Source organism: Amblyomma americanum, chromosome 3 (genome assembly GCF_052857255.1).
Source record: "Amblyomma americanum isolate KBUSLIRL-KWMA chromosome 3, ASM5285725v1, whole genome shotgun sequence".
NCBI lineage: Eukaryota > Metazoa > Arthropoda > Arachnida > Ixodida > Ixodidae > Amblyomma > Amblyomma americanum.
Window position 1 is genome coordinate 202,500,754 of NC_135499.1, and position 71,941 is coordinate 202,572,694.

Here is a 71,941-nt window from a genome sequence, read left to right on the forward strand (position 1 = left end):
AGACAGAGACACAGTCGCACAATAACCCCCTTTAGCACCCATAATAACTGTTTTAAGTATTCTTTCTTTCCCCGAACAGTAACTGAATGGAATCTACTAACCAATGATCAAATTTCAAAATCATCACTATCGGCATTTATTTCAGGTATTGTTTAGAAATGTGTTGTCTTTAACTGTTTATACGCTCCATGGATCTAATTTGTATTATATGCTTTGTCTGTGTTATTGTTTTCATTATGTATTTATTGTATCCCACCCTGCTAAAATCCCCAGAGGGGATTGCAGTATTGATAAATAAATAAAAAATAAATAATAAATAAACTGAGCAAGTTCCGCTCGGCCAGCTGTAGCTACCGCGTCACTCCAGGTTTAACCAGAGCTATACCACCGCCAATTTTTTTTTTCTGCTCCTGACATCGCGCACCCCGAAGCTGGGCTCGCGTACAACATTATAAATGAGAATTAAGTCGTCTTCACGTTGTGTTCGCGAAGCCTGGTACTCTGCATGGCGGCATTAGGCAAAGGAAGAGAATAGTTTATGGTGGATAAAGTTACGGGTGCGTATAGGGCGGGTCCCACGTGGCCCATCTACAGGGGTTAGCAATGTTTGCTACCTGTCCGAGCAGTACGACTTTTAAGGCATGTTCTGTGTATAATGTACTGGATGTAGGGGAGCGGTCCCATCTGAGCCATCCATTCGACTTTTTTGGCCGAAAAATGAGGTTCGGCATAGTTTTCCTGTATAAAAGTTCTCATTTGCGGAGGGGAGGCAGGGGGAAGGCAGGGGGGGACCGCCTTCCCTGCCCCCATAAAACCGCTCCCGGTACTAAGTGGAAATTCTAAATTTTCATGCGCTTGCCATCGAACGCGGTAAAGAAGCCGCATGAGTTTAATTTGCACTATAATTTTGTACTAAATTTGATGTTTATTTCTTACAGAATATAGAAATCTGTGTTATAATTCTCAGAACGGCTTCTTGCTTTGTGCAGCTTGTTACATAAAACGTGAAACAAAAATTTAAGCTTAACAAGACATGTTTTGGCGTTCAGCGTGGACAGACATCGAGTGTCAGTTGGAACAGTTCAATTAAGGCGATGAAAGTTGAGCATGACACATGAACCGAAAAGACAGTCGTCCACAGTAAACAGCTGCGTGGATAATTCGCTTTAATGATCATTTGGCATAGAAGGTTTTATCTAAAATGTGCAACATTGACTTCCTTTGTGCAACGGAATGTTGTGACGTTCAAGTATGTTGTGTATTCCGCAGCAAAGCTAACACGTAAATGAACAAATAAAAATGTCTCATAGCTCTTGATAACCCTGTACACATAAATGGTTGTCTATCTACAAAGGAAAGAAAGCGACTTAAATTGCTCAAAGAGTAATATTTTTGCTGCGTTCTACATGATATAGTCCTAAACATGGACCGCGACATCAACATCGACCCGTAAGAACGTTCAGTGTAGTTTTATATAATTAAAAGAGCGAAAAATGTTAGTTAATTCTTACTAAAGTTATCACTATGTGGGGCTGGTACATAACATTCTATCGCACATGACAAATTGCTTCCAGGGTTCTGCAGTATTGCTTCTCAGGCGCGAACAACGTTGCATGGTCCTGTTCGCCCTTTGCATACGAAAAAGTACGTGACGCCGCCCATTTAAGTGCAATGAAAGCTGAGCTCCACGTTAAAATGGAGCAGCGCAGGCAACGCAAAAGATGCGATGTGATGTAAAGCGTTGCCCCCATATAAGAGTCCGTCCTATTGTCGATCCTTGATACACTCGTATAAAGCACACCGCACACACATGCTATTCACAACAACGTCACAGTTACCACTGGGGAGGACGGCAAAGGTCACGCACACAGTAACGCTACTATTTAGGTGCGAGATTCACGGTCTGTCCTCAGCTCTTCTTATGCTCTTTGAACCGCAGAGGAACCTGTAGGCAGTTCTACGTCCCTAACGCATGTTGATGGAGCTCAGGTCAACGATGTGTGACGCCTACGACGAAACAGGCGGCTCTGAAGTAAGAGTTCAGAGGGCAGTCGCAGTCTCGCCGTCAGCCGTTGCATTCGCCTTCCTCTTCCTGACGTCGGCTGGCGAGGAAGACTTCGTTCGGGGACGGTCTTCTCTCTTGGAGGACCTGGAACGCCGCGATCTCCGGCTGGCGCGAATGGCCGAGGGCGAGTCGCAGGAGCCGACCTCTCTGCTCATGGCCGACGGACTCCTGTCCTGGTCGTCCGATTCGCTTTTCGTTCCATGCTCTTTGTGCGCATCGCGGCCCGGCGACTGTGCGGTCGTCACCGTGGCGTCTAATTTGGTTGGCTTCTTGGAGGCGTCCTCGACGTTGCGTGTCGGCGAGTGAGCGGCCGGTGTCTTCTGGTAAAGGGGGCGAGGTCCTCCCGCAGGCGCAATGCTCGGATACCCGTTCGAGATTTCGTCTTTAGCCAGAGCCGCCTGCCTATGTCTAGCGTCGACTTGCTGAACGGCCACAGAGTTGACTCCAACCGCGCCGGAGGTGAAGCCGTTGGCGACCGCCTTGCGGGATTCGGCTGCCGCAGTGTGGACACCGTTGATGGCGGGTTTCTCGTCGCCGGTCACGAAGCCGTCGTTGACGTTCCCGTCAACTGTAGCGTCACGGTGCACCTTCTTCGACCTTCCCAGCTCGATCATGTGGTCGAGGTCGTACTCGCTCTGAAATTCGTGAAGGAAGGGAAAGAAACAGCTTATTATGGCGACAGAAAGTGGCTTATGAGAAAACTGATGGGCAGTATAGAATAGACGCACGATTAATACGCCCAAGCCATGCTAAGGATGGCTCATCAGCATCATTAGCCTGACTACGCCCAATCTAGGACAAAGGCCTCACCCATGTCTCTCCAATTAACCCTGTCGTGTGCCAGCTGCGGCCACCGTATCCCCGCAAACTTCTTAATCTATTCCGCCCACCTAACCTTCTGCCGCCCCCTGCTACGCTTGCCCTCGCTTGGAATCAACTCCGTCACCCTTATGAACCAGCGGTTATCCTGCCTTCGCATTACATGCCCTGCCCAAGCCCATTTCTTGGTCTTGATTTTGATTAGGATGTCATTAACCCGCGTTTGTTCCTTCACATATTTTTAAAGCTCCAGGAGGGAAATGAAAGGGTGGCATTCGTTTCGTTATTTTTATTTTCCCCTTGCGGAGTTAAATTGCCACGATACATTAAAAAAAAATCCTACACCACTCTTGATCTGACCGATCAGGTTGCTTCAGATATGAAGATCGTTCGGTGTAGACGCCAAAGTTTGTCTAGACCCGTTCGATTCCATCTTTCTTCGTATATAAAATTACGTGCCATAAAGTGTACACACAGTGGTGTCTCGTTCGGGAAATTTTCCCTTTTTCAGGAGAATTTCAGCGGTAAAATGCGGCGAAAAAATTTATGGAGTTTCAGAGAATTTTAAAAACCGAAATTGTCTCACTTTTTACAGATAGACGGATTATTCCAGCTGCTGCAGGGAAAAAAGGGCCGAAATAGGAAATTCGGGATCTGACTGAGGGAATTTTTGGTTAGCTTCGTTGCTTCTTTGCCACCTTAGCTTCCTAAATTTTGCCGCGTTCATAGTAGATTTTTGGTTGTTATTCAGCGCCCTGTTTGGTGTCTCCTCTTCTTGCCTCCCCTGTCAGTTCTTGTGTCCAGGGACCCCGGAACAGGGGGGAGGGGGTCAAGTGGGGCGGCCGCACCCCCCCCCCCCCCAAAAAAAAAATTTTTCCAGAGAGGGCACGTTTTGGACATTGAAAAATAAAAAATAACAATATTAAAATTCGTTATGTAAATGAGCATTAAATAATTAAATAACAAAATAAACTCGTAGTCTTCCCCCCCCCCCCCACACACACACACTAAAAAAAAGTTCCGGGGTCCCTGCTTGTGTCCCCTGAAATATTCGTCCTGGTCTGGAACAGGACGAATTTTTCTCTAACTTCGAAGTTTCTGAGAAAGCTGTGTAGCTTTCCTTTGTAACCGTTCGGCTGCGCTTGGGTGAATGCCAATGATTAATTACTCCCTTATTACAAATCTACTCCACCTTGGGGGATTCCTCTAAACATTTGACCAATTGGACGTATAGTGAACGGCAAGCAAAGCGAATTGCGAGTCCCCATATATTCTCAACTCACCTGTTTCTTCACCATAAACTTGTGGCGCAGCGAGGAGGGCAGCAGCACTCTACACAGGAAGTTGTAGATGGGATGGATCGCCCGCGGGTTCACATCGGATGGCTTCCTACATCCTGCAATTTGCAAGTGCAATCTGCAATGATTTTTCCGCCGGGTACAGATGCACAAATCTAAGGCCATCGGGAGTAGTTGAGCCTGGCGCTCCACTTACCCATTCTACCACTATATTCCAATTTAATGAGCGCTGTCATGCGTGCGAAAGCACTGTCTGCGTACGCCGCGACATCAGGGCAGACTCTTGGACATTCCGAGAGACCGAAAATTAATAATCTTCGCTCCGGGTTTAAGTGGGTTGGTTGAGGCGCGCTGTGAAGGTTAACTGCTATTAGTTAGAACAAGACATGAGGGGACGTTATCGGTCGTGTGCCGAAATAAATGGCCGTCGTCTGAGCTAGGAGATTTTTCATGTCCCAGTTATAATAATAATAATAATTGTTTTTTTGGGGGAAAGGAAATGGCGCAGTATCTGTCTCATATATCGTTGGACACCTGAACCGCGCCGTAAGGAAAGGGTAAAGGAGGGAGTGAAAGAAGAAAGGAAGAGAGAGATGCCGTAGTGGAGGGCTCCGGAATAATTTCGTACATAAAAGTTTCGGTACATGCCAAGGATCTACAACGAATGAGAAAAGTATGCAGCAGGGTTAGAAGTCGGGACCTTTTGCTCTCGGGCATGCGCGCGCATCTTTGAAATTAAACCAAACAATTGCTTTTACACGATACGATTCAGCATACGGGTAGCGTTCTTGTCGCGGGCTGTTGTCATATCGAGTCGTGTTTTGTACGCACTGCAGAGTCCCGACTTGATGTTCGCGGCCGCCGGTAGTGTTAGTAGCTGAATTTGTTCTGCACTGTACTACTATATGCTCGCCGCATTATGGTTTTTTCCACTGTCATGGTGTCAACAAGCGAAACGTTGAAAGAACGCCCGGGGTCTATATATATATATATATATATATATATATATATATATATATATATATATATATATATATATATATATATATATATATATATATATATATATATTGTAGGGGTGTGTTTATTCGGTGAACCCAGATGATTCCAGCCGCTCAGGGGAGACTCGCAGCGAAGCGTCAGGCGTGGCGAAAGAGCAAGGCAGCGAACAACTTCTTCGTCCTTGAGAGCGGCAGCACGCGACGCATGTCAGTGGTTATATCGATGAAGATTACCACACTACAGTTTCCCCCCCGGGCAGAGAAGGAGCCATCCTGGCGACTCATGGTGCCGAAAGGACAGACGGATCGTAGTAGGGCTTGATTCGGTCCACATGAACTATTTCGCGTCCACGGCGACGCAAGTCCGCAGATGGCGTAACGGGCTCAACTACGTAGTTCACAGGAGATGTTTTTTGAAGCACTCGGTATGGACCGTGATACCGAGCAAGAAGCTTCTTTGACAGGCCGGCGGTTGTGGCAGGAACCCAGAGCCACACCAGGGAGTTGGGCGCATATGAAGGCGCCTCACCAGTGTCACGATGGTGTTTTTGTTGCCATTGATTTTCCTTTGTGAGCGAACGAGCGAGCTGACGGCATTCTTCTGCATACTGGGCGGCGTCCGAGAGTGGCGTCGATTCAGAAACATCAGGGCGGTAGGGAAAAAGCGCGTCCATTGTGCAGGTTGGCTCGCGCCCGTAAAGAAGAAAAAAAGGAGAGAATCCAGTGGTGGTCTGTATCGCAGGAGTAGTTCCATAGTTCAGGTCGAGAAGGTGGAAGGCGTTGGCGGCAAAGGCGTGCGACATGGCCCGGCAGCCCGCAAGAGTAGCAGATTGGTCGGTTGTCCGCGGTACGCCAAGGGTTCGTAGGGCGTTGGCGTACCCTTGGAATAGGGACATGGAATGCAGACCCAGGCAAAGGCGAAGGAAGGTTGGAAGGAGCGGCCTGGTAGGAAAGAGATGCTGATGGCATGAGCGGCCTGGCCGCAACTTGGGCGTAAGTCAGTGGTGCCGTTACTTGCGCTGGCACGGGGCTGGGCGGCAGCACAGGGCTGGGCGGGAGCATGGAGCTGGGAGGAAGAACGTCAGCGATGTGATCTTGAACGGCACGCCGTATGGTAGGGGCCAAAGACGGAGCCATGTCAGGAACAAGGCGGCCACTATCCTGTAACTGAGGGACCAGCGATAGCTGGCGGGCGACCTCTTCTCGAACGAAGGCTTTGATTTGCTGAAGTAAAGGGCTGTCCTCTGATGGGGTAGAACCGCCCAGCGCAAGTGTAGAGATGGCGTCGTCTCTAACACCGGACCGCCGGGTAGAAGCGCGCTTCTTACGAAGCACGTCGTAGCTCTGGCAAAGCTTGATCACGTCACTCACCGTGGCAGGATTTTTTACCCAGAGCATTTGGCACGCGTCGTCAGAGATGCCTTTCATGATGTTCTCGATCTTATCCGCTTCAGTCATTAGCGGATCGACACGCTTGCATAGGTCCACGATGTCCTCTATATAACTAGTGAACGACTCATCGACTTGCTGAGTGCGCTCACGCAAGCGTTGTTCTGCCCGGAGCTTGCGAACTGCAGGGCGGCCGAACACTTCTGCAAAATTCTTTTTAAATGCAGACCAAGATGGCAGGTCTGCCTCATGGTTGCGAAACCAGAGGTTCGCCACGTCAGTCAGATAAAAGATTACATTGCTTAGCTTGATAGCGTCGTCCCATCTGTTGTAGCTACTGACGCGCTCATATGCCGCCAACCAATCGTCGACGTCCTGGTCGGCTGTGCCACTGAAGAAGCACGGATCACGCTGCCGTAGAGCTCCAGAACACAGCACGGTGGTTGGGAGGGGCGACGATGTCGTGGCAGTGTCATCCGGCATGCTGGAAGCAGAGGGTAACGTGCGGCTTCTTAGTTCCAGGGTGGACGGGAACGTACCCAGCAGCACCTGCACCAATTGTAGGGGTGTGTTTATTCGGTGAACCCAGATGATTCCAGCCGCTCAGGGGAGACTCGCAGCGAAGCGTCAGGCGTGGCGAAAGAGCAAGGCAGCGAACAACTTCTTCGTCCTTGAGAGCGGCAGCACGCGACGCATGTCAGTGGTTATATCGATGAAGATTACCACACTACAATATATATATATATAGTCACTCCTAGGTCGGTGTTCTTTGACAGAAGTAAATGAGAACGGAAGCATCTAAAACTTGCGCGTCCTTTTTATTGTTGTTGTCGTGCTTACCTGTCAACAAGCTCACGATTAGTCCAATGACGACGACTAAGACGCATCCGATCATGCTGTACCAGACGTAAGATATCTGGTAGACGAAGAGAATGTCTTTGCTGAAAAAAAAAGGACAAAAAGAGTTATTGGAAGCTGGAAAGGTTTTCCTTTCCCCCCCGCTGTTGGCAGAATATCGAAAGGTAATTGCCTGTTTTATAACTGTCAGTAATTTTTCTCCTCCGGTGTGATTTTAATTTAAGTAGTAAAACGGAAAAATTCTACATTCAGAACACAGCCTGCGATGTCTCCTCTCCCACAAGTACAATTCTTCTCGACATATAGAAGTGCGGTGCAACTATTATTGTCGCTTCTAGGCTGCCGGGAGAGGGGAAGTTCAAACACTATTTCTTTATTTATTTCCAGGAAGGATTTATCACATAGATGAATGAGGTGGTCATACACCACAAAAAATGCTTAAAGGCAAGTCAATCCGCTTGAAGCACAACGCAAGTATGTCAGTGGTCAGAGATTAGAACTGCGAGTGTGCTGCCCTTGCTTATCTTTCTCACAATGAAAGTACCAGGAGAGATAGCGTCTTCTTCGCAGCTAACGGCCCTGCTATGTACTCAGGAGTTGCACTTATACTGGTGAATCAAGTCTTGATCAACTCACGCAGTCCTAGCACAGTCATGCTTGTACCCTTGCTGTAGACTAGTAAAATTTGTTGTGCACTGATAAGTAATCTTTCAAAGGATACAGCTTCTCAGGTTAACGTTGTGTTTTTCAAGTAAGGCGACCACTTTTCACACATTAACAGTCCTTCGAAATTGGCATCTGAACGCAGTTGCACATAGAGTGAGGCAATTCAGCTCACTTGGCTTCAGCGATGTCGACGGGCTTGGGATAAGTGAAGTTGCTCACGTCCTGGCCCGTGGCGTTCAGGTACTCGCTGACGCACCCCAGCACGGAGACTGGGGCCTTGCGCACAGCTGGCTTGTAAGCGAACGCGCCAAACCCGATCCAGAAGCACGCTGCGAGTGAGGTTATAGTTCCGACACCGGCGCCCTGCGTACGAGGGGTGCTGGGGTGAGCGTTGGCTATTTCACTTCGTTAGCGGAGTTAGGGTCACGTGCCCAGAATGGTTGCCTAGAAGTTAAGGGAGGGAAGCAGCCTAGTTCAATATGAGGTATAAAGAGGAGAATAGAGAAATCCGCCTCGTCGCGCCTTCGCGTCCATATTTCATTCTCTCAGTAACTGTGGAGACTTCTATTAATTAACGAGCCTTTCCCATCGTCATATCACAGCTGATTGTGTAGTAAGAGCGTCAGATTTCTTTGCGCCACCTTCTATAACTAGCAGACAAATATGTCCCACATCTGCCACCGTAGTCAGAAGTGGCGAACACTTTCGAGCCCACTTTACGTTCTAGTGTACACTAACGCCCATAAAATTCAACAAGAAGGCGGTCACCGCCATCGCTCAGTTTGCAGAGCGCCTCACGCGCCAGCTCATCCTTTTGGGTCGCTTCCGTCAGATCGTTAAAGTTAGCCTGAACTTTTTCTTGCGTCAGTAGCTGGTTGCTTTCATGTTAATAAATTAATAAATCCTTAATTTCACCTTTTGACCTCGCGTAACAATGAGTCTGACTTTCGTACGAAGTGCTTTGAAAGTGTGGGCTCGAATTCACTGAAATATCTAGCATTTTGAACTTGCGATAATTTCTGGGCATCCTACGTTTGGGCAAAATTAAATGAACGCCCTCGACTCCTGTATCATGTAGAAAGCATTTTCTAATTGTCCCGGAAAGCTCGCTCAGTTCATAGAGAAGCGATGAATTTTCGCACAAACATCTCGCGCAAACATCAACTCCTGAGTCGGAGTGAAATTCTAAAAAAAAAAGCATAAGTTTAACACAGGTTCAACATTCTTGCTTCTGTACGTTGTTGGGTATGGGCACGTGACCAGTAGCTGAACGCGAAGCAGGCATGACTCTTCACTACGTATGTCCATATGCTCAGAATTTAATTTCTGAAGTATCTGAATTTTGGTATCTACGAATTGTTCGAATTTCTTTCTGGGGTTGGACGTGCAGGTTATGCGATGGAGGGCGTTTCTTTACGCGTCTCGCTTCGTCCCAGTTTCAAGCGCGCAGTTTTACTCTTCTGCATATATTCCAAGGTTTCGAGCTCACGAGGACGCTTGCAACTTTTTTCGCTCGTTCATTTCTGCTTGTCGTCTGCGGTTAGGTTTCCCTGCTTTCCCGCAGGTTAGGTATGCTTCTGTTGCAGGGATGTTTCTGCTTCAAAGTCGTCTGGAGAGTCCGAAACCAAAAGGAAGGTAGTGATGCAATCAAGAAAAAACTTAATTGTATTATCTACCTTATTCATGAAAGTCACTTCTGTTAAGATACCTTTCATGCCACTATGTAAACAAGGCTAACGTATACTCACAATGCTGTTCGCGCAGGGGAAGAACATGCCTAGCGTGAAGACACCCAACAGCGGTCCACCGACGATGCCGAAGATGGAAAGTGCAGCCTGAAATGAACAAATCAACGTTCTTAGGCCCGCGCGCTCCCACAGAAATTGTATGACTGGCTTGTGATCTGTTTAGTACTTCCAATATTTTTTCGACAAAGCCTGCTCCTCAGAATTTAACAAAAAGAGTTCACTCATGGAGCACAACTTTGTGGTCTTTCTTAGTATAAAAGTAAGCTCTTTTTCATAACCGCACCATATGAGAGGTAAATAAGAAATAAAGCGGTGTGCTTTTACGTCCAAGAAGGTGCACCTCGGGTTATGAAATGCGCCTTTTGGCTTTGATACCAGCTCTGGATTAACTTCGACGGGCAGCGGTACTTTAGGTTGTGCCGAAGTCTCAATTATTTAATGTTCTTGATGCATGCGATTCCATTTGATTTCAACCTTCATTACGAGGTACCCAACCCATGACCAGCACTAAAATGCTACAGCCGCTTAGGCATGACAGTAGGTGTTAGAAGTCATGCGCTACCTTCTAAAATTTATAACGAAGTGTGAGCATAGCTTACTTGAAGGACGTTCCCCATGCTCTGGGCTCCGTAGACGAGGCCGATGGCGACCACGCCGAAGAGCATGGCTACGCACAAAAAGAAAAGGAAGGAAGGAATGAATAACAGTAGAAGATTGGGTTAAACACGAGGGACCGCATAATGCTTCGCCTTGAGCGGCTGTGCGCACGGTACATGCGAAGCGAGATGCTTGCACTAGCAATGCGTTAAGAGTCGTTGGACACGCACCGATCATCTTTGTGAGATTCGTAGCGTAGCGGTCGGACATGTCCTTTTTGATGTACCTCTTGATGATGTCTTCGAGCGTGACGGCGGCCAGAGAGTTGACGCCAGACGACACCGTACTGTGTCAATTGGAAAAATGAGACAGAATTTCTGACTGCAGTGGCAGACCATAACGCTCACAAAACACGAATATCCGCTGCAGGTAAATGAGAATCACTTATTTTTACGAATAAAGTTACAAAACTTTTGAGAACGTAACTTTCACGCAATGTATCACGTCAAAGTGTAATACATTTAAGAAACTTTTGTCACACTCGTATCAGACGTCTAAAAATAGCTCATTTCTGATGTGTAAGCTGCACAACGACGTTAGTTTTCTTGTACGAAAGGGTGTATTAATAAAACATGTGAGAGAGCGAAGCTGAAAGTGCAGCGACGACACAAATAGCATGAAATGAAGTGGGCTTGACCTTCCAGCATGATTATTTCTAGAAGTAACCAGTAACGATTCCTTCTATTTTATCGGTAGCTGAAACTTAGTAATTTTCAGCTTGCATAAGAATGTCATTTATAGCGACTGTGTCCACTAATTTTTAAAAACAGAAGCCCATAATAGGCGAATTAAAAAGGCGCTGAGTGCACTATGGTGGCCTTGCGGCTTTTTACCGCCCAAAACTTCTGACAGCGGTAACTACATGCATTCCGACGTAACGCCTATAGGACTTCCGCGACGGCCGTGGCGTTATACATTTCCATCATACCGTAACCAGTTCATCAACGCTCGCAAACACCTCGGTTCAAGCCTAGGAGATGAAGCGACCGAAACATCCTGTCTATGAGGGTTTCCCCGAACGCGCCAGAGACTATAATTACCTTACCTCAGGGCGCCGCTGAATATCCCGGACACGAAGAGGCCAGGAACTCCGTGCAAGCTTCCCAGGATGTCCATTACGTAGAGAGGAAGTAGCTGCGACAAAGAGTGACGAATTACACGTAGCTGTTGCATTTAGGCGGAGCCATTTTCTGCTTCTACGAAGGAAAGAAGTGTTGAAAATTGCAAGTTACGGGAAACAAGTTCACGTGAACAGGAACATGCAGGATATTGTACATAAATACTGCAAGGCAGGAAGTAACTATACTCGCGGCGTGCAAAGAGCCAAGCAAGTGCTTCTCGTATCGAGAGGCTGTACAGCGAACTTCAAATTGCTGAGGTCAGTCATCTACCACACGCCAAAGTGACTCTAGGCGGGACAGGTGTATCCTGACGATGTACTAATGTATACTTGGAGACTGAAAGGTAGTAACGAGGAGGAGAGCGCATGCGCTGTTGTACCAACGGGCTGCTGTTACTGCGCAGTATTTCCTCACCAGTCATCATAAATTTGTACCGACTCGCTTGGCTATCAGTGCATCGGCTGAGGAGTTCCATCGCTGCGTGCACACTGTCGTGGAAGCTGTACTGGGACAGCGGGTACTATTGCCTGACTATAAATCTTTATTTTTGTCTCTTCATAGTCTATAGACAAAAGTCTACTTAAAGTGTGTAACCATAAATCTATAGATTGTCTATAGACTGTCTATAGAATTCGTATTGCCTCTAGACTGTCCTCTAGGGTTTGTTTATAGAGAGTCTATAGACAATACACTATATAGTCTATAGAGTCCATAGGCTTGACTTGTCTACAAACTTTGTAGACAGAAGTCTATGAACAGTCTATAGACTGTCCACAGAAATATTTGTAAGGGTAAGCAGCCCAGCTTGCACGTTTGCACGGGCACTAACAAGTAACTCGGCATCTTGTCCGCTCACCTGGTCAGGAGCGGTTGCCTTCTTGGTTAGCAGCGGGTCGCAGTCCTGGTACCGTGCGTACATGACAAGTCCGGCCAGAGCGCAGATCAACATAAGAAACGCTAGGCCAGGGAGGTTGATCCAGATGGCACTGCAATGATGATGGGGTCGTTAATGATGGCCTCAAATGTGCACGCTGAGTCTGCTAGACATGTCTCCGGTTTGTATTGAAGAAGAAAATATTTACTAAAGATAAGTGAAACGCGGGGACCTCTTATTCATATAATTTTCAAACTTCAGTAGATGGGAGGATAATTTTTTTTTTTCAATGCTTTTCTGATCATCGACAGAGCCCGATACGCAACTGGCGGAGATAGTGCATTTGCCCTCTATTAATGGTGCATAATTTCTGACTTTTTTAAATGTTTCCCCATCTGAAAACTAACGAAAAGCATTCGCAACATGTGATAAACATGCGCCACATTTCTCGCACTTTTTTATTTTACGTGGGCTAAGTTTTATACTTTCACTTAATAAGTTCATCAATGTTCAAATTTTCTTTTAATACCCGGAAAGACAGAGGCGCCAAGACGGTATCTTCCATAATTTATCAACAGTGACTAGCTGTGTCTAATGATGTTCTTTTTTTGTTATTCGCGCGTGCACAGCGTCATAGCGCGTGCTTGTGCCAATAAGCGTAGGCTTATTCATTTGTTTCATTCTTTAGTTGCTCGTTCAACCATAAGCAAGACAATCATACTCGACCACTCGCCTTCGCGTAAAACTGAAACAACGTAGCGGTCTCATAGTAGTAAAAAAAATACGCAATTTAAAAAACGCACACACGTTACTCGGCATTGACGACAAAGAGAGAGTGTGTGAAACAGACACAGGTTCACGCAAATAAGGACGTTTGTGAGAGCATTGCTGGGACTCACATTCGAGCGCCCTTGATGTTGGAAATCGTGAGGTATCGCTGGACCATCGCTTGGCTCACTGCGTAAATCGACATCCAAGTGAAGAAGCAGCCGATGATGAGACCCCACACAGTGTGCCTTTCGGTCGGGTCGAGATTGAAGCTGGTACAAAAGGGAAGAACACAGAAAACGGTTATTTACTCGAGGGCGCCTTGTGTTGACAAAGTGCTAAGCATTAGCTAGTGTTCATTACTGCCCAGGCCTCTAGTTCCGCAGTTAGCTAATTACTTCAGACACCTAGTCGGCTTCCTCAAGGGTTCAATATATGGTTGAGGGTTTAATAGACGGGGTTCAGTTTCAAGTGCCCCTAACGGAAAAACCTTTGCTCGAGTATTCTTTTCTTATATTGAAATATTTGCGACGTCACTGAAGTTTTTATGAACATGCTTAAAACGTCTATTAGCTGACCTTGTTACAGTTCTGTCCAGTATTTTAACTCAATAACTGATTCCGTACGTCCTTGCGCTTTGAAGTTTATCACACTCATGCAAGGTTTCGCACAAAACAAGCTTTATGGCAGGAACCGTACAGATTCAAACACTCCTTTCATGTGACGACGCGGATGTCTCAAGCAACGTCAGAAGACGAAGTAAGTCAAGAAACCCTGACGAGAACTGAATGAAACTAGAAGTGGGCTCAGCTGTATAAGACTAGGGTTCGACTCGATTTAGTCCTCCAAGGGGATCTGTGGAGTCGCCTTGCTAGAGAGGCTCGCATTTTTTGCTCTTTAATCGGAGTTCTCAGTGATTCATATCCAGGAGAAAGTTTAATTAAAGGGACAGTGAGCACGACTTCATCCAGTCGACGTTTTTAGTAAAAATCGATGCTGCGGCTCTTTTGCCTGTGGCGTTGTGTGTTAGGACGAAAAAGGCCGCATTTGTGGCTGAGAAAACTGCATTTGAAGATTTTCCCGCCACTCTATTCAAACTCGTGATGTCAAGACCGGAAGAGTCCCCGTGATCAGCGTACGGGGTGAACGGGGGTGTAGCGTAGCCTCAAAGATGAGCGACATTAACAGGCTCGCCGTCACGCAGTTTTCTTCCGAATATGGCCGGGGGATGGCGACACCCGTATTTCCTTTGTTGGCCAGTTCTTTCGGTGAGAGTAGTCTGGTTAGCCAGTGGTAGTCTATCGACGCAGACCAACTTAAATTTGTCTTCAGTGCGCCTTTAAAGCATACTGGGCTGCACGTCGGCGTCGTCTTACTTGAAGAACTCGACTCTGTCGCCTTCGTAGGCCCTGTTGAAGACCACCTTCATGCCACCGATGTCGTACGCTCCTCGGATGGCGATCATCAGCATGGAGCCGAACATGAGGCATACTTGGAACACGTCCGTCCAGATGACAGCCTTCATTCCGCCCTGGGAACGAAAGTAGTGTATTCCTTTATAAGTGCCGGCCATGTGCCAACTTCTCGCATAATACGATGTCTGAGTGCTCTTTCACCAATAAAAATAGTCCTCTTGTGCTGCGAAAAAAAAAACTAATTTTGAACGCCAAAGTTTCTGCAATATGAGGTCATAAAGATCTCAGTTGTTTCAAGGAAATTAATTAATCGTTTGCCGCGTTGCTGTAATTGTATGCCTGTGTTTGTTTCTATCAAATTAAGCTGCGATGTAGTTTCTGTGAGTATTTTTTTTTATTTTCCAGCCACTGTGTTGTATGACTATGTCGTAACTGTCCCCCCCCCCCCCCCCCCACTTTAATGCCAAACATCGGTGTAGTGGGCGCTGTAGGTAATGTAATAAATTAGTAAATAAATAAAGAATACAGTTTTTTAGTTTCACAGAACACACTATAGACGACAAGTGGAAAAGATGTAGAGATAATTGAAAGAAACATTCCTTATCATCAAGCCCAGGCAGTCGCCAGGTCTCAAGGCATCCTGGTCGACTCCCGACTCCTAGCCTTAGAGGTTAAAAACTCCTCGAGTTTGACTGAAGAAATAAAGCCCTTTCTCTCTCTGCTTCCTAACACGATGTCTTTTCGTGTGATTTTTTATACTTTTCATAACACAATCCAGACTCGGCTTGCGTGATTAATACATTCGCTGAGCGAATTCTTTCTCGCAGAATTACTCCGCTTTACTGCATCCCGCATTCCCTCCCCCCTTCCTTAAAAAAAAAATAACAGTGCGAGCAACGAACCCCTTAACAGCATCAAAACATCACCGAAGGCCTACGGCACAACGCGATGTGTGGGGTTACTGGGGCTGGAAAATCTCGGTCTTAAATTTTAGAACTTTATTATTTTTTTTTACCCACAAGTCGTCTCTGGTTGAGCCGTCGTCAAGAAACGTGTGATAGCTACTACATAGGGTCATAATAAAATTGGCAAGAGCTTAAGTAACATGTACAGTCGTCCACCGACCTGTCTAGAGCGCTCTAACGCCATACTCCGTTGTGCTCCGCAGCACACGAGCAACGTCTAACGAAAACGCCTGGTTTGAGATAGCCCATGTCTGAGGCTCAGACAATTTGCTCAGAGATGTGCTATCTCGAACCAGGCGCCCCGTTAAACGTAACTCGTGCGCTGCAGAGTGCACAGCACAGCACGGTGTTCGAGCGCTCTAGACAGGTCGGTGGACGACTGTACTTCCACAGAAAGTGCAGAAAGGCTAGATGGTCCCCAGTTTACGGAATCAGTGTAGCGCATTTACATGACACGCACGAAAGCGGCATAAATTTTATTTATTTATTTACAGTACAAATAAAGGGCCGAATTACGTAACGCTCTCCATCTGAAGACAGTCTCAAAACTGACTCAAAGCCCCGCTTCCATTGGTTGGCCCTGACTACTGTCAGGGCGTTGTAAGGGCCGGCCAATACGAGTGGGGCTTTGTGACTGCTTTCAGACTGTATCCAGATTGAGAGCGTTAGGTAATTCGACCCTCATCTGAAAGTTAGCGCTTGTGCCGTGTTCTTCCTCCGCTTCTGTGTGTGTCTTGCAAATGCGCTACAATACTTCCTAAAACATATGCTTATACACCATATTCCAGATATTCCGAAAAAAAAACGCCACGTGCCTCTAACTGACTATGACGCAAGCGGCGATGACACTGGCGCATGCTATCCGCGACGGAAATCCAAACGAAATGAGGTAAGGCTTTTGTCAAGTGGTCTGTCAAGGCTCGTGCTGAAACCTTTCATCGCACGCGAATGATTCCAGCAGCAATACTCACGAGGCTCGTGTAGAAAGTGCAGACAATGCCTATGGAAAGCACCGACGTCCATACGCTGATACCCGTCACTGCAAGCGGAAAAGAGACGATTGTCAAGTGAACAAGGTCCAGTTCATGGCCGTAAATAAACGGCTGGTGGGGCGCGACTGAATAAGCGCCACACTCGAACGCTCCGTATGCGGCCTCTGTATCTCTACATCGCACCACTTCGGATGCACCGTCAAGCTCATCTGTCACGATGTTGACCGCGGCTCGCGTGACAGGTATCAATCAGCCGCTCGGAAGCGGACAAGTTGCGAGCGTCGTTAGGAATCCGGTTCTAGATCTTTATCGCCCTGGTTGCAAGGATCGAGGAAGGTCTCGGGTAAACGAGTCCTCAAGGTGAACATATGCATCCCAAATGGCATGTCTGCACAAAGGACAATGGCAACGACAGCGGTATGACAGAGCGGAAAGCTATATACGACCTATGCACGCAACTGATCATGGTCCAGTGCTTTTGCAGCAGTCTTGAAGAGCGTATGTCGATCGCATATGTTATTTTCTTCTTGTAATTGTGCACATCGCAAACTAGAAAGAAGTTTCGTGTGCCAGTATTAACGAGTACTTTAAAACACTTCACACAGAGGAAAAATCAGTCAGCTGAAGCCTTTCTCTGACAGTGTCCATAGGGGCGACTGTTGCTGCTTTTCTATACGACTGCTCATAAACTAGTTCCTGTGATTCTAACGAAACTTACCTTGGGAAAGCGCCAGCGCTGGCGCGTAAAGCACGATGGCCATGTAGATGAGCTGCAGGAAATTAAACATTCTATTAGGCAACATAAATAAAATGGAAACAACTTTTATTTCGTTAGGCGTATACAAAATTACGATAGAGACTGTAGCACGTACTCACCATTTGCATGGAGAACGTTATACACCCCAAGGCTCGAATAACATGGTTGAAGCGCAATTCCAGGTACTGCATTGCGGGAGAAAAAATAAACAAGATATGTAACTCGGTCCATGCAAAAATGACGTAATGCATTGCGGTAGGCGCCGAAAAGCACAAAAACGTTCAGACCCACAAACATTACTGAACTTGGCACAGGATAGCTTAAGATACTATTATGCTTATGCGCTACTAAACTCAACATAGCACAACAAACATTACGTTCTGCCAACTCGGCTATATCTCAGTGTTGCTGAGCATGCTTTGAAGCTATTCGCTAGGTTAAATTGAACGCTAGGCAGAAGAACAAAAGTATTGAGAACAGACAAAACTGCTCGGTTCCTGTTTTGTTGGTACCACGCGTTCGGCCCACTACGGCTTGCGTTCTCGTCCCGAGTACTCGAGCAGATTGATAAAACGTTGAGCCTAGAAAACGTGCACCCCTCCTTCCCCCCCGATGTACTGCTTCATCTTCCCTGGCTGTGGGTTCAAACCTGGTCGCGGCGGTCGAATTTCGATGGAGGCGAAATTCTAGAGGCCCGTGTACTGTGCGATGTCAGTGCATGTTAAAGAACCCCAGGTGGTCGAAATTTCCGGAGCCCTTCACTACGGCGTCCCTCATAGCGTGAGTCGCATTGGGACGATAAACCCCTGTAAACCATTAACCATCATCTTCCCTGGCTGTGACGTAGACGACAGAGAGTATCTGATCATCATGCAAGGAAATGGAGACATGCCCATTAATAGAAACTAGACCATTCATAATTTGCGCATCTCATGATTCTCTCATTGCGCGACAGTATAAAGCAGTAATCAAATGGTTCCCCGGATGACCGAGAACACCAAGGTTGTGCACAGACGATGCCAGTTGAAATAATTGCAGCCAAATTTAGAAGAAATGGATATGTGTGTTTTTTTTTCTAAACCATCTTTACATATTCATTCTCTGCTGAGAACCGCAATTATGCGAGAGAGTACTGATCTGCTTTCGGACGTGAGTGATGTGTTTTTGATTACATACTTTGTTCACACGAACTGCGTTAGTGCGCACTGCGAGACCAACCACGTACATTCTTGACAAGGGCTGATCGTCTGGAAGTCATTCTTTAAATATTTCCTGCCAAGGTTAAGGCCAAGGCAGTTGCATGCAAGAACTAAACCGAAGGAGCTGAACCTAGACCTAGGGGAAAGTTCCTGCAATGCTGACTCGTCTCCGAAATTTCCCAAGTCTATCTGCTGAATAGCGCGTTTGTTGACACTGATACCGGACGGCAGCTTGTTTCCTCTCTGACGTGCCTTTAGAAAGCCGCTAAGAACAGCGATTGTGCCTCAGACTTTGCATGTGGAGCGTGGTGTCGTCATAAACGCGGAGGTAAGGACTGAACGAAAACACTTATGTATTTCGGCAAAGTATGACATCCGCCAAGTTTATCGTATTTATAGAAGGCAACGCGCAAGCCCAAAGCGGACCCGCTTATTCGCGTGCAACGGGTAAAGGCCAAAAGCCCATTTCACCACTGCTGGCAATGTGCGGAGTGGCCCCAGTCGCCTCTTTCCCGTACTCGACCCGACCGAGACCCGACACGCGCGCGAGCGAGCTAGCGAAATTGAAGAAAACAAGAGGCCGGATCTGGCGGCGCAAGGACTTCAGTGCAGGTCTAAGTAGGAGTAAAACCCTTCTAGCCTTCGCTTCTGCTTTGTTAGTCCGCGCGTCTTCGTTGTTGCGTACCACGCGTGTGACCGGTTTTATTTCTCGACGCTACCGCGCACGCCCCTTCCCTGTACGTGTGCATTCAGCGTATACAACCGGTTCAGCGCACGTGCTGCAAACCAGACGACCGTCGGCCAGACGCGGCTCGATTGGCATGCAGCCCGCGAGCTCGGGTCAATTATAATGTTGCGGCTGGCGACCGGCTCGGCTTCGTTGAGAACAGTCTCCCGGTCTCAGATGCCCTCAGCCAGATTTCCTGTTTGAGTGATTTTTTTTTGTCATTGTTACTACATAGAAAGTGGCGGGAAATCGCATAGAGCCAATTACGGCAACTGGCCGCCACCGGCGATAAGGAACGGTGCGTCAGGAAGCTGTGCAGACGACATTGTTGTCCTGGTGATGTCACTTGACCTTTTCTCTAATGGCGGGAAAAGAAAGCGGAAGTGACGTATGGCTTATGGCTCGTCGGTAATGTTCGCGCGTAAGCCATTGGGACCGCGAGACGCAATGAACGAGAAGCGGCAGTTGACATAAGGCGCAATGTTGGGTGATGGATACTGCAACGATTCTCTGCTTGTTAGCGGCCGGTGCGGGAAGGCATTCGGCTCGGGTGCATTAACGGGCGCCTAAAGCGGTTTTATCATGGCTTCTAACCGAGCGATCGTCCTTGACTGCTCCGGCCACCAAGCGCCCATTCACTGTATATAGGCACGTGCGTACCTTGAGCACCTTTTTTCTTTTCCTTGCGTTCTAATGCCTATGCTCTTTACCTGCTCCCACTTGTTTGTCCGCCTTCTTTTTTTCTGGGAATTGGTACCGTCACCCCAGTCGCCCCAGCACCAGAGCGCCGCTTGGGCCAAAGCATCACTGCGTAACAGCTGCATTACGCCAACGAAAGGGATGGCCGAAACAGACCTGGCCAACTTCTGCATGTATAGGAGCTCTAAGTCCTTATAACTTACTTCCTCACTCCTTCCTCGACAGTGTGAAGCAGCACAGTTTTCGGTTCGTCTTATTGCCTCCACCGGAAACCAATCAAATACCATATCATATATATCGGCCTCTCACTAATGGCAGTGCGTGTTGGACCAATAGAAAAGCCAGCTGGGCAAGAAGAGGCTTCTCCATAGGGCAGCCTACTAGGAGGGCATGTCCAGAAGAGTCCAACAACTTCGTATTTACCATCCGAAAGAAACGGAAGGCACATGGCTGGCCGCTTAGATTGTGTAACATAGGCAGATTTCTTTAACTGGACCTGCTAATCTGCCCTCTGCGCTGCCTGTACGCTGCCAAGGAGTTAACCCTGAGCCTGGTATGTTTAAACTCCACAAAGTCCGGATGAAAGACGTTTTGTCACGGGAGCAAGAAACTCCGAGCCGGGCATAGGGCGGCAGCGAATCTCATTGACATTCCTTTGGTTCTATCAGCACGACAGCCTCGAGGAAAAAACCAGCGCCGGTTGCGCACGACTGCTTAATGGCCTATCAATGCGCTCGCTCTCTGGGAAGCGCGCATTTCTGTTGAAAGGGAATTACTGCGTGTGCGGTGCGTTGTCGTTGAAAGGTCGGCGACCCCTCGCTGCTAATAATGGCGCTGAGAAACACAAATGACGCGCAGAAACAAGACGAAGAAGAAGGGATCGTTCAGCTGGAAACAACTAAGAGAAACGACTCTTTTATCGTTGCCAGGGGCTGAAAATGATGACTGGTGATGTATGCGTTGGAAAATATGCATGTGCTGGAGGAAGCTGCGCGTCTTTGTTGTGGACTAGTAGTTTTCTTTTGAATAGGTACAAACGGCAAATGGAAAACCGCATTTGTGCATCACCAAGGAGCGAAACGGTGCGTCTCACGAATGTAGAGAGCTTACTGCTCACTTGGGAATGATCAACGTTGTCGATGGCAGCCACTCCAGGAATCGAACAAATTGCGCCGCTCGTGCATAGTGCTAAAAATTAAACAAGAATTCTGCTCCTAAATGTTCCGTTGCGTGACCTTCACTGTCTCAAGGGAAACTAGCGAAAGTTTTAAATTGTAAATTGTGCGCGTTTTGACTTCCCGAAGCAACACGCGGGCTGTGAGGATCTCCATAGTGGGGGCCTCTGGATTAATTTCGGTCACCTCGGGATCTTTAGCGTGCACTGACAACGTACAGCACACAGGCGTTTTTGCGTTTCGGCTCCATCGAAATGCAATCGCCGAGACCATAATTTGGGTCCGCGACCTTGGAATTAGCAAACAAATGCCGAAACCACCGAAATACCGCGGGAAGTCAAGCGGAAACTAATATGAAACAAAATTTCTGACGCTTCCTTACGTACCGTATAGTAGTCAAAAGCGACCGTGAACTGGCCTTGAAAAGGAAATTTGTAAGAGAGGTGCCACATGCAATGCATTATTTGTAGTCGGCCCTCATAAAAATGGTCTATACAGATTTTATAGACTTTTTAGACTCTATAGCCATTCTTTAGACTTTTCCTTTTCTCTATAGATAGTCTATAAACTTGGTTTATGGTTTATGGGGATTTAACGTCCCAAAGCAACCCAGGCTATGAGGGACGCCGTATAGAGAAGGGCTCCGGAAATTTCGACCACCTGGGGTTCTTTAACGTGCACTGACATCGCACAGCACACGGGTCTCTAGACAGACTACGGACTACAGTCTATAACCGGCTTAATTTCCTTTTGTCTATAGACGCTCTAAAGACTGTCTATAGACTGAGGTCTATAACAGCCTTAATTTTCTATAGACAGAGTAAAGAATATCTATAGCCTAAGTCTATAACAACCATAATTTATTCTCGTTTATAGACTATGTATAGACTAAAGTCTACAAGGGCCTTATAGTCTACAGATAGTCTATATACTAGCTATAGACTATATATAGATAGTCTATAGTCTATAAAGCAGTATATTACAATCCGAATTTCTTTTTATCTGACAATCTATACACTGCATTTCAACTAAGTCCTAACCAATGTCAATTTCTTTTTGCACTGCATGATGAGGGAACTGCATCGAGTGAACGCAAAGATGGCCAGAGCCCTCCACTTTCTTCGCTATTTCAGAAAGAAAAGCATTGTGTGAGGACAATGCAACGCCCTTCTATATATTCTTTTTATAAGCCTTGAAAAGCTCCTTTTCGTTATACCATGACGTATATTGTGAATGCAGTTCAATAATATTTAATACTAACAGGTAAAATGAGGAAAGGCAGCCATTCCTGAGGTAAAAGGGTGCCCGCAAACTGTACGACATCAAACGAACACGCTTTCTCTTAAAGAAATTGTTCGAGGCAATTGTATTCCATCTTTCCAACGTTACTGTCGAACGCGCTTAATTCAGTAACATTTCATCAGCGATTCTACATTTCTCTTTAAAACTTTCTGAAAATAAAGGGGGAAAGACGGGTGCGAGAATTCTTTTGTCTCAAAGAGCATGGTCCTCTGCGCGAGTAAGATCTGCCATTTATACCTTTTCAGTTTGCACTCCCGTGAAAAAGTGCTACGACGCAGCAATCACAAAGCCAGCCAGTATTTTTTCGTTTCTCCCCCATACACCTGCTCCTTCGGAGCCGATGACATGCTGATGTCACCCATAGCAGTTTTCTAAACATGAACAGATAGATGCAAAAAGACGTTATGCCATGCAACTTTTTAATTATTATTCGAAAAGTGTACCACATACTATTTGGCGGGACATGCGGTGTGTATGGACAAAGCTGTAAGGTTTCGGTTTTGTTTTCGCGAAAACATTAAGGTTTTTAAAGCGCGAGTGGCTAATTCAAGCTGATAAACGAATTGCCCTCTCCGGTCTCGTATACCAGATCAAGCTTCACACGGCAAGAGTGCGAGCGGTATAGATACGACCGTGAAATGGGTTTCTGTTTCGCGTTTTACCTATTTTATACCGCGAGAGGGCGGAAAATCATTCGGGCTGCAAACAACTGTGTGCGCGGATGTGTCGGCAGGTGTCGGTGGCGTTGGCGTGTTTTTGAGTGAATAACGTTTTCATCGAAATCCAACTTAATCGTCCACTAGCGGTAAGTCTACAGGATTATTTTTTGTTCATTTGGCCTCCAAAATCACTCTAAGCAGAGCTGTGTGTGCAGAACAGATTATTTGCGCAGCGGAAAACTTCCTTTCCTCGTTTGTAAGCGGCGTTATAAACAGCGGAAGCCATCGGGTTCTCGACTAATGCCGCTTATGTCTGTGCTGCTATGTCTTTCATAAGCCGCGGAAAGGCAGATGGTAAGGCGCTCCTAGCGAGCTGCCTACCGGCTTTTTCGTGTTACAAGGTAGCTGGCTGGCCAGAAATATCGCTTAGTCCGTGAGTGACGCCGTGTGAGCTCGATTTACTTGGCACCTCCGGAAAACGCACACTCATGTTTTGAGGTTTTTAGTCTTTGTGTGATAGCCTGTCCGAAACATGAAGTGCTGTTTATTGAAAGATGTGCATTGCTTGTTACGCGTAGACGCTCGCTCGGTGCGCGTCATGGACAGCGACGTTTTACTAAAGATTTTTTTTAACGCTATAGTCTGGATCACGGGACGTTTGTCATAGTTGTAGGCAAGCCGCGCTAAATGAATGGTTACAGTGCGATTATTGAATGAAAGTCGTTGCCGGCGCGAGTGGCCAGCGTGTGCAAACGCCGCGAACAACCTACGAGCTGCAACCCGTGTCCCCTTTCGTTGCACGCGTATATGGATTCGTCCATGCCTGTTATCCGAGCCGTTGGCCGCCGCCGCTGGCTTGCGGGCACTCCATTTTGAAAGCTGAGTAAGGGTCGCCTCGACAAGAAATAGCTTACATTTCGTTCCGAGAGGCCCGTTCATGAACCCCGCTCATGCGTGCGCATATTTCTTCAATAGCATTTGTGCGAGAGGCAGAGTATGCGTTTCTGATCTCAGACTGCTACTCGGCGCTTATTTGCGCCACAAAGGCAGTTCAGCTTGCGCTATGTTATGGCTGCGCCTGTTGATGAAGACGTTAATTGTTTCATTGAAATAGTTGCTATTTTTAGCGCGTTCGTTGCTTTCGTTGATTTTTCTAGCAGCGTGAGGTTAGGGCACCTGCATGCAAGAACCACCTCTTTACTGCTCTGCTCGGGCTGCACTTGAAGGAAAAACTAAGCGACTTTGAGACGGTATTTCATCGTGGCAGTCATGCGTATGTTGTCTCAAGAGTGCTTCTAAGTTCTTTCTAAGTTGTTTCAAGAGTTCTTTCTAAGAGTGCGCGCTGATGTATACGAGCTCGTATGCTGTTCCGTCTTCGTGCTTCAAGTTATCGACGCAAAACTGTGGTGAACTGGTTCGCGCCTGCCTGGTAGGTTTTGCGTGGCTTGGGCCCGTTTGAGTATCGGCATACGTACCAGGCTTCACGCAGGGTATTTTGAAGAGCGTGTTGAATAGCGAGTATAAGAATAAATGCTGCAATATTCTCCTATTTGGATCCCGGTGCAAGGAGCACTGTATGTGCATAATATGGGGGTGGCATTCTCAACAGCTCGTGGCGAGTCAATGCTGATATGTGGCACAATTCTTCGGTGTCTTCTGTTACAATCAGTGTAAAAGGAATGCTATACAGAGATCAGTATTGGCAGTAGGTATTCAGTGTAGAGGTAGAGTGCTCCAGGGATTATGAGTCTTAGTTACAATGTTTCATGAAAATCCCTTCGAAGGTGGCATGCATATTTACTGAAATGATGAAGCTGGCGCAATGGCTCAGTGGCTGTCGTGTTCATGCACATGGTGACCTGAAAGATGCAGGTTCAACCCCGGCCACGGCGGTCGCATTTTGATCGAGGCGAAATGCTATAGAGGCCTGCGTACTATGCGATGTCAGTGCACGTTAAAAAACCGCAGGTGGTAAAAATTATCCGTAGCCTTTAACTACACCGTCTCTCATAGCCTGTGTCACCATCGGTCTTTGAACCTCATAAAACCGAACCAAAAGATCAAGATTACCTATCTAGATTCGGATAGCCAGGATATGCCTGGTGGTGAGGCCCGTCAAGTGGTGTATCATTCACGGCTTTTTTTCTCACCATCCCCTGTTTGCATGTACAAACTGAAATAAAGATTGATTGATTGATTGATAGATTGATTGATTGATTGTTTGAAGTTATAATGCACGTGTGTACAGATGGAGTGGGATTTTTTTTCAGTTCCCTTTTATTTTTTTCCTTTGCGCTGTACAGGTCAACATGCCCGGATGATTGACAGTAGACAACAGGTCGCAAGAATGCTTCTGAGGAAACTAGATGGACCATTGCTTTCAAAGTTTATTTGTATAATGTGGTGCATTCTTATGGTGCATGTATTGCATATATTCCCAGCCCAGTTTGAAATAAACTAAAATTGTAAGTATATTGATAATCATGTCATTCGTGAAGACGTGTGGTGTCCTTTTTCAACGGTTATAAACTGTCTGTCTCTAGACAGTCTGTAGACAATGGTCAACTGAAGGATTAGTAGACAAAGGTCCATAGACTGTCTATAGACAAAGGCCCGCCGCGGTGACTTAGTGGTTATGGCGCTCGGCTGCTGACCCGAAAGACGCGGGCTCGATCCCGGTCGCGGCGGCTGAATTTCGATGGAGGCGAAATTCTAGAGGCCCATGTGCTGTGCGATGTCAGTGCGCGTTAAAGAACCCCAGGTAGTCGAAATTTCCGGAGCCCTTCACTACGGCGTCTCTCATAGCCTGAGTCGCTTTGGGACGTTAAACCCCCATAAACCAAACCTATCGACAAAGGTCTATAGCTTTGTCAGGCCATATACCTGTGGAATGTCTATAGGCAGTCTATAGACCTACGTCTCCTGGACGAGTACTTTTGTTTAGACAGAAATTTACAGAAAGTGTATGGCCATAAGTCTATAGATCGTCTATAGACTGTCTATAGACCTGTGTCTTAGACCTTCAGTAGACATTTGTCTATAGACAAAAGTCTACTAAAAGTGTGCGGCCATAAACCTAGACTGTCTATAGACTAGTCTATAGGAATTGTCTATAGACTGTCTATAAACTGTCCAAAGAAATTTTTGTAAGAGGGTGACAGCATTAAATGTTAAGCCACTGACTCCCACGGAGATGGTTTCTAGCGCACGAAAGGAACATGGCTGTCCTGCTGCCAGTTATGTTGCTTCGTTTACGAATACAAATGTGCAGCGAAGCCTGCACTTTTTTCATTGATAAATAGCATTTTTGGGAACACAGGGTCATGCTGAATTATTCTATGCGCTACTGCGCATTCGGATAGCGACATTTCAGCAGATAGATTATCGATGCTTTGCATTTTGCAGTGGAATGCATCATGCAGCAAATATAGTTCTAGCTTTGTCGCCATAGTCTGTCTGCTTTTTTTTTCCTTTTCGTCATCTTCTCCGAAGAGTACTAGAAATTATGGCAGCAATTGCCTTATAGTCTGTAGGCTTTCTATAGGCCTCTTATAGAATACTGCCTTCCGATAGATATTTCCATTTGTCTATTCTTAGTGAATAGATTGTCTATAGACACGTCTACTAAAAGTGTGTGGCGATAAATCTACAGATTGTCTCTGTCTATAGGATTTATATTGTCTATAAACTAGTCCGTAGAAGGTCTAAAGACTTTGTTGATGAAAGTCTATGCACGTCATATTGACTCTCTAAAGAAATTTTTGCGAAGGAAGGGTCGTCAGGGGCACAGGCTACTTGCGATGCCTCGATCCTGTTTGCCCTATGCTTGTGTACAACGTCGCATACTTTTTGGCATACAGAGAAGCACAAGCCCCGAGGCGCACCGTGTGAGCGTCGCCCATGGGTAGCAAAAGAAAAGTAACGCTTTCGCAATAGCGCTTATTTCCGGAAATGCCCTCGTGCGTGCGACCGGAAGTGCGTCACTTCATATTCAGTGTGCGTTCGACGGGAACTGGAGGCATGCTGTCGCGAACCCATAGAAGTGGGCCGAACGGAAACGTTCGACGCCGCGTTCTTCAGCACGCGGCGGATCTAGCGAACGGCCTTGTTTCGCAAGTCACCGCTTTGTCTGTTGCGTGCGGAAGCCGCTTTCGCTCATTTTGTGGTTCGCCAGCGTTCACCGCCTTTCGCTTGACAGGTCGTGGACGTCAGCGGCTGCGGCGTGCTGCTGCTGGGCACGAGGCCACGGGTTCGATACTCGGCCTCTGCTTCCGCGTTTCGACGGAGGCTCAAGTATCAAGATCCTCGCGTACTGCAATCTTGGCGTGCGCCAGAGAGTTCCAAAATTACTTCGTGACTTCTGCGGTTGAAATTATGCCGGTGCGCTTCGCTGCAGGGCATTCTCAATATCTATATTTAGCGACGAGACTTCAATACGCATTAATACGGTCATGTAGTTGGTGCATATTCTGGAAAGTTTTGCAGCTGAACACGAGAACGATAGCAAATCAAAGCGTCACAAGCATATCGCCGTGTCCCATATATTTCTATTTCATCCATCGCCGGTGATGCTCCTTGTGTTGACCGAAAATTCCGTCAGCTTGGCCCAAAATATTCCTATTCCTGGCCTTTTTCTCTGCAGCAGTTTGGAAAATCAGTGCAATTTCGAAAAAAAAAAGAAAAACGAAAGAAGTGCTGTTCTTAAAATTTCCTGAAAGCCCATAAAAATTTTAGTTTCCCAAATGTTTGCTTCTAAACTTGTGTGAAAAAGAAAAATCCCCCGAATATAACACCACCGTTCGTCGCATGTTGAACTAATTTTGGGCTCAAATGCGCCGAAAAACATATTGTCATCAAGCACAAGCAATTGGTTATATATAAACAGAGACGGCACCAAGCAGTGACTCGTGCCACCAAGACTGTGCTGTTCCACCACGTCTGTGCTGTGTTACCTGCACCAAGTCTGTTCTGTTACTCGTGCCAGCAAAAGGGGAAACTAAACCCATCGGAAAAGAGCGCATCCTTGCATACTGAAGTTGGCCTCGGCCTGCATGGTGCGAGCGAATTCCACCAGGCCGACGAAAGCAGCGCTGTATACCGCGTCCTCTCGCAGTCATTACGCAAAGGCAGGCACTGCTTAGAACAATGCTCTTTTTCCGTGTTTGCGCATCCGACGCTCGAGAGGCAAGGGGGGAGAGTGGGGCGGAGAAGCACGTTGCACAACGGAGCATCGCACAATAAACCCTTCCCTTGATGCTTGACGCTGTTCGTGCTTGGAGCTCGTTTGCGTTGTACGGGTAAAAAAGATTCGAGAATTCAAAACGGAATTGTGACAGCTCAAGGCAGGCGTTGACGTCATGAGGGAGTTGTTTCGCGGTGAAAGCACGCCTGCAATGTGATGCTCTGGTTGCTAGCTGTTGCCCAGGCACGGTTTCGAAGGGTGAATGTGAAACTCGCCTCTCTTATAGAGTTACAGCTCCTGAAGATGCATTCCTAACGGCTCAAGGAATCTGTCGGTGCGCTTATCTGCATCGCAGAAGTCCTTCGGCATCGGATAGCATGCACGTGATCATATTGTGGAAAGAATCCGCATTCGTGAAGTAGCGTGGGCTACTGCCGCAAAGCAAGCAATGTTGGGCATATATTTCGGAAAAAAAAATGAATCTAACTGTACGGATTGTAAATGAAGTGCAGCTGCTTCTGAGGGGACTTTCATAATCAAAAGGCGATAAGCATTGTATCCTAGAAAAAAAAGAGGTAGGGTGGCACTCACGAATCCTCACGGACGCATAGTTATGTGCATCCAATCGGAGAAAATAGTTACCGTAGACTTCGTAATAAAGCAGCTGAACCGGCTGTGCATGCATTTCACAGGTAAAGGTGGCCATATTCTCTATGTCCACCTATATGTATGGAACGACTTACTACTATGCGATTCGCTGATAAGTATCGTAGCTGATTTTTTGCATGGACAGTTATCAACATATATATATATATATATATATATATATATATATATATATATATATATATATATATATATATATATATATATATATATATATATATATATATATATATAGCAGAAATTTGGGACAGCGCCCTGTCTGTGTCGCTAAGCGTAGCGGCCTATCACGTTCTGCCACTCGGTCATTCTCTTTCTCTCTTACGTCACGGATGACATCAACGCGCTATTTTTAAATGTTCAAAGCCAATGGCTACGTGATGGCAGCCAAGGGAACTAGAAGCGCTTGTCCCTAATTCCTGAGAATGGTGATTGTCAGATGCACACAGTATAGCAAGTGGCATGGAAAGTGCGCTGTCTGCATATGAATGCAGCGTTTATATCGGCATTCTTTCCTCGACGGAACATGAAAGTCCTACACGCTGTGTGCTATATGTTCTGCGTTGAAGCTCGCTATCTCCAAGTCAGCAGTTCTGGCTGGTCTAAGCTGGCAAGGGCGCTGTTGAAGAGACGCGTTACCGAGTTGTCTCACCTCGTAGGCACTTGTGACCTGCAGGCTGTAGAAGACGGGCATGTAGAGGTAGGCCGTGGCGGGGATGACGAGGCAGTAGGAGAAGATGATGAACAGGTACTGCGTGCCGTAGATGTACATCTCGGAGGCCGTGCCCAACAGCGTGATGGCCGACATGAAGCTGGCCAGGATGGACAGCGCCACCGGGAACACGCTCATGCTACGGCCGCCCATGAGGAAGTCGTCGGTGGTGGCGCGCTTGCGGACACCCATCACGGCGTAGTAAATGCCGATGGAGGCGGAGACGCACAGCATGCCTCCGAACACCAGGTAGTCCCATAGCGTGAACCGGCTGACCAGGTGCGAGGGCGCCCCGCCGGACGACATGCTGTGAGAACCCGAGGGAACATTAGGGCACACGGGTACAACAAGCGCCGATGAATACATCTAGAGTGGTGCATCATAATTCATAAACTATGCAGAGTCCAATGCTGGGCAAGAGGCAGTCACGTTTTTCTATGGCTGACGTCATTTTTATAACATCCGGAAGAGTCACGCTCAAAGTTTGATGAAAACGGTGGGGTTATTTCTAATGCGACAGCTGACCATGCATTTCGGTTATGCCTTGTTAATTACACCACACTTAATTCTTGCATTGTATTAGGTTGCAGTTCTAACCGCGGCATTTTTTTTTCTCGGGTGCTGCAAAAAAAAAGCGTCATATCCAGCTACATATAAATATAAATAAATAGGTGTTACTTGATACTCTCCTGGCGGGCTACTGAAGACTGCGACCGTATGATTTCCAAACGCGCAGGAGTACAGTAGAACAGCAAATGGCAAATAGACGTTATTGTTTTCTAAATCCCTGTCCGCTCTCTCTTCTTTTGTCCGTGGTATCTATTAATACTGCTTGCAAAAACACAAGGGAGGGCCTCTGAAGAGTAACGCATTTCCAGAGGAACATTCTCTGCGGAAGCCACGACAAGTAGCTCTTTCCTCTTCATATGCGAAGGTTGTTGCTGTCTCGCAATTATCTTGCCACTGGAGATTGATGTTTGAGGCCAGCGCAATGTGAATGGAGATATGTGCGGTAGTGTGTGACCGCTAAGACAAATTGCAGTAGTGCGCTAACTATAGAGAAAGAACACAGACTGCTCCAGTATAAACAGTGCGTTCCTGTACCACCCACGAGCGTTTCGTCGACGAAGTGCTATCCCGCGCGAGCAGCGCAATAACAACTTGCCTTGACTTGGCTCGTTGCCTACTGTAACTGTTAAACCAAGGCCGACAGTTTTTTTTCCCTTTATCTGCGCCCTCTTGCCGCGTTTACTACGCGCACATGTGCCTATAACGACGACTGAGTTACACGGCCGGATACACGGTGTTACATAAAAGGCATGCAGCCTCTGCTCAAGATGCGTACTCTAGAGGAACGACCCATTACACCAGTCCGCTGTCATAATTTTTTATCGGCAGTCGGGAACGTTCGGCTGAGGAGCATTGCTGGCGAGCCACAGATTCCAGAGATGGCTGCTGTCTACCGTGCTCACGCTGTGGAAGTGTACCACAGCGATATTTAAGCAGCTGGAAGAAAAGGCTATGAGCCAGGGTGGGTGCGCATACTTAATGCGGCGCTCAGTATATTAGCCGCAGCCTCGTATAGCTTGTCTTGATAAGACTGCGCGGCGTTGTGCTAACTGGAGTCAGCGTGAACAAGTCAGCACAATCTCCATCACCGTCCAGATCACGCCCATCGCACCGCTGATGCCGCTACGCTGTTCCGGCAAACTTCGTAATGTCATCTTTCCAGCTCATTTTTAGCCGCCCCAGGTTGCGCTTTCCTTCCCTTCCAATTTGCGTTCGTATAAGCCAACAGCTCTGCGAATGCAGCATTTGACAGGCTGACCTGACTACACATCCGTCCTCCAGAATGCTGAACAGTCTTTGAGAGGCTGAGCGTAGACTATCTGTCAGCTTACATATGCACCTCGCGGTGAACATGCGGTTGCACGATCATAAAAATCAATGGATTGGAGAGGTCTAATCGAGGGAAAGGCTTCCTTTGTTCGACCCTCAAGTCGCTCGTTTCTTTCTCGTACGATGATTTTGCGCAGATTTATGAGCAAGTCTATGTGAGTGTTAACAGCGGCTCTTATCTTAGCTGCTACTATAGTCCGCCTCGATCCCTTGACGCGTGAAATTAAACGTACCTGCGACGCCGTTGGCCACGAACCCGTGTCGGCGCCATGCCCGAGCCCGGGGTCGACGCCGGGCAGCAAAAATGCACCCTTAGCGGGGCGTAGGTACCCGTTTTGTCGATCCGAATTTAAGCGACATCAAACGAGAGGCTTCAACCTAGCACGGGTGGAAGCTCAGCAATTCTTCGACTTCGTCTCAGTGCGTGCAGATAGCGCAACAGCACGTTTCCAAACAGAACGGCGATGATGATAGTTGTCGTCGTGCAGGCGATGATGGAGGTGGTGGTTGCGATTGTGGTGATTGCGCTTCCCCAAATTCATTATTTACGCCTCAGAAATTAAAAATAACTTCTATTCTGTAACAATATTAGATAGCAGGCGCAAACTCGAAGCCTACCCTTTATTTTCCAGCTCTGCATTGGAAGCATTCCGACAATATTTCATGTACGTAATCAACAGGGCATTGCTGTTCGATATCGTTAAATCACCTATGTGCTTTCACTTTCCCAAAGCCATTATGCTTATAACTCGCATTTCATTCATTACATGGACTCACCACGTCGCATGCGAGTCCAGTGTGTGCCTATATTTTTAGATAATACTTTATGCCAGCGGGTCCACTGTCGCAAAAAAAAAAAACTACTGGTGTCATAAGCGAAGATGATCTTTTTTATTTTTGCCAATTCCGACCTCCTCACAAGCAACTGCGTCTGATGTGTTTGAATATTGTTAAGGTTCATGAAGGTTAATGTAGGAATGCATTCGTTGACGTTGTGTCTTAGGATTACTCTTTTCTGAACAAGAACTTCCATTTTACGACAGACAGTCGTTGAGATCGCCGATTATGTCTATGTACGAAAGCTGATTATTTACTACTCCCGCTGATAAACGCCCGGTCTGTCGGAGTGCTGCGCTGTACAATTCAAACCACGCACAGGTACTCCGCGTCACCACAGGAATATGACAAGACCGCAAAACGATGACCCAGTTTTATAAAATACTGCGATATTCTTTCATATAATAAAGACAAAAAAAAGTGGAGCAACAGCTGGCCGTTAGCGCACTCTACAGCCTGCTTCAAGGGGACAGTGCTTCGCTTTCCTCCAGCGGTCACATTTTACTTACTTTTTGTTCTTTCACTGTTTCTCATTACAGGTTTTTGTGAATTGTTATTTATTTTAATTTTATGTTCTGTCATGCCTATAACTTCGGACGGTTTACGTGTTCTGTATATGGGCTATATAACAATTACTAACAACTCCAATACGCAGACACCGACCATATTTTTCATCGCTAATGAGGGAAGGGTGCAAAAGATGGCGCATGCATACGGTGGAACCTTGTTTAGCGTCTGGTAGACTCGCCTGCCCAATGTGAGGTGCATACTCAGATCGTTGACGATAAGCCTACGCTGTTTCACAGTTCCTGGAATTGTCCCCAAAAACCACCTCATCTAGAAACATTACAGACATCATACGAGCAGTGGGAGGCAGCCCTGACCAGCAATGGTCTGGAGGACCAGTGTCGCATCATCAGACTGGTCCAGGCATCCGCCCAAGCCACCGGAGTCCTGAACTGAGGAGTCCGCCTACCTGACTCGTAGAACACTTCAATGAAATAATAAATGTTTTATCTCTCTCTCTCTCAGATCGTTTCTCATTTAACTATAATCTCAACAGCTGGCCTTGAAACACACGGCAGTACGCAAAACGGGAATGGCAGAAGATGAGTGTTTCGAGTACACCTTTCCTCGCATCTTCAACAGATACCTTGATTACAAAGCCGACTGAATCGCTGGCAATGCAAAAAAAAAAGTGGGGAAAAAGATGGAAGCTACAGCGCCTGGCCAACCGCAGCCGAAGGTAAGAAACTTGTATGTAAAGTGCACCATGCTAACCAGTATGAGCTTTCCGCAAAATTTAATAAGGACGTCATTGCAGCTCAAGGCACTTCTTGTACTAGGTCCAACAGCAAAGGCGCTCTAAATGTTCGGCAGGTATAAATTGAGTTGAGGTGTTGAATGCTACAGGTGGGGTTAGCCTTGCTTATTCTGCCGGCAGTTGCTCCACCGTAGCGTCCCTTCTATATTAACAATGTCCTGAAGCCTCTCGCATCTACACCGCTATGCGGACAGTCTCTTATAATAGCACACATTCTCTCCCACAGTCACCATCTATGCACGCAATCAATCCACACAGTCCACATCACAGTGCACTCCAGAAGTCACCATCTATGCACATATTCAGTCACAGTAGAAGATAGGCCATTGTAGCGCCACACTCCATACACACATTCACTCACCGTATAACGTAGTCCACTCCGGAAGACACCATCTACGCACACATTCAATCACAGTAGGCCATAGTCCGTTCCTGCTGTCACCATTTAATAACAAGATCCGTGTTCTGCAGAAATGTTAAAAGAAGGCGTGCAGCCTCCCTTCTGCATGTCTGGTTTCCACTCGGGTAGACAATGTCCTGCACTGTGCTGTGACGGGTTCCTGTCTTCTTGAAGGAAGCGAACATCACATGCCTTTCCGCGTTGTACTCTGGGCAGGTATAAATTCTCCTGGAACTGCATCTACAAGTGAAACACGCTGAGCACACATAGTGTATTTCAGTCTTGGCTTCTCCCCACACTGTCCCCGTCTTCGTCGTGCCCACGTGGCTAACATTGTATCCTACCGACGCCGGTCGCTGGAGCCCAAGGTTGCGACCTCGAAACGAAATGCAAAAACGCCCAAGCGCTGGGCGATGTCAATGCACGATAAAAGGACATCACGTGCCATAATTAATCCGGAACATCCGCTATGGTGACGGTCATAGCACATGCACAGCTTTACGGGGCCATAACGTTCCATATAAATGCTTCGAAATGAAAACATCAACACATCAGCAGAAGATGTCTCAGATATGCCTCAAAACGTGTAACTATATTCCTCACAGGCTGACTCAATTGCGTTGTTGATGTTTTTGTGGTTTGGTTTTGTGGAGTTTAACGTCCAAAGCAACTCGGGCTATGAAGGACGCTGTAGTGAAGGGCTCCGGAAATTTCGACCAGCTGGGGTTCTTTAACGTGCACTGATATTGCACAGTACACGGGCTTCTAGAATTTCGCCTCCATCGAAATTCGACCGCCGCAGCGGGGATCGAACCCGCGTCTTTCGGGTCAGCAGCCGAGCGCCATAACCACTGAGCCACCGCGGCGGCTTAATTGCGTTTTTGAATATACAGAGAGTACTCGTAGAACATGTGCTGTTTTAACCCGTGAAACGACTCTGTTCACCTCTCGTTTTAGCTCATTCATTCATTCATTCATTCATTCATTCATTCATTCATTCATTCATTCATTCATTCATTCTACAACAAAAGCCGCTTCTAAAGAAACAATATATTGAGCAACGGCTACCTTCACATCGCCCGTGCACTATTTCTGATCGCGATGCAGCCTTCGCCAAATGGCAACAATACGCGTGCACAATGGTATGTTTCACTGAACCTTGACGGAGGTATAGCATGCATGCAGTTGCCTAGAGGAGCCCAGGAAACAATGCAAGGTGGCAATGGTAAGTTCCGTTTCGTTGCCCTAGCTATTTTCTCCGGCCTTCGACCAGGGGTCCGTTGGCGGAGGACTGTACACAGGGCAGTCGAAACACACGCTAACAACACAAAGCGCTTCTTGGGTTGTAACGTCTTTTTTCTGTCGGTGCACAAATAAAAGACGCAAGCACACAAACTTATGGATGCGTATGAGTGCTGCTTTGCTCATGCTGTGTCAATATAGAAATTTACAATGTTACGTTGGCTGCGTAAATCGCTAAATTCCGCGACAGCTAGCGCAAATGTGGCAGATTTAGTGCGAAGAGCAGTAGAGAGGTCCTGGCGAGAAAATGTGCTACAGGCGTGATGAATGATGCTCAGGTTTGATGATGCACGAGTGAGACCCGAAGACAGGGAAGGTAAGCAGCGCGAGGCGCGTCGATGAAGGTCAAATGCAAGGACACCCGTGTACTCAGATATCGGAGCGCGTAAAGAACCCCAGTTGGTCATAATCAGTCCAGAGCCCTCTCTATGGTGCACCTCGTAGGCTACAGTCTTGCACGGGCAAGTAGCGATCCAGCAGCCAACCAAACTGGAGCAAGGACAGTCTCGAAGCCGGCGAATAGCTGCGATGAGCTAGGATATCACCGAATAAAGATAGCCTGCCATGCCGCCATAACGTGCTTCACTGGCCCACCTGCCAGACGTCAAGCGGCGACTGTTCGCTGACGCCTTTACTATGCAAGTACACTGCACATGATGCCGTGTACTGGCGGCCGTGTGCACTCAGTGTGGAAAGATCGTTCCGAATTGCTTCTGCAATGGTTCAGAATGTTAGGCCTAGCAGTGACCTGTTGTCAACTAAAGCAACTCGTTCAAACTGCAACAGCTACAGGCAGAAATAAAACTGCACCTGTGAAATGCCGCCGTTGGTCAACGCTTCCGGTTTACAACCTTGAACTGAGCACGCGCCGAAGTGAACGTCGGTGACCTGTACGCAGTAAGGCCTGGTGCGCTTGAATAGCCTTGAACTCCAACACTATCCAAAAAAGTACCGCGCTTATCTTGCGGTGTCTTTTGAAGTTAAATTTTCACTAGTAATGAAAAAGAAAAAAGAGTTCAATAACCTAACTCACACAGCTCTCGGCCACGCCTTGCCGGGTTTCCGGCCTCATTTGCAACTATGCGGTCAGGGACCTGCTTATCAGCAGTCAATGGCATACGCCACCCCAGGCAGGAAACAACGATGCAAAGGTTAAACAGCTCGTCTTAACCTCATGGACGACTGTGGGCCTTTCGTTTTCGCACCGAATTTTGTTGACTAAAAAAGAGAGCAGAAATACCGAATTTACCTCTATGCTTTCAACCAGCACGCGTCGCAAATATCAGTACTCCCCTCTCTATTGCCGCCTTAGATCTTTAATGATTTTTTTTTGTTAACAGATTTTTAGCTCTTTTAACCCTTTGCAACGCGAAAGGACAAGCCTTCATCGCGGCAAAAGATGTTTCTACTTGTCGTTGCATGTCCAATAAAAGCCAAACCAAAGAAAGAAAACCAGAAATGCCGTCATTGGTAGTCGGTCAACGAATGCCATCATCAAGCACAGTAAAGGCAGCCATCGCACAATAGCGACATAAAATTTTGTTCTACTGCTGCTCGAATCTTGCAAGTTTAGTAAGCCCGTGCCCCGATTGATTTGAGTGGTGTGCCCTTTATTTACGCCTGTCTTTTAATTGGGGTTAACGTAGGCCCACTTCTAATTAGCTCATTCGGGCCTTCACGCTAACTAGTAGCAACTCGCCCACCCCCTTGTCTGTTTTACTCATTCTCTTTATATCATATAGTCACGAGAGATGGCCAACAGTTTCCAAACTATGGATTGCTTTTAAAGCGAAAGCAAACACCTTTCTTCAATCACTACCACGATAGCGGGGCAGTGCCCAACCAGTACGTACAGCTAAGTCTAGCGGCTTATAGCACTTCAGTGGCGGGCCCTCGGTCATTGGCTTGCTTTCTTAAGCCACGGATGATGCGAACTCACTATTTTTGATTGTTCAAGCCTTGCGCCACTCGGTGGCTGCCAGGACAACTAGAAGCGCGTGCCCCGAACTCCTAGTAGAGCTGTGTTAAGTGGCCCACATTTCCTCCGCCTGCTCGTTCTCGACACGCCCGACAGGAGGTTCTGAGAAGGTGAGTTGGCGCCTGCAAAGGGGACTGAGACACGTTCTCTCAGCTCCCACGTTGATGGCTTCCTAGTAAAGGCAAATCTCCTGCATAACTTCGTCAATGGGCGCGCGAGGTTCTTAGAAGCACTATGCGGCGAAGAAGTTTGCCTGCGTTTGATCGACAGATTTGACGCTCGACCGCGCATGTCTAGGGCAGACCGCGACGCCGGAGGGTATGCATACTATGCGTCAGCGTCCTGCCCGATCACTGTAATCACAATTCCGCGGCCGGCGCTGCGGGACCCTGTCAAGGCCTCTCCGCTTTGCCGAGGTGCAAACCAGGCATGCACTTTCGCTGTGGAAGCACGCTTCACCTAAAAAAAAGAAAAGAAGAAAAGCGGCGTACGCGTGTGCGGCAAACTGTGTTGGAGCTGCGGAGCTGTTTCCTAACCTTATCATTACTGGTTGCTACATCTCTCAGCGGGCCACAGTTGTAAATTAACCACCGCGTCTTTCCATTGTACCACACTATTTCCACGGTTGCTTCATACAACAGACCACGTTTCAACGCTCTGATAGACAGGTCGTAAAGCGTAGAAGTGAAGTGTTTCACTGAAGCTAACTTTTTTTTTATTAAAATGCATGGCTCACAAGACTTCAGTGCCCCTGTTAGAATTAAATTTGCAATTTTAAAAGGCAACCGTTACCCGAGAATGCAGCATGGGTTCGTCGTTTACGGTTGCGACGTGTTGCCTGTCGGAGACAGTGACATATTTCCTCCAAACTTGCAGCAAAATCTTTGCGACGCACTAAGAGGAGCAAAATTTTCTACGTGTTACCAACATATACACGAAAAAAAAGTGCTATGGACTTTTAAAGTATATTCGTTCGTGTTAGATGCTTAAAGCCGGGTCACCGCGGAAGTACAAGCGTATGTAACGAATAAAATTACCTGCGGCTCAGTGACAATAGAAATGACACGGCCGTTCTAATTAGTTCAGAGAGAGTGGTCTCGTGTCGTCCGTCGCGTACTAAAGCAATTGTGTGGTCCGCAAGGTCTCCATACACGCCTCGCAGCGCGAGTGAATATTCCGTCACCTGACTTTCGTACCATGAGGATTTGGCCAAAGCTATAACTCAGATACGAGGTGTATCTTATTGGGAGCCTGAAAATACTGAACATATCCCCTAACAACTTGATTATATAATAAAGATGAACTATTTTCTTAGCCGCGTCGCCGAGAACTGGCTATAATTGATGAAGTCTTTCACTGTTTTAAGAGACTGCGTCCTGACAACACTCTACATTTTAATCACTGTCACGTCAATTTCCTATTTTCTTCTTTCTTTCATTAAACTTCTTATTCCTCTGGTGGTGAGAAAGTCAGAAGGAATCAATTCATTCTATAAGCAGCTTTGCCATTTACTGATGCATGCACGAGTGCGTAGAGAGGATTAGTGGTAGGTGTGGTGGTTCTTGACGTCTACAAAAAGCAGCATTTCTTTTTTTTTTCTAAGTATTAGCGCCATGTGAGTTGACTGCGTAAATACATATAAATACACGTCATGCGCCCTACCCTGTGTTCGTATCCTTCATGAGGCATATTTCTCCATTTCATGCTCGTACCATGAGAATTTCGCCATTGCGATAACTTTGAAATGCGGTTTATCTCGTTGGGGATTTCTTGTTAATTATCATCTCATTTTAAAATACTGAAAACTACCCATACAAACTCGATAACAATAAAGATGGACTGATTTCCTGGGAAGTCGCCGAGAACTGGCTGTATAGTTAAAAACACATAAATAAGCTGAAATTTGTGCGCATATGCTAGGCTATGCGTGCGGGCAAATGATCCAGAGCATCTTAAGCGCGTAACAGAACAAGTTAATGCCTAGGTTTAGCGTAACCGGTTCCGGCAACAAGGCAAACATAGCAATCGAATCGGCGCCTGGTGAAGGCAGGAAGTGATTCTTAACTGCCCCTAACTAACGATGCTCGAAATATCATGACGCTCAAGCGTTTTGGAAGACACATAGCATCTAATGGTTCACACAGCCGTATGGGGTGAATTGTAATATCTTTGTGAGTGCATAAGGCAAGCGCTCGTGTCTCCTTAAGCTATGATAACGCAAGGTAACAGTTGCCTTGTGTCCACGGAGCTGCGGGGGCTGTTGAGGATCGATGCACGACCTTAGAGCTATGTTGAAAGGGGATCAAACAAATAAAACGAAAGAGGTTTCGTTAACATATGCTTGAAACTTATTCACATAAGAGCTTATTGTTTGCTGCCTTCTCGCCAAGTAAACGCAAGACTTATCCGGTATCCCCCAGGACTAATGAACCCAGAGCATCGTACAAGCGACTAGTGAGCCGCCTTGTTAAACGTGGCAGTGACTTTTTCCCACGTTCCGAACTCGCCTACCGTCGACTTTCTCCCTTTTGTTCAGGGATGTGTGGAGTACCACTTAATTCTTTTTTAGCGCGAGAGTCACCCACGGTGCTCAGACTTCGAGGCGCCGTGGCCGACGCAGAATACATGTGCATGTCGTTAAAGATTTCACGTCATTAGTAGATGTAGCGGTGCAAAGAAGAATGGGGCAACAAAAGACTGCTCACGGCGCCCCACCGGCCCCGCATGAACCATCGATCGCTTCATGGACTCGCTGTTTATGCAGGTCAGACGGTGCAGTGGAAAGAGGCGTCACTTTCGACAGCAGTGGTGAACTGGGGAAGCGTACTTATATGCTGCTTCTTACCATTTTTTTGGGCGAGAAAGGGAATGCTGTAGTTGGCACTAGCAAAACACGGGGTCGTACTATCCGTGCACCACGCATGTAAGCACGGTTCATGACCGGCTAGTGATAGCCACCGTAATAGCCAAGGTGCCGGCCAATCACGGACCGCTCTAACGCGGTGACAGCTTTCAGCATTCGACCGGCTCGCTGGTTCCAGTATTAGCTTTCTCTTCAGCGTTAGGGAACTGCGTGGCTCACTAGAGATTGCACTTATCACGTAGTGCATCATCGAAGCTGGCAGTAGACGGCCGTCCAGAATGCTTTTTCACAATGTCTGTGACAATTAATGTAAACATTTTCGTGCGATAGAGTTGACACTCCTGTCCTGCAGAAAATCTGGCGTTGTTGTCGTCATTGTGAGAGAAAAATCTCCGGAGAAGCAACCTAGACGGGCCACCTAGGTCACGTGACCCTGTGGCGTCAGCACAGCCTGCCCACCGGATCATGAGCAAACTGTCCACCGTGGCAGGTGGCAGTTAAATTAATGATTGGTCGCGAGTGGTTGCTCGGGAAGATCAATATGGACTGCACAAGGCCTACCGCATGAAGCACCTTCCATCGCAGAGCAGTGGCGCATCGCTTAACCGCTGCACCACTGCGCCAGGAGTGTTATGAGGACCGCGCAGGAGTGGTATGAGCAATTCTGCATATATGGGCATTAACGCTATCGCGTCATACCCTAAAGGCGGAGCTTAGGTGACCCCTCCAATTGTTTGTATATGTAAATTGCTTCGAATTCCACCTTGACTCTTCAGCCGAGTTGTCATCAATATTGAATTTTTTCACGCACACTGCACACAGTCCGAGTGGAGTATAGCAGTCAACCGTGATATTTTCGCGGTGGTCGCAGTTTAGAAGGAGATCTTACACTGAACGATTTTTGTAGCGATAGCTACACTACGCCAGCCACTTCGCGAGGTCAGCGTGGCTGCGCGCTGAGCCGTGGCACCACCGCTGCGCCAGCTGTGCGCATGCGCGAAGTGACGTCATAGCCCGAAGCTGGTGTGCGCGCCGTGCGCCTACATTATTGTAGCATTTCGAGCCTTCAGCGTGGCGGTGCCGTGGCCACCGTGGCAGCTGCCGGCTGCGCGGCGCGCCGGCGAAACCAAGTGGGGGAGGAGTGGAGAGGGGGGAGAGAGTGAATCCACGTCCATGGACGGAGATAAAGATGGAACGCCCAGCGAAACGCAGCGGCGAAAGACTGACTTTGCAATTCGACTGAGCGAGTTCCACTAGGCCGGCTGTAGCTATCGCGTCATTCCAGGTTTAACCAGAGCTAAACCACAGCCATTTTATTATAACGAGATCTTGTACATGGAATGTTTTTAGAAATTGAGAAGAACAGTCGTTAGCTGTAATGTCGACGCTTTACTGCTCTTTCTAAAAATAGTTGTCCCAAACGAAATCCCACTTAAGCAGTGTTGACATTGAAAAGGAAAAAAAAGCGAAATGACATGTGATATCTGCAATAACAACTGGTTACGAAAACCACCGACCAAACGATTATCTTCCGTCCGCATGATTCGCATCGATCTTGCGATCTGAGAACAATTCTGCGCCGAGGAGCCGCCAAATAAAGCGAGGTGTCAGGGCAAGAAGGGCACTACGAGTGCGTGTTAACAGCCTCGATTTTCTGCACTTTCTTCCTTTTTTTTTGCACCTTTGATAAATGGCGTATTTTCGCTGAATTGGCATGACGTCAGAATTTGCGCTTTCGTTGAACTTTCAACGGTTTCCCCACACGTTTATATAAATATCTATAAACGTTGTTTTTCCAATGCTCTTTCCCGCTTTCGCGCTTTGCTAGCTGGGTCGTCGGTGACATTAGACTCAGGTTAAGGTGATCTGATCTGTTCGCGCCGCCAGTGGAAGTTGATGAAGGCAACGATGTGCAATGCACAGCGGGAGAGTGTGTTGCCGTTTAACACGAGGCGTGATCGGCTGCGCCGATAGCATAGTGCTCTCTTGCAGTGGCCAGCGCAGCTGATCTGTTCGAAAATGAGTCGCGGAAGTATTTATTTTATTTCTGCACCCTCAAGGTCATGGACGGCACAAGATTTTTGGTTGAATTTGATCCCGTCAATTAGTGCTTTCGTGCTAAGAACGAAGCCTCTGCTGCAGACATGCCGGCAGCGAACGTCGGGCTGCGACAAACGTGGTTCAGTTTAAATTGAACTGAACTCGATCACCCTGTATGTACGAGAGAACAAATTAACAACTCAAAATGAAGGCTTTGCACGTGCACGCGCTTTGAACTTTTTTTGTCGTCTCACCTTCTTTGTACGTTACGAAAAACTTTAAAGTTTACACCGTCACTCAACATGATTGTATGAGCAAAACATTTTATTCGTTTTTTTTTAAGTTTACTGTACTCTTCTTTATATACCGTCGTCTTTTTCCCTGTCCGCTGAGTGGCATATCAACTGGCTAGATGCACTCGCTAAAGTACTTGCATCAAGGAGCTCTCTCTTTACCCCTCATGTGGCGCCCCCGCGGTCATCGGCCATGAAGAGTTGTGTAGAACTGTCTCCATCTCAATTAGCTGGGAGCGCTTTAATAGCGCTGGAAGTGTTCCTGAGAACTCGCTACACAACTCCTGCGCGAGCTTCGCTCGTCTCTGCAGTCGACCTTTTGCTTTTGACAGAGGCTACGTAGTTGAACCTCGTTAGGGCCGGGCGATTACTTCGGTATAGCCCATGTTGACCAAACTTCCAAGGGGAAACGTCATTACTTCGTAATATCCATTATTTCGTTATAAACCGCTTCGTTATAACGAGGTTCGGCAGTATACCTTTACCCGTGGTAGACATAACGTTAAAGCTATGTTAGAGGGGGGGGGGGGGGGTGTTACTATGGTTTACGAAATACAAGCAAAATTTAAAAGGGAGGTACGCGACTTCGGCTTCGGTTTCCTTTGGTATGCAGCCTGCTTGTGAGGATATTCATATTAATAAATTAGAAATTGCCTCAGGGCAAAAAGCGAAAAAATTGCAACAAGCTTGCCGTACAGTGATGTACCATGCCGTAGCCAAAAATTCCCTCGACTAGAATCAAAAATCCCTATTTCAGGTTATTTTTTCTTTCAGCACCTTGAAAACACCGCGAATTTGAAAAAAAAGCTCTTAAAATTCTTTAAATCTCCGTAAAAATTTTTTCGCCCATATTTTCTTCTAAAATTTCTTGAAAAGGGGATAATAATTCGTTGGTTTCTTGGGGAAAGGAAATGGCGCAGTATCTGTCTCATATATCGGCGGGCACCTGAACCGCGCCATAAGGGAAGGGATAAAGGGGGGAGTGAAAGAAGAAAGGAAGAAAGAGGAGCCGTAGTGGAGGGCTCCGGAATAATTTCGACCACCTGGGGATCTTTAACGCGCACTGACATCGCACAGCACACGGGCGCCTTAGCGTTTCGCCTCCATAAAAACGCAGCCGACAAAAAGGGAAAATTCCCCGAATGTAAGAGCACTGGAACAGTGGACAGCGACGACCGGCTCCTTTGTACATGCGACATAATATGGTGCTCAGGTGCCCTATTCTGGTTAGTAAACAGTGCAGGACAGAGTTACACGATTAAATAGATAAAGCAAGCCACGTTTCAGCTGGAAGACTAGTTCTCCTCTCTCACTCTCGCTGTTATTTGCAGCAATCACACAGTTTATAGAAGTACAGGGAATTGAAGCGCAGAGTAAAGCCATTGTTAAAAAGAAAATCTGTTTTTTTTTTCGTTTCTGCCCTAAAAAGCTGTCTGCTTTTGGTGGTTTTTGCATCTTTTTCTGGCCTTGTCTATTTTCTCCGTAGACCGTTGCAATACGTTCTCGGAAAGTCACGAAATGTCGTGAGCGAGCCGCGGGAAATGTCATGCACGCGCTGAGAAGGCCTTGCTGCAACCGAGCCGCCCCGCGGGCTCCACAGCGTGTCGCATGCGAGCAGTGCGCGCAGAAAGAGAAGAAATAACTCGTTTCGCCCAAGTGTTCTTTCTCGCTTCATTGCTGAGCGAGCACTAGCGAGTGAAAAAAGAAAACAGTGAAAAGGTCACACTCAATCGCCTTCCTTCTGGCAACTGTTCATTTAATTCCGCCGTGTACACGGGATTGCCTGTCATTTGCTTGTCACTTAAATGAATTAGTGCTGACTGACGCAGGTCTGTGTAGTAAATTGTTGATCAAATATTGTTTTTCTTCGCGCGAGAGCATTGACACTGAGTGAAACTTAGTGGCATCAGCATTAAGGCCAGTGAAACTTCGAAATGCTGATAGTACGTACGTCAACGAAAACGACTTGCAAAACTGCTCGGGTAGACGCTCGGCGCCGATAAAATGCCGAGGGCATACCACGAGCGTTGCAGCAAGGCTCGCAAGGACTACAACAAAGCTTCTTATCGCAACGCGCGGAAGTTTTCAGCACGGATGCATCAAGAGGAGGGTGCAGTAAGGATTATTCTAACACGCGCACGAGAGTCGACGCCGTCGACTTAATTTATGCAGCTGTACGGCACTCACCAAGGCGCAGCGACAGTCGCTAAAGCCCTTATAGAATGTTAATAACATCGTCCAAAGACGGATATTTTAGTATACTTTTTCTTCCTAGTTTTCATTTTGTTTTTGTGTTTCAACAGTATACAATTTTTCACTTTTAAATGACAGATGATTCTATTAAATGACAGCTGAGGTGATAGTAAGACGGTCTCCGGACCCAGCTTTTTCGACGTCATTCACAAACTTCTGCTTTTATGAATTCTCAACGCAGGTACGCAGGGAAGACCACTGAGAGTAGGGTCGCCTTTAGGTGACCTTCAAAAAAAAAAAAAAAGAAAAACAATATGTTTCAACGCAATTCATCTTTATCGCTCTAAAGAGCGCATCGGCAGGTCCGCTTTTAAAAGGACACTGAGGACTAATTGTAGGAGGCCTGAATAATTAGACTTCCACATTCTGACGACAAAGAGGGTAATATCACCGATAACGAAGTTTTTATAAGCCAGAAAAAACAAAAACCTAAAATACAGGTGTCACCATTACCGGTCCATTTCGCGGGTAGACTGCGTGCGTAAGCAGTGATTTTTTTTTTAATTTTTTTGGCGCGGATTCCAGAGGCTATGCTACACCGGCATTCACTTCAAAGAGATGGTAACCAATCTTTTTCGGTGTAGACGTCATGAAACAGAATAGATTGGTGGGACAATTTTTAAGTTCAATTTTTTCAGCCTTATATGTCTCTTGCTGTCGGCCAGATGTTAACACAGCCAAAAGAGCCAGAAAATCAGTTTCTTACTGAGAACAGTAAATGTACGGAGTTGTTCTCAGTGCCTATTTCACTGAAGAACTGAATCCTCGAAGACCTCGCATAACTTCAAAGCACACGGGAGACACGGGCACGTGAACACAGATATTCACAATCGCTTAAGCGCAGCCAGCAACTAGCCCTCATTTAACCGCTGTTCGAAGAGACTCGAAGTCAACGACATGCGTAATTTCGGTGCGTACTTACATTCTGCGATGTGTCGTTTAACTCCTTCACACGGAACGTCCGAAGGAGCGAGTCGTCGCCTCCGACCGATTCACACGCGAGGCTCTCTTTTGGGGAACCGGCCCTATCCTCTGGGCTTCAGTGCTTCACCGCCGTGCTCGCTACTCGCGCCGATGTTGAGAGCAGCGCTGCATCCGACTCGGCCACGCGGCGAGAAGCGAGTGACGCTCGACCTGCTTGTGGGCTTCCCACTGGCGTGCTGCAGAAGCATTGCCGGCATCCCCCGTCAGCCGATGGCAACGCGAAACACACAGAGAGCGAGAGAGAGTGAGGGAGAGAAGCCAACAGGTCTGTCGTCTCTCCGCCGAGAGACCTTGCCTCGGCGCACGTGGAGAAGCAGCCGCCGTCAGCTGTTGTAGCCAGAGAGTAGTGCGCCCTTTCTTCTACTCTCTCCCAAATGCTTCGCTTCCAGAGGGAATCTCGTCCTGGGGGAGGCGGGGTGCGCACCTGCCTTGCGACAACTGAGTCGCGTTCAGTCGCCAAAGCGTCGGCGGAAGCCACTGGAGTCTTGGACTGAGGACCCCGCCGACTATCCGCTCCGGTCGCCTTTTTACAAATAAATGTTTATTCTCTCTCTCGGGGGCACTCAGGCCATCAAAAACTGAAAATTGGGTTTTGAGGAAAGGAAAAGACGCAGTAATTGTCTCACATCTCGGTGGACACTCGAACGTAGCCGTAAGTGAAGGGGGAAGGGGGAGTGAAAGAAGAAAGAAAGCGGTGCTGTAGTGGTTTAATTTCGGCCACCTGTGGATCTTTAACGTGCACTGACTTCGCACAGCACACGGGCGCCTTTTGTGTAGTAGAGGTTCATTAAAATAACAATAAAAACGAAGGATAAAACTTTTGCTAGCCCCGGCATCTGCCATCGATACTGAAGCACCTGAGCTGGGGCAGCGGAAATAAACGATAGCAGGCAGAATGAAGAAAGGAAATGAAATAGGTGAGGGGACAGGAAGAGAGGATAGGGGGAGAAGTAATATACACAAACTATTTACACAATAAGAAATGTGTACAGGTTGCGGGCGTGATTATATCATGATGAAGCAAACCTTTTGTGTTGGTGTTGGTAGTGTTTTCTTTATTAAAATAATAGTAAAAAGGAAGGAAAAGATTTTTGCTAACCCCGGCATCTGCCATCGATACTGAAGCACCTGAACTGGAGCAGCGGAAGTAAAGGATAGCAGGCAGAATGGAGAAGTTAAATGAAAGAAATGAGGGACCAGGAATAGAGGATAGGGGGAGAAGTAATACCCACTTGTCTAACCCACACCACCTCACCCGTGGCACTCCTCAAGGTGCTGTTCTCCCTCCTACCCTTTTCAATCTCGCTATGGCCCCTCTCGCCTCCCAGCTAGCTGAAATTCCCGACCTGCATCATATATTTTACGCCGATGACATCACTCTCTGGTGTTCATCTGGCTCTCCCGGTCACGTACAGGACACCCTGCAACGTGGCCTAGATCTCATCGACTCCTTTCTCACCACCGCTGGCCTCTCTCCTGCTCCTGAGAAATCCGAGCTTCTCCTTCTCAACCATTCCTCCTACCAGCGCTCACACAACCACTTCGTCTCTCTCCACCTTTCTGGCTCTCCCATTCCTGTCGTCACACAGTGCAAAGTTCTTGGCTTCCCTTTGCATGCGGCTAAGAATGTGCAAGCCCTCCACCGCGCTGTCACCACCTGCCACTCTGTAACTCACCTCCTGCGGCGCGTGGTCACTCGACGCTCAGGTCTCCACGAGGCTCACGCGTGCCGCGTTGCCCACGCGCTGGCCCTCAACAAAGTCTTGTACTTTGCACCCTACGCTTCCTTCAATCAGACTCAACTTAACGCTCTCGAGACTGCCCTTGCGGGCCTCTACAAGGCAGCTCTCAACCTCCCTATCACTACCTCTACCACTAAGCTCTTTGCCACAGGCCTCTTCCATCCTCTTCGTTCTCTTCTCAGTCTCCATCGTGACTCGCAAATTGCCCGGCTTTCCCTTACCCGTCAGGGTCAGTGGTTATTGACTCAAGCGGGTATCTCGCCCATTCCAATCTCCCCGTTTACCTCTCCTATTCCCACCCCCGCTCCCAATCTTCGTATCCTTCCCCTCCCGACCAACATGTCCCCCGTCCTGCACGCCGGACGTCGTCATGCGGCCGCACAGCACCATTCCCCTCTCTTTGATACCCAGGGTGTAGCTTACACGGATGCCTCCTTCGTGGCTCCTCGAGGTTCCGGCGGCTACGCCCTGTACCATCCACACCTCCCTGCTCCTGAAACCCACACCAGCGGGCCGTATCTACACCCTCCAGACGCATTGTCCCTCGAGGTCCTCGCCATTGCGCATGCCCTCCAGTCATTTGCCCTCCTTCCCTCTCTCCAAGAGTACACAGTCTATTCAGACTCACAAGCCGCTATACACCACATACAGAAACGCACCCTGACCCCTTCTCTCCAACAGGAGGTCGAACGAGCGGTCTCCGCACTGCAGCCTTCCATCGTTTTCCTCCGCTGGGTCCCTGGGCATTCAGGGATTGACGGCAATGAGCTGGCCCATCAGCTCGCCCGCGACACACTTTTCCGGGCACCGTTGATCCCCTGGCCCAAGCCCTCGGAGGACGGTGGGAGACTCACCCTTCGCCGCACCATAAAAGAAGTCTACCTTGAGCTCCGCCTCGACAAACGCCTTTACCCTCCTCCTCATCCATCACTCACGGTGCCGGAGTCTCGCCTTCTTCGGCAGATTCAGATGAATGCAGTTATCACCCCGTCCCGCCTCTTCCTCTATCGCTATCGATCGGACCCTTCCTGTCCCAACTGCCCCTGCATCTATGCGGACCTGGCCCATTGCCTCTTCTATTGCCCGGCTGCTCAGCAGTCGGGTTCCTTCCCCCCACCCTTTCTATCCATCACCATCTGGCTCGACTGGCTTGGCGCTGAAGGGGAAGAAGAACAGCGGCTTCTGGTCGCCCAGGCGGTCGACATGCTCGGCCTATAAATTATGGTCGAATAAAAGTCTTTACTACTACTACTACTTCTATATACATACTATTTACACAATAAGAAATGTGTCCAGGTTGTGCGTGTTATTAGTTCATTTTAGAGGAATTAAAACACACGCGCACAGCACTGTGTTGGCTACAACTGGAGTGGGGCGTCCAGTTATTAATCGTTCAAGGTAGAACTCGCGGAGCGTTCGGTCACTGCGTGTAACTACCTGATGGAGAACAGACGGGACGTCAAGTCCGTGTGTTCGAGGAATGCACAGAGACTCACCAAAGTTCGCTCACGAGTGCGCGTACTGCCCTGCGGTCACAATAGCGTCTTGAGGGAGTCTGGTAGTAAGCCCTGCGCCCTATGGGCCGCAAGCATATCGCGACGCGGCACAGTGAAGGAGCAGGTGTTCTAGTGTTTCCACTGCACCGCATCCGTCACACACATCACTCGTCGCGATTCCGTGACGCTCCCGTCGTTCCCCGGGCCACACGCAGCCAATGCGTGCACGGAGGATCATTACACGTTGTGACCGTGTAAGTGCGCGACAGCCGGTGATGTTGTCGACGCGCTCACCTCCTGCGATGCGTGGGTCGGGGTGCTGCTTTCGGAGATGGTCGTGGATGGCCTCACGCACGTCCTCCAGCGGAAGGGGCAGATCGCTGGCAGGTAGTTGGTGTGCAGAGGCCGCGAGGTCGTCAGCGTCTTCGTTGCCGGCGATGCCGCAGTGACTGGGCACCCACTGTGCACGCACGGCACATCCTCTCTGCGCGAGGCGCTCGATGCGCGAGCGAATTTCCCTCACTAGTGGGGTACCGCGGCCGTTAGCTTGCAGGCGGCTGAGGGCGGCGCGGGAGTCGCACAGCAGAGCATTCATGGGTGGCGGAGGGCCGAGGGTGAGCAGCAGGTCCAGCCCGAGCCGGATCCCCATCAACTCCGCCGTGGTGGAGGAGCCCAGGAAGGTTGCGTGTTGCTGGCTGTGCTGTCGCAGGGCGGGGATGGTAGCCGGCGCTGCAAGGGAGCAGCTGTCGCAGGCCACTGAGCCGTCGGTGTACACGAGGAGATGGTCCTGGAGCTCCTCGTGTATGGCGGCTCTGGCCAGCTGCTGCACAGCACAGAGGGGTGTGCTCCGCTTTCCCGCAATGCCGACGATCTCTCGCTGTACCTCTGAGGCAGCAGGCCAGGGCGCGCAGGAGACGTAGGGGGGTGGACCTTGTGTAAATTGCTCATACTCGAGCAGCGCCGCGCCCATTCGTGAGCGCGGGTGCGAGCGCATACGCTAAAGCAGCGAGCCGCCGTCCGGTGCGCGGTGAAGCCGGTCGATGTGATTCAGTGCCCTGCGCGCTGCTTGGAGCTCAAGTGGCCACGCTCCTGCCTCGGCCAACGTTGCGGCGCACTGCGAGCTTTTGGGCAGGCCTAGGCACACGCGCAGGGACTTTCGGTGCTGGAGCTCGAGTTTCTTCCAGCACGGCTTGCGCACCGTGACGAGCGGCAGCGCATAGAGCACCGCCCCCAAAGCTGCGGCATTGTATAGACGCAGCGCGGCTTGCTGGGAGATGGCCTGGCCTCGAGCGGTGAGCTTGTGCACGGCGGCGGTGATCCTCTTCATCTGCAGACATACCTTGGTCGCCGCGGGGCGGAAGGAAAGGCGCCAGTCGATGTCCAGGCCAAGGTACCGCACCGATTTACGCCAAGGAATCGGAGTCCCGTCCAGTGACAGTGGCGCAAGGTGCGCGCGCGAGCGCGAAACGCAGGCCATGGCCACCGATTTGTCCGCACTCAGCGACAGACCAAGGCCGCGCAAGCTGGCATCGATTGCGGTCAGGGCTCCCTGAAGGCACCCCCGCACGCGGAACGCATCGCCCGGTGGTCCCCGGCACCACAGAGCTATGTCGTCTGCATATATGTACATGTACACATGGTGTCGCCCGCTCGTGGGGAGGGAGGCCGGCACCACCTACATGGCCACATTAAACAGAAATGGTGATAGGACAGAGCCCTGCGGCACGCCCATGTCGACCGGGCGAGGCTTGGAGAGCTTACCCCCTACTCGTACGCGCATGGTGCGCCCGCTCAGGAAGCCATGAACGTATCGCAAAAGGCGCCCGCTCACACCGGCCCCCTCATGCATCGCGAGAATTGGTGCGCGGTGAACGTTGTCAGAAGCGCCCGAGACGTCCAGTAGTAGCACCAGCGCAACCTGGCGTGCCGCCCTGACATGCTCCAGCGCTGTAACAACGTACGATATAGAATCAGCCGTGCACCGCATCCCACGGAAACCCTTCTGCCGCTCGTCAAACAAATCAGCCGCAGCCCGCTCGTTCAGACGCTGCAATGCCATATGCTCCATGAGCTTACCTGCCGCCGATGTTAATGCCACTGGCCGGTATCCGCTCAGCTCCGTAGGTGGGCGCCCTGCCTTTCGGATGGGACAAACGACCGCGGTTCGCCAATCCTTCGGTAGCTCCCCGCGTTCCCACACCAGGTTGATCTGCTGCAGGAGGATCTGTCGTTGCTGCGCATTCAGGTTTCGCAGCATCTGGTATGTCACCCCATATGTCATACGCTCGCGCGTGCTGCCTAGCCTGTTCCCCTTCTAAATCAGAACTTTTCTTCTACCGCTCCAGGCCGCACGACCCCGCCAACCCTCCCATCTCACTCACTCTAGGAAACCATCCCATTCCCCTGGTCTCCAAGATTCGCATCCTGGGCCTCGTCCTTCACTCCCACAGCGCGCATGGCAACGCCATCCAAACTCTCCAGACCAAAGCCCAGCAAGCCACCCGTCTCATTCAGCGTGTGGCGAACGGTCTGCGAGAGCGAGACACTCTCCGCCTCACCCAAGCCTACATCACGAGCCGCACGGCGTACTCATTCCCCTACCTCCCCTAAAGCAGAAGGAGCGGGACCGCATCAGCGCGCTCTTCAGGACCTGCACGAAGGTCGCCTTCCACCTACCCCCCCAGCACCTCTACTACCCGGCTCCTCAACCTCGGTACGCACAACACGTTTGAGGAGCTGGCAGAGGCCACCCTAACAGCACAGCGGACTCGCCTGTCGAGTACCGCGGCAGGCCGCACTCTACTCTTTCAGCTAGGCATCACCCCGATCACCCATCCTACCGATGGGGTTCCCCTGCCTCCAGACCTACGTTCTCATCTCATCATCCTTCCAATCCCTAAGAACATTCACCCCGTGCACGACGGAGAACGCAGGGCAGCCCGCGCCAAAACCCTGCACAAGCTCTACGGCAACAGGTCCGTGGTAGCCTACGTGGACGCGGCAGCGTACTCGTCGGGCTCCCGCATGGTTCTCGCTGTCGCTAATAATCAGGCCCGACTGATCGCATCAGGATCCGTCACCACAGACTCATCGGAAATTGCAGAAGAAGTGGCCATTTCACTCGCTCTCATCTCCACCTCTGCCTCCAAAATTCTCTCCGACTCAAAATCTGCCCTATCCATTTTTGCCAAAGGCCTGATATCCCGCACCGCGGCTCGGCTTCTACGCTTCTGGCACCCCATCCAACCCGTAACCCTTATCTGGACCCCGCACACGCAGGCCTCTCGGGTAACGAGGAGGTCCACTCCCTCGCCCGAGGTCTCAATTTCCGGGCCGGAGTTGGACCCCCTCCACCATCTCAGAAGCGTCTGCTTACGTTCAGTGATGTTCTTACCTACTACTGTGATACCCGGAACGTTTACGCACCGCCGCACAGTTTGGTGGGCGCAGAAAAGACTACCTTAACACCGTATTTCATGGCTACCTTTTTAACGTTATGTGAGATTTTATGCAGGTATGACATTACAGCAGGTCTGGATTCCTCACTAGGCGTTTCATCTCTTTTGTACTGTGACTTAAATTTTCTGGTCAAGGTCTCAGCAATAGAAACGAGGACGTCCTCAGGGTAGCCCGCTGACCTCAAGCGGTCAAGTTGCGCTAAGAAACTCTTTTGCATATTGTGTGAACAAGACCTGCGCAGAGCATTACCAAGGCAAAGGTTGGCAATGCCTCTCTTCACAAGTTTGGAATGTGATGAGGAGAAGGGCAGCAGGCTTTTCTTGGTCCGTGGAGAGTAGCTCCAGCAAACATGGCTTTCATCAGAGAAGGTGAGAGTCAAATCTAAAAATCTAATTGAGTCCTCAAGGGGCACTTCATGAGTAAAACTCAAGTCAGGACAGGTATCGGTAAAGAAGGTCAAAATGTCATTTGCAGCCGCTTCGACACTGTCACGGGAAGTTAGTTTCAAGAAAATTAAGAAATCGTCTACATACCTAAAAACTTTCACTACTCGATCGTCAATAAGGGCATCATGCAACAAATTGTCAAAATGGGATAAAAATATGTGGCACAAAATAGGAGCTACACACGAGCCAATGGGAACGCCCTGCTTCTGTATGTACCTGCAGTTTTCATGTTCTACCACAGTGGAAGAAAGGTAGCAAGTCAAAAGTTCCAAAAAGGAATTCACCGATATGCCCGAGCTGTTCTGGAAGGCCACTGCACCTCGGTTTTCGATGAGATCCCGCACAGTAACTAACAAGTCCTTTTGGGGAACTGGATAGAAGAGGTCTTCGATGTCCACGGAAAAGGCGGAATTGGCACTCACACTTTGTCCAGCGTTGTCCTGTGTACTTCTCCTCCTTGTGAAGCGTCCCTTTCGCTGGTTTTCCACGTACTTAAATAGCTTGTCGTCACATGTGCAGATGGGTCACCTAAAGCTCAAGTACGACTTGATAAGGCGCGCTCCAGGAATTTCTTTTCACAGTCGTACAATACTATCGATGTGTCACTGACGCACAGGTCGCCTTTCTTTTTAAAAAAAACGCTTCTATCAACTCCCTAGCATTAGTATTCCAGCTTTTGCCCAGAATGCGCACATCAGTGAAGCAAGGCTCACAATTGCGGGACGTGCACTTACTAATGTGCTTAGTTAGATGCGTGCCTTCCTTTTTCTGCTCTACGTTTCTCTCATGTTCCCTCGTTCGCTCATTCAGGCACCTGCCAGTCTGGCCTATGTAGGAGTGCCCGCAAGACAGGGGGATTTCGTAGACCACCCCTTCAGCACATTTTACGAACCATCTCCTGTGCTTTGTTCCACAGCCTCGTTCCTTGCTGTTCTCTTTATCAGTACGGGAGCAAAGGCCACCTAGATTTCTCGGTGCCGAAAAGGCGAGCCGTACAGCATGGCGGCTGGCAACTTTTTTCAAATTATGGGCCACACGATGCACGTATGGCACCACCACTGGTCTTACCTCTTCTCGAGGAACCTCTGGCCTAGCTCTACCAGTACCATTCTTTGTCTTGTTTAGGAGACATTCAACCACCGCAGTCACGAGCGAACGGGGGAACCCGGCTGCAAAAAGCCTAGCCAATTGGTTATAAAAACTGTCCCGCATTTTGTGAGGGCAGGACTTCTTGAGAGCGGATTCAAGGCAAAGCGAAGCAAACCCGCGTTTAACAAGTTTGGAATGGCAGGAGTCAAAAGGTAGCAGCTGCTTCTTTGCACGCGGAAAGTAAGACCAACAGACCCGATCACCACAGAACTCAGTTTTCAAGTCTAAAAACTGTAATGAATCATGAGCAGGTAGTTCGTGTGTGAACTCCAGACCTTTTCCATGCTCTCTAAAGGCAGATAAAACACTGTCCACCGTTTTCTTAAGGTTGTAAAGACCTTCTTTAGTTAAAACAATCATAAAATCATCAACATACCTAAATACTTTAAAAACCTTGTCAATGGGTAAAACTTGCTGCAGAGCTTGGTCAGTATGAGATAAAAAGATGTGACATAGCACCGGTGCCACACAGGACCCAATGCATATGCCTGATTTCTGCAGAAAAAACTGCTGGTCAAAAGTGATAAAAGTAGATTCCAGGTAAAACTGTAATAAGGTTAAAAAGTCATCTATGGAAATACCGGCTGAGTTCTGAAAAGAAATTGGGTCATTTTCCTCAATACATTCCCTAACAGCGGAGAACAAGGGGCCATGAGGGACTGAATAGAACAAATGTACAACATCCACTGAAAAAGCACTCCCAACATCAGGGTTGTTTTCAAAAAATTCACAAATATCATTTGACCGTTTTGTCAAAAAAGGATCATTTACATGCAGCTTGGACAGGTGCTTAGTCAAATACATGCCAAGATTTTTCTGCCACGTGCCTTTTTCGGTTACGATAGTTCTAAACGGCATGCTTTGCTTGTGAGTTTTGACAGAAAAGAAAACTTTGAGCGCGCTCTTTTTGCTATCTCTAATCTGGTTAGTAAGAGTGCTCAACCCCAGACCATCACACAAGGCCATCGCGGCCGATTTCACTTTTGTAGATTTTTTAGATATTGGAACGAAATTCTTTCTAACCGCTTGAGTTGCTCTCGCTGAGTAGTCATCGTCCGAGATAAACTCATGGCCCCTTGTTCTCCGCTGTTAGGGAATGTATTGAGGAAAATGACCCAATTTCTTTTCAGAACTCAGCCGGTATTTCCATAGATGACTTTCTAACCTTATTACAGTTTTACCTGGAATCTACTTTTATCACTTTTGACCAGCAGTTTTTTCTGCAGAAATCAGGCATATGCATTGGGTCCTGTGTGGCACCGGTGCTATGTCACATCTTTTTATCTCATACTGACCAAGCTCTGCAGCAAGTTTTACCCATTGACAAGGTTTTTAAAGTATTTAGGTATGTTGATGATTTTATGATTGTTTTAACTAAAGAAGGTCTTTACAACCTTAAGAAAACGGTGGACAGTGTTTTATCTGCCTTTAGAGAGCATGGAAAAGGTCTGGAGTTCACACACGAACTACCTGCTCATGATTCATTACAGTTTTTAGACTTGAAAATTGAGTTCTGTGGTGATCGGGTCTGTTGGTCTTACTTTCCGCGTGCAAAGAAGCAGCTGCTACCTTTTGACTCCTGCCATTCCAAACTTGTTAAACGCGGGTTTGCTTCGCTTTGCCTTGAATCCGCTCTCAAGAAGTCATGCCCTCACAAAATGCGGGACAGTTTTTATAACCAATTGGCTAGGCTTTTTGCAGCCGGGTTCCCCCGTTCGCTCGTGACTGCGGTGGTTGAATGTCTCCTAAACAAGACAAAGAATGGTACTGGTAGAGCTAGGCCAGAGGTACCTCGAGAAGAGGTAAGACCAGTGGTGGTGCCATACGTGCATCGTGTGGCCCATAATTTGAAAAAAGTTGCCAGCCGCCATGGTGTACGGCTCGCCTTTTCGGCACCGAGAAAGCTAGGTGGCCTTTGCTCACGTACTGATAAAGAGAACAGCAAGGAACGAGGCTGCGGAACAAAGCACAGGAGACGGTTCGTAAAATGTGCTGAAGGGGTGGTCTACGAAATCCCCCTGTCTTGCGGGCACTCCTACATAGGCCAGACTGGCAGGTGCCTGAATGAGCGAACGAGGGAACATGAGAGAAACGTAGAGCAGAAAAAGGAAGGCACACATCTAACTAAGCACATTAGTAAGTGCACGTCCCGCAATTGTGAGCCTTGCTTCACTGATGTGCGCATTCTGGGCAAAAGCTGGAATACTAATGCTAGGGAGTTGATAGAAGCGTTTTTTATCAAAAAGAAAGGCGACCTGTGCGTAAGTGACACATCGATAGTATTGTACGACTGTGAAAAGAAATTCCTGGAGCGCGCCTTATCAAGTCGTACTTGAGCTTTAGGTGACCCATCTGCACATGTGACGACAAGCTATTTAAGTACGTTTCACGCATGCAATAAAATCAGTTGGAAGTTGGCGCTTCGTCCTGTCACCTACCCTATGTGTCTTGTCCTTTTTTGCGCCTAATAACTATTTAATTATGTTAGGGGGTTTGCCCCCCTCTGTATTTCGCAATAAATGTTTCCGCCACCACCACCAGACACTGTTGGACACATCTTTAGCGCTTTAAAATGTAAATAAAGAATTTGAATTTGAAGCCACACCTTTCGCCCCCTCCCTCGAAATGTCATCTGTCGGGTAGGCTGACAGAGGTCTATTTGTACCACGCCACCGTCGGATTCGCTCTTTACACTTCCGAATCTAATGACAGGTTAGACGCGTTGCTTTTAGCCTCTCACCACTTTTGTTTGGCCTGGAGTTTCCTGGCTCACTTCTCTGTGTCCTTATTTTCTTTTTTTGTTGTTTCTCTCTCAGAACCATAGCATGTCGTGGCGACTCGTCTCTGTACTAGCGGTTAACTTTCTGTGACACTCCAGCAGAGGTTCGGCCGAAAACGGACGGACACGGGACTTTGTCCCCGTGTCGTGGGAAGTGGGCTACCTCACCTCTAGCGACCCTGCGCCACCTCTACACCTTCCTCCTCCCCTCGGCAACCCTAGCCCGTGCAACGAACTACTCACTCACCACGTAGCGGGGACAAATACCTATCTCCTCCCCTTTCTTGCTTAGTCTCCGCTGCAGTTCCGCAGCAGTAAGTAGAAGGTTCTTCCAATTTGAGCAAACCTCGTTTGTATACGAAAGAGCGTACATCTCCCTATGAGAAGCTAGATTGTTCCTCGCTGTACCCGTCATTTAATTTCTGGGAGTTGGTTGCCACTGGGTCGTACGCGTGCTGTGTTCCCTCGCGGCGATTCTTCATTGTTCCTTTATCTCACGTTTCTCTATCACGCTACGCTCATTGTTTGTTCCGCCTTTAGCTACAGTTCCAGGTTTGACGCACCCACTCGTGCTTCGAAAGGTCAGGCCATCAATCCTATTGTATTGGCGCTTTTCACGAAATGTTTAGAATTCCACTTCTTGGTCGCAACGGTGCTGTAGTTACCGATTCCAAGCCTAGCGCCGCTACGTAGAGAAAACCCATACCCAAAAAAGTCCACGGTGCACGCATCCGTATCGCTGAGGCCCGCTGTTTCCTTGAGACCTTGTGCCAAGACTTGGGGCCCGCTGTTGGGGCTCGCTACACACGCTGTCGACAAAGGCTGCACACGCAGCTGTAAGGTGGCGACGGGTTCAAAGACCAGGATGTTTGGCAACTTTGTGTCGAACCCTGCTGCGCCCTCCTGAGTCGCTACTCGTTAAGGGGACCAGTGCTCACCGCATTGACACTGGCGATGATACCAGTCCTATACACCGGAGACCGCAACGTGTGTCTCTTCCTTAAGGTCGCGTCATACAGCGGGAGGTCGACAACACCTGGGCCAACGACATTATCGAGCCTTCGAACAGCCCTTGGGCATCCGCTGTAATGCTCGTTGAGAAGAAATATCAGAGTTGGCGCTTTTGTGTTGACTATCGGCATGTCAGCAAGATCACCAAGAAGGCTGTCTGCCCTCTTCCGCGAATTTATGATGGACTGGACTGTTTACACGGAGCCCACTACTTATCCTCCATCGACCTTCGTAGCGACGACTGTCAAGTCACTGTCGACGAAAAGGACCATGAGAAAACGACTCTCGTCACCCCCGATCGTCTTTGCCAATTCAAAGTAATGCCTTTTGGTCTTCACAACGCCCATTCAACGTTTGGACGTATGATAGACTCTCTTTTTTTTTTGGATGACTTAAATGGATGGCTTGTCTGTGCGGCTTGCAAAGTATCCTGTGGGTAATAAAATTTATGAGCACATAGAAACGCAAAGGGGCGCTCTTGTATAAGTTAACACTCCAGCGAAACTAACTCACAAACTTTTCTAGCTTGTTTCCTGCGCAGGCGCTAAACAAAATCGCTTGTACTCGCTTGGTCGTGCACACCTCTAGAGCTAAATAGAGAAAACTAAGTTTTTAGCTTTGCCATTCACCCGTTCGTTGTAGAAGAGTCTTCATCATCGATGTCATTGATCTTCAATTCTAGCCATAGCGCGCGTCGATCACCTATCGCTCGGCTTTTACAGCGGCCGTTTTCAAACGCCAGATTTCCTGTCTCTCGCTTATTCTTTTGCACCCTTAGGAAACGAAAGCTTGGTTCACACAAGGTTGCCACCGTCAACAAACAAACGCGAGGTGAACGTGAAATTTTAAAGCAAGCAATAGTCCCGACAGGCTGCTTACAGGAGACCGCGGCGGGAGCGCGCCATATACTGAATTACTTGAGGTGATCCCTCTATAAATCACCAATAAGCGCTCCAAGAATGCGCGTTTTGGTGGGAGAGTGAGTCTCTCTCTCTTTCTCTCTCCGACAAGGGCAAATCGCGCAGCTCGTGATGCTTTGTACACCTTCAGTACAGTCGCATAGAAGGAAGTTCGTTAGCGCTATATACGCTCAAAGGATGCGTGAGGAATAATAAAAATAGACAAGGAAACGTTCACAATACATCACTCACGTTGCTAATGGCATGCTGGTGGCATTGCGGTTTCCTGTATATGTCGTTAAGTGGACTATCATAATCAGCGTTGTGTACACTCTTGTTGCAATCAAAGTGGCCAGCACCGTTACATTTGCGACAAAATCGCTAAGTCATTTGTCACGATATCCGTCTCAGGCATCCTTGGTAAGCGATCGTGGCTGGCAGCCATAGCTTCGTTGGCCAATCATTACACATCTACGCTGGCGCTAGTTCGCTCTAGGTGACTACAAAAAGTATTTGATTTCTTTCTTTTTTCCATCTCCCGAACCACTGTAAAAAATCTTTGATGAACCCTCCCCAGCGAAAGGCGCATTCCGCTTTTTAAGAATCGCAGCACTGCAGCGGTCCAATGGCCCTTATATTGCGATGCTATTTTACGCACGCCCATCTTAGACCGGTAGATCCATTGGCCTTGAGCGCAGTGCTGTTCACGAGGGAGGTGTCTTTGCACCTGGAAGATGCCAGAATCCTTCCTAAAGAGTACGATTGGGGTCGAGCTTTTTTGCCAAGGACGGGCGTCAGCGCATCAAATAATCTCGGCACGTGGATGCCAGAGTCGCGCACGCGTCAGGGCGACGGTCGAGGGAAAACCTCGACAGCGACGGAAGCCAACGGACAAAGCGGAATAAGCGCCCTGGAGGGAAAGCGTTGGGCACAAGTGCGCTTTGGCCACCGTCGTGGGAGGGTCGCATACGTAAGCAGAGAGATCCGTGAGGAGTCCTTGAAGAGAAAAAGTCGTCAGCATGCACGGTTGAAACATTATTCCTCGGCGTTTTACTCCTAAGCGCTCAAAAGCAAATTCTTGAACTTTAAGGTGCCGGGTTCGAACCCGACCGCGGCGGCTGCGTTTTTATAGAGGAAAAACGCTAAGGCGCCCGTGTGCTGTGCGATGTCAGTGCACGTTAAAGATCCCCAGGTGGTCGAAATTATTCCGGAGCCCTCCACTACGGCACCTCTTTCTTCCTTTCTTCTTTCACTCCCTCCTTTATCCCTTCCCTTACGGCGCGGTTCAGGTGTCCAACGATATATGAGACAGATACTGCGCCATTTCCTTTCCCCCAGAACCAATTATTATTATTATTATTATTATTTAAGGTGTAGCTGGCAATCGAGGGTGTCGCAAATAAATCACAGACATAAGCGAGTTCCTGTAAATACAAGGCCTCGTATGCTGAAGCCCAAGATTCTAGCGATTCGCTTCCATCTGGAATAATCATTCGTGTACTGTGGAATAATCAAGGCCTCGTATGCTGAAGCCCAAGATTCTAGCGATTCGCTTCCATCTGGAATAATCATTCGTGTACTGTGGAATAATCAAGGCCTCGTATACTCAAGCCCAAGATGTTAGCTATTCGCTTCCATGTGGAATAATCATTCCTGTACCGTGGAATAATCATGCCGACACGCCTTTACTGTGCAGATTTGCATTGAGTTGTTTTCAGGCTGACTACGCACGCGTGTTTGACAGGATGATCCAGCACCAGCTCCCGACACGAAAGCTGTGCTTACGTCTCGGAAGCTCATTTTATTTTGTTCCAAAGCGTCCCAAAACAAGCGCGTTGTTCTTGCAGCAGTATATCTCACAAACGAATTTAATCCTGTACTGCGGTTCAACCGTTTTTTTTTTTGTGGTGTATGTTTAAGTAATATGTTGTTGAGGGTAGGTAAACACTAACACTAACACCAACATTTCAGCACGAGGCTTCTATTATGTGCTCTATATGACATATCACATATAAAATAACAAGATACGTGTGTTTGCATGGTTGTAAGGCAACGGTTCGGCAAGACCTATGCGTTAGCGGAGCTACGGAATAAAATTCTTGCATTTGTTTTGCGAAACGCCCGGAAGCGGCTTTGAGCCGAGCCCTTCGGAATTTCTTAAAGCACCTTTTGGTTGACCTTTGTCGCTCATAGATAGTAACAGCTCTGTGGAAAGCAGAATATCTTAATATCTGTTCACTTAATCAATAATTTATGATTTTGTCGCTCAGTAGGATGTTTTATCTACGTTTGGCCTCCATACTTTCCCATCTGGCTACAGATTCATAGCTTTTCTAGACCAACTCGCCATCAGTCGTTTGTAGCTGCGGCATTTGGCAAATCCGTCGGCTTCGCCCAACGTTGGAACGCTGGTCATTTCCCTCTTAACTCTTGCACTCCTGTAGTGCTTGTCAGCGCCTTTGCTTAAGACTAAACAGAATAGACCCATATTTATTCTTTCAAAACTTTTGGCGCGCAGAAATCTTCGCTGTACCACAAAAAGAGGCATTGAAAGGTTAGGAGCATTTTCGACGAGGTCTGACTATATATGGGATCAAATGAAAGCCAAGGTTTTTTTTTCTATTAAGTATGATTGTGCCTAGGTATTAGTTGGCAATTAAATATTGAGTCGTAATATGCTAGCTGTCCTACTGCAGTGACGTGAAAAGCGCGCACGAATAACAAAAAGGCACAGTCGGGGACAAAAGTTTCTCAGCTGCCTGCGCTGTAAACGAAGCCTATAGCTTTATTGGTATCCGCCGGCTGGAGATCACACTTGGTTGGTTGGTTGGTTGGTTGGCCTCAAACAAAGATGGCACATACCCACTACGGGGGAGTAGCCAAGACACAGGCGGTGAATTGCTCGAAAAGGAGTAATTATAGGGTAAGGGCTGAGAGATTGGACGACACAAGGACAGGGGACCTGTCAACTAGGAGATCGAATACTGGACAATGGCTTTATGTGCAAAATTCGAATACAACACAATTAATGTTTCAAGTTCGCACTGACTGAGCGGGGAGGCAAAAAAAAAAAAACTCAGAATGGAAGTCGCTGCTTTTCTAGAAGGGAATTTAGCACGGCAAAGCGAAGACTCATGTTGCTTCGACCAAGCAAAGAAGAACCAACGGAAAGAGCAGCTGCAATGGACACAGGCAGACCCAAATGGTGAAACGGAATTTGTGCAGATGAAAGTCCAACTTCTCGTCTTTCACCTCTACAAGTGTAGTCTCCTACCGGCTGCTATGAATTGAGCTATCGGTTTAGTTCACGGCGCACGTGTTTCTGTGACTTCTATCCCCGACTGCACATCTTGATCATCTGATTGCCCAAAAGCAAAAAAATGTTGACGTCAGCAGCGTCGTGTAGCGCGCGATCAAGAATTTTTAGACATTTCGCCATTCCTTTCCTCTTGCGAAACAATGAGGCAGTACGCTACTACCGACGACATTGTGATTCGTGAGTTCCGACACCTGCAGCTTTTGCTAAACGTGTACCCGAGATAGCGAGATAAACGTGCGAGATAGCGAGTGGGACCTTAACCTCCGTTGAGATGCCGGAGAAAGGTCAACTATCTTGATGCCACGATGCCGAACAAAAGCATATTCTTGTTCCTTCTTTCCACGCACCATTTCCGAATGGAACCGACTGCCAAGCGATATCACCAACCTGGTATCTTCAGAATCCTTCTTGTCTGCTGTTTCGGCTCATGTATCGCAGTAGCGTGTCTAGTACACAGTGTATTTCGGTTTCCTTGTTTTTATTCTGTTCACTTAGACTGTTTGACGTCGGATGATTTGCCTGTACTTTTTTTTTTGCTTCCCGTTGGTCTTATTGAATTTTGTCCTCGTACTGTAATCGCCCTTTGTCGCTGTTATTTTTGTTGTTACCACTTTGTAATTTTTTTCCTTTGTGCACTCCTGCCTTGACCGCCAAAGGGCAGTCGGCAGTATTTATGAAATAATAAATAATAATAATAAAAGTGTCAAACATTCACCGGAATCAGCCCCTGGCAGCGCCCGTTCGCTTATTCGCATTATATCCAAGGATGGAAGCATGTACAGCGAAGCGTTGGAGTTATTGCGCCAAGCGCGTCTTAGCACTTTGCCGCGCGTTGAGGACAGCTACCTCGGGGGGTGCATTCCGTCGCCCTCACTGCGGCCTCGGACGAGCGGGTCGCACTTGCGAAGTGTAGAATCTGAAAACTGCCCTTCTGGGGATACACGACGGCACGCAGACAGAATGAGGCACCGGGGTTTCGCAATGCGTTTGGAATGACGACGTGTACGCTGTGCAAGATTCAGCACCGCACTGTTTCGGAAATCTGCGATTACGAAGCTGCTGGAGAAAATGCTTACGGAAATAGTGCTGCCAGTCTTGCAGAGCCGCAGCAGTCCAACAGTCTGATGTAGATTAATGGTGAATTCCAATCGCAGGCCCAGAGCGGTCTGCACGCTCTGTGACAGAGCGCCTGAATCCGGCGCAGAGCGCGCGACCTGAAATTGCAATTGGAGTACACTTGCTCTGGAAAGAGCATGCAGGCCAGAGCATGTAGGGCGCCGCTAGCGCCGCTGAAAAAGAACGTCACGCAAACTTCCGGCCGGATCTGCTGATTTCGGCGGAGCAGTCCCGACTGCTCCACGGAGCAATCTAGGCGCGGCAACCGCTCCCCGTCTACGATTGGAAGACGCGATCCGTGCCTCAGATCTGCGTTTGGAATACAGTTGCTCCGAAAAGAGCAGGAAACGTTGCTCCAGAAGTGCTCGAACTCCGCGATTGGAAGTCACCATAAGATAAAGGTGGATTAAGATTATGTGTCTGGTACTAGATATTTGATTAAATAGTGTAATTGTTGTATCTTTCCAGTACTCACTCATGGGGGCAGAAACTAGGAGGCTAACGATAAGACTTGGAATTAATTGAAGACAACGGACCGAGCTACGGAAAGGAAAACAGTATAGCATAAGGTAAGAGACAGGAAGAAAGTTGAATGGATTCAGGAACGAGCGCTATTTAAACCGTAGTCGAAAGAAATAAAAGGAAACACACATAAGCAGGCATGCAGTGCGTTGGAAAGGCAATCGATTGTCTCTTGGGTAATTTGATGGATTCCATTATGAACCAAACGCCTTTTGCATGAAATGTTTTATTAACTATTGTCCTTATTTGGATGCCATCATACAAGCCACAGCACAAGAAAAATACTCTGTTGGGCCGGTATATTGTAACTATTTCACTTTTATCCCGTTCCGTTCTTTTTTTCTCTTTGGAACAGGCCCAAGCGATGCGAAGACCAGTGTTCCCTTCTCGTCACTGGCTCAAGCTCGGCAACAGCAGAGAGCGTGGTGCCTCTTCAATCAATCACAAAAAGCAAACAGAAAACCTGAAAATTTGAACACGTTTCAAATGGAATCCTTTTATTACATCGGTTCTGTGCACGACAGTGCAGAGTGCACTGACTACTACAGCTCACCAGCGTACATTACCAAACCATGTGAACGCCCTCAAAGACTCACTGACTACTACAGTTCACCACCGTACATTACTAAACCATGTGAACGCTCTCAAAGACTGAAAGATGCGTAAAGGCATCACTACACTTGTAAGAGATTGAGAATCCAATGCGGCCTCTGTGTTTCATAAAAAGATATTATGTTGTCGCACATTCTTTCGTGCCTTCACGGACCGTATGTCAAGGACCGAACGATTCTTTAGGGGGCATTCAACTAAGACGCTCGCAGTTCGACATTCACAGACTTCGCCAGTTATGAATAGCAGTTTACCGATGGCCCTCAAGAAGAAAATATTTTACAGTTATATCCCGCCACTACTCACATACGGGGTCGAAGCTTCGACTCTAATGGGAAGTTCTGAGATTACATTGTAGGAACCCCTCTGTGCCGGTGTTCTCTGTATGTGCGGGACTGCTGCGATTTTCTGGCATCCCCATGTTGTGTGGTATAGGGATACGAGCCCAAGAGTCGATGTCAGCGCACGCATTTTATTTGCGAAATCATCCGGTGGTGGCGGCACCCGTATTTCGTTTTTTTTTTAAACTTTTCTAGCTTATAAAAGCTCTGTTTTCGGCGAGAGTTGTCGCTTTGAACAACGTTTTTCGACACACCAAACAGGCGTCCGCTTCACGATTCCGCGCTTCATTTTAGAGTCACACACGTAAAGACGAAAACTTCAATAAAGAACGCACGCAGAGTCGAGTCTCGTCGTGCCATGACACAGTATTCAAATGAAGACAGGGAGCCGGAGTGCCTTCTGGTTTGCGGCCGAGAGCTGAGTGCTGCCCGCCACCGCAGACGGCGCTGCCGGCGCTTGAGTACATACGAGCGGCCGCGCTACGTCGTCACGCGTCAGCGCCCCTTTGTCGTAAATCTTCGCACGTGTCTACGAACAACTCTGCTGCATAGAAATGACAAAAAAAAACAGAGAAAAAAGGCGAAAAGAGGGGCAGAGGTTGCAAAGAAATCGCGTTCCCTCGAAGTAGTGGCGAGTTTATATTTAAGAACGCCTTTGGGAGACGACTGAATGAAGTCGAGCAAAGTTGAAGAACTTGTGCTTACGAAGGAGGCTGTCGGGGTTCTTCGTTTCCGCAGGATACTTTAGTGAGATGATAATGCGCAGTCAAAAATAGGAACTGGGAATAATGCGCAAGTTGGCCATCAGTCTTTTTATGGCCTTTGAAAGCGACAGATGTGATGGCATTGTCGCGCTTACGAATTCGATGGCTGCACAATGGCCTCGCGAGAAGCGTCAGGTGGCAAATTCTCCCGCTTTAATGGCCGGAAGGCCGGGAGCGGTCGCGCTTGTACTTATACTTTTGCTAACCTCATGACAAATATTCTTTACTATTATTATTATGACCGTGCGATGTTGATGAGGTGCCTGAGGCAAAATAAAAAAAAGGCAGTAAGCCACGCAACTCACTTGGCCTTTTCCTGGTTGCAACTAACTGAACAACTTACATTCTGCGCATAAAAAAAAAGTGTCAAGATCGTGCTCTTGCTAAGATTCCACTCAGTGCCTGATGTTCAACTGGAAACTTCCATTCAAGCCGGCTTGATTCAAGGTAATGGATGCTGTTTTTATTACTCAGCCATGGATTTGCTTGACAGAACTGTAGTTGCTGCAGCATCTGCGGAAGTATAAAAAAAAAAAGTCTTGATGAGGCGCCTGTTTCGATACAGTCTTGGTCGCATCGGTGCAAAACATCAGTGCCAGCTTTATGCATCGACTGGAAGGCACAGCCAGTGACAGCTATTGTACTTCGCTCTGCTAAAAAAGGCGCTAAGTTAGCTAAGCTGTTTGTGAGAGATGGGGAGGGGCGAGAGGATGTCATAATGTGCAGTCGCGTCTGTTCGCAGAACCGCATTTTTTCAAAACTGCGACTTGCGTGCGAAGGGGCACCACTGAGGACATGCTTGTGTAACCTTTAATACAACGGCTTCACAGAATTTATCGGATTTGATTTTCTATTTCCGAGAATGCCTCGCGTTCTTGTGCAAGAGGAAAAACACTAGGCATGGCGCTGTTGAGCGCGTATTGTTTCGCATTCTCGAGACGGCGACGGCAAAATGACGACAAGCAGACGGGGACACTTTTTGAGCACTTCCCCACGACTGAAAGCATCCGTTCGTTCGCACATGTCGTCGGCGCGTGACAAACTGACGCCCGGCGCCGCCAAAGACAACGCCTCCGGCGCGTTTTGAAACGCCCGTCAGCGCGTTCGGAACACACATTTTCGAAGGCATTGCTCACGAGCAGCTCTCTCTGAGGAGTGGTTGCCGTTGTCTCACGGTTAGTATGCAGCACTGCGGATGCTATACCACCGTCTTCAGCCAATCACATGTCGAATTCACCGAGAGCTAATTGCCTGCGGCAGCTTCTTGTGAATGGCCAGGACACACGTGCTATCCGGCCGATTGCGGGACGCTGTCATAGGCGCATGTATTGCCGAAGTCGATCCCCAATTGGCTGGCGCCAGCTGTATGGCTCCTGCTGTGCTGCACGGTATTCTCGAGACCGGCAGACGTGACATAGTGCATTCCTATCCGTTTGTTTTTTACCCTGGTAGCTCCTGTGTGTTTTGCAATTTCACGGGCTCCTGAAGGCGAGGCATCTGCTGTCTCTCCTTCCTGGCTTCTGGTCTTTGTCACAGCGCATTGTTTTCGCTCTGCGAGTCGCTCAGACGACTCAGAGGCAAAGACCGGGTTCCGCTGAACAGGACTCCGGCGTCGGCCGCTCACTCCGAGACGCTGAGCGCTACGCTTCGTTCATTCAGAACGCGCTTGGCAGCGCCACAATACGGTAGTGCAAGAGCGTAATCACGTGTTTTTTTTTTTTCATATTTCGCGGGATGTCTTTAAATGTTTAAAAAAAGGCTCTCGTAGAAGATACGTTACTATAAAAAACTGGATCGTTCTTTCGTAACTCCCTCTACAACTCAACGATGCGCATGTGATCCGAAAATGAGTATTAAAAGTTTTGCGTAATTAATATTAGCTAATTAACTGATTAAGCGGAATTTCAAAATTGCTCTGAGGAGCGCCACACGACGGGAAAAAAATATGTCGTTGATTTCAACGAGCTGCAGTGCGTCACTTTTTTTTAAAGCCATGGTTCAAGCTACGTGAAAGACCCTGTGTATAGTACGTCCACATGCCAGGTGTTTTAGGGGAGACTACTTAATTCTCAACAATTGTTTTCTTAGGTAAAAATATGAATTTTTCAGCATAGCATCACCAGTGTTGGCGGGCACCAGAAAATTGGCGGATCGGCTAAATTAGTAGGCTGGTTAACTAATTTTTAATGATTTTGACTAGTGGACTTAGATTCGCCGCGGTGGCTCAGTGGTTAGGACGCTCGGCTATGAATGAATGAATGAACTTTATTTCCGTCATCATGGAACCTCATGGTCGGGGCGCAAAATTAGGAGGGGGTGCCTCCCAGCCAGCTCTCAGCACCGGGGACCGTGGAGAGTCTTGCAGTAAGCTGTCTCCGCCTGACGGAGGATGAGTCTTTGCTGATCCGGGTCGTGGCTCCGGATCAGCTCTTCCCACGTGGCAAGGTCTGCGATGCTTTGTGATTTAGCCCCAGGAGAATCCTGACACTTCCAAATTAAGCGATTTTGCGAAGTGATTCTGTGGCAGCTACTGCAGAGCTCAGGCTCCCCAGTGTCTTCATCGTGTAGTATAGAGCACGGAAATAATCTATTGACTTGAAGCCTCCTCCAGGCCCTGCACTCCTTTGGAGTGAGTGACCTATCCGGAAGTGAGAGTCTTCTCTTATCCAGTCTAGGTGTTTCAGTTATTTCTTTATACGTTATGAGAGGGTCTTTATTCCCACTGAGGGGCACTTCCAGAGCTGCTCGGATGTATAATTCCCGAGCGAGGCTGTGAGCAGCCTCATTACCCGGAATGCCCTCATGAGCAGGAACCCATATGAGGGAGACCTCTCTGCTTGAGGGGTATCTTGTTAGTAATTTGGCGGCTTGACTGGAGACCACCCCCTTACAAAAGTTGTTAGTTGTGAACAGCTGCCTTACTGTCAGACAAGATCTTGGCTTTGGTACTGATGCACGCTAGGGCGATAGCAGCCTCCTCTGCCACTCACGCATTCCTAGCATTAATCGATGCTACAGTCACTTTCTCCCCTTTCCCATCAGCAACGGCAATGACGGAGGCGCCATCGGACCCACAGGCTGCGTCGCAGAAGGCTATGTTACCCGGCGGGTCCCGGGCAAGATTGTTCATTATTGTTCAAGCTCTGTCTTCTCCTTTCTTTATCATGCTCCGGGTCCATGTTCTTAGGTATATTGGCAGTTTTGAGATGCTTCCGTATGTCTAAGGGGATTAGCTCTGCAGTATACGGGGGTTTCCTCTCGCTCTCCCATAGGTCATTGGATATCTGCCTGCCTGCTATTGAGGAGCTAAGCCTCCAAATTTGCGCTTCTCTTACTGCCCTGGTGATCTCCACACAGGTATGGTGTACTGCCATACTAAGCAGTTTCTCCGTTGAGGAATTCGGTAGGATGCCGAGAGCTCTTTTGTATGCATTTCGTATTAACTTGTCTATTTTCTCCTCCTCTTGCTGACTAAGATTCAGAAATGGAGTCGCGCATGCAGTCCTACTCACTATGAATGCTTGTACTAATCTCAGGAGAAAGTGCTCTCGCAGGCCTTTGTTTCTGAGGGAGATCCGCCTAAAGATACCTATAACTTGGGCGACATAGGTACTAAGCTTCTTGATAATGGCGGCGTTACGTCCGTTCGTCTGGAGAAAGTATCCTAGGACTCTTATAGTGTCAACCCTAAGTACTAACCTACCCCCAACGACAACCTCTATCGGAGGCCGTATAGGTGAGAAAAGCGAGTCTCTTTCTTCATCTGGTCTTTGGTATTAATCGAGAAGATATCAGATATCTGAGGGGAGCAGGAAAGCCCTCTCTCCAGAGCATAGGTTTCAACTACCTCTGCCGCTGCCTGGAGTCGGTATGAGATGTCAGCGTTCGTTCCCCCTGCTGTCCATATGGTTATATCATCGGCATAAATGCTGTGCTTTAGTCACTCAATTTTATTCAGTGTGTGGGATAGTCCGCTCATGGCAAAATTGAAGAGCATTGGAGAGAAGACTGAACCTTGAGGGGTTCCCTTATTGCCGAGCCCAATCTGCTTTGAGGAGAGCCCTACAAAGCTTATAGAGGTCTTTAGATTGCTTAAGAATCTTTTGACCTAAGGGAATAAAGACCTAAGGGAAGCAACAGATACTATTCAAGACACCCTAGCGGTGCCCCGACTGGACAGTCGACTAGTCAATCTCTTGAGAAAGAAAGCGGATCTGGAAAGGGAACGGCTACTGATCCGGAGTTCCCGGGTTCGAACCCAACCGTGGCGGCCGCGTTTCGATGGAGGCGAAACGCAAAAAGCGCCCGTGTGCTGTGCGATGTCAGTGCACGTTGAAGATCCCCAGGTGGTCGAAATTATTCCGGAGCCCTCCACTAAGGCACCTCTTTCTTCCTTTCCACTTTCACTCCCCCTTTATCTCTTCCCTTACGGCGCGGTTCAGGTGTCCGCCGATAGGGGAGACAGATGCTGCGCCATTTCCTTTCCCCAAAAACCAATTTCCTAGAATAGGCGCCTATTTGCAATTATAGATTTGTAGCCGATCGTTAGTAATTTCTATATCAGTTTTTAAAATTTCGAAAACGCGCTTATCCTCGGCGCTGTGGCTCTACAAAATCTGGCTCTATCGTGCCAATATACATGCGCTTTCGAAAAGCTTACAGGCAAAGCAACCTTTCCAGTGCACGTAACCGGCCAAAAACCCAAATTTTGTCAAGCTACAGCGCCGAGGGTAATCGCGTTTTAGAAATTCTGAAAACTGCTATGGCAATTGCTAACGACCGGCTACAAATCTCCAATTGCCACTATGTGCCTAAGTCTACTAGTTAAAGACCAAATTGAAAGATTCAGACGTCTCGATTAGCGAAGATTTTTCTCAGGCCACCAGGCATGCGCGAAAGAAACTTGTCCAATTCGCAAAGCAAACTGAGCCCGAAGAATCATTTAGCCTCCGCTACAACAAGCTTATTCTTAAGAAAAGGTGTTACTTGTACTGCCCTATAACTGATAGTGTCCGGGAAAACAATTAAACACGTGTTGTAACCAACTCAAGCCCTTCAAGCCATTCTTCTCCAAGATAACTAGATAAGGATGAGCATCGACCTGCGCAAACACTTAGAAACATTTCTATCCTTTTCACTAATATACGCAGTGTTTTTTGTCATCGTGACAGCTTATCCTGCACCGCCGATACCATGGGGGCTGATATTATCGTACTAACAGAGACTTGGCTCAATGAATCCGTGCGCAATAGCGAAATATTTTCCTCACAAAAGTGTTACCATATATTTCGTTGTGACCGCCCTTCTGGCCGCGGTGGCGGCACTTTAATCGCTGTATCTGAGGATATAGAATGCTTTGAAGTTAACCTTGATACCACTCTTGAGTTCATTTGTGTCCAGATCAAAATTAACAACAAAGCTCTCCTCTTTTGTGCATGTTACCGTCCACCATCTACTACCGTTGGCTTCTGTAATTACCTCCATGACATTCTTAACATAATTCAAACAAGGTTTCCTAATCGGCCTATTTTTCTTTTTGGTGACTTTAACTTTCCTGCCATTAACTGGTCAGACACTCATTTAGGCAACGATGGATCATCAGAATCAACAAGTTTTTCAGCACTTTGCTCCACCTTTTCATTAACACAGGTAGTCACACAACCTACAAGGGTGACATCTACAAGCTCAAGCATATTAGACCTTTTGCTAACTAGTTCCCCAGACCTTGTTTCCAACGTAAGCTACTTACCAGGTTTAAGCGATCATTACCTACTCCTTATCGAATTAAGCTTACCGTCTAACAAATCGCGAAATAAAACTAAAACCATTTACGACTATGCTAAGGCAAATTTTACGTCAATTAATGATGGCCTTAAGCTATTTTTGGATGACTTTCTCATAAAGTCTGACCAAAGGTCTGTTAATGAAAATTGGTGTTTATTTAAGAACAAACTACATGAGCTAACTGAATTGCATGTTCCTCGAAGAATCATCACTACTAATGGCAGGTCACCATGGTTCACCCGGTCATTAAAACGCCTTGGTAACAAAAAAAGACGGTTATATTCCAAGGCAAAGTCATCTGGAAAACCGGAACATTGGACAGCACTCAGAGGTGTGGTTGAGGAGTACAAAAATGCGTTAAAGATAGCCAAGGAGCGATATTTTAACGTCACTCTGCCATCACTTTTACTAACTGATCCAAAAAAGTTCTGGAACGTTGTCAACGGTTCAGTCCAGCCATCAGTTTCTCTTCTCGATGCGCAATCAAATCCCATCCCTATTAGCGACAGTGCTAAGGTACTTAATGAAATTTTTGATAAGGCATTTTATCTCTCCTCAAGCACATCACTACCGGATTATAATGGTCACATCACATTCCCAATGGATCCCATTCATTTTGAT

At 47.9% G+C, this 71,941-nt stretch overlaps 1 protein-coding gene across 3 annotated transcripts; it reads right to left on the minus strand.

The window, feature by feature from the left end:
- Positions 1-828: 828 nt before the first annotated feature.
- LOC144125898 (sodium-coupled monocarboxylate transporter 1-like) lies at positions 829-53,528 on the minus strand. Of its 3 annotated transcripts, none has more exons than XM_077659698.1 (16): positions 53,450-53,528; positions 29,652-30,018; positions 17,513-17,578; positions 17,355-17,406; positions 16,616-16,683; positions 14,641-14,795; positions 13,396-13,536; positions 12,479-12,608; positions 11,547-11,635; positions 10,672-10,787; positions 10,444-10,511; positions 9,845-9,931; positions 8,269-8,459; positions 7,413-7,513; positions 4,168-4,280; positions 829-2,700 (listed from the first exon to the last, which is right to left on the minus strand). In XM_077659698.1, the coding sequence occupies exons 2-16, from the start codon at positions 30,015-30,017 to the stop codon at positions 2,041-2,043; spliced, it is 2,403 nt and encodes an 800-aa protein (XP_077515824.1). In that variant the 5' UTR covers position 30,018; positions 53,450-53,528; the 3' UTR covers positions 829-2,040. The 3 variants fall into 3 exon arrangements, with proteins under 3 accessions (XP_077515824.1, XP_077515825.1, XP_077515823.1); XM_077659699.1 differs by lacking the exon at positions 53,450-53,528 and adding an exon at positions 53,312-53,330 and having other exon boundaries at positions 832-2,700; XM_077659697.1 differs by lacking the exon at positions 53,450-53,528 and adding an exon at positions 45,823-46,060 and having other exon boundaries at positions 833-2,700.
- Positions 53,529-71,941: the final 18,413 nt, after the last annotated feature.

Excerpts from the sequence above, each read along its gene's own strand:
- LOC144125898 (XM_077659698.1), bottom strand. The coding sequence starts at position 30,017 with ATGTCGTCCGGCGGGGCGCCCTCGCACCTGGTCAGCCGGTTCACGCTA. Across the intron at positions 17,579-29,651 it reads AGGTCACAAGTGCCTACGAG|TACCTGGAATTGCGCTTCAA; the intron begins GTGAGACAACTC and ends CCCGCAATGCAG. Across the intron at positions 16,684-17,354 it reads AGCGCTGGCGCTTTCCCAAG|TGACGGGTATCAGCGTATGG; the intron begins GTAAGTTTCGTT and ends TTCCGCTTGCAG.